The 72,089-nt window shown below is 37.9% G+C and overlaps 3 protein-coding genes across 4 annotated transcripts; 1 reads left to right on the forward strand and 2 right to left on the reverse strand.

The window, feature by feature from the left end:
- Positions 1 to 17,372: 17,372 nt before the first annotated feature.
- On the reverse strand, positions 17,373 to 19,744 carry LOC104226873 (late embryogenesis abundant protein 1-like). The gene is made up of 3 exons (XM_009778964.2): positions 19,639 to 19,744; positions 18,973 to 19,107; positions 17,373 to 17,702 (listed from the first exon to the last, which is right to left on the reverse strand). The coding sequence occupies exons 1-3, from the start codon at positions 19,684 to 19,686 to the stop codon at positions 17,607 to 17,609; spliced, it is 279 nt and encodes a 92-aa protein (XP_009777266.1). The 5' UTR covers positions 19,687 to 19,744; the 3' UTR covers positions 17,373 to 17,606.
- Positions 19,745 to 36,858: 17,114 nt separating this feature from the next.
- Positions 36,859 to 40,274, reverse strand: LOC104226874 (beta-amylase 1, chloroplastic-like). The gene is made up of 4 exons (XM_009778965.2): positions 39,616 to 40,274; positions 38,117 to 38,327; positions 37,907 to 38,017; positions 36,859 to 37,799 (listed from the first exon to the last, which is right to left on the reverse strand). Exons 1-4 carry the CDS (start codon positions 40,182 to 40,184, stop codon positions 36,993 to 36,995), a joined length of 1,698 nt encoding a protein of 565 aa, XP_009777267.1. The 5' UTR covers positions 40,185 to 40,274; the 3' UTR covers positions 36,859 to 36,992.
- A 1,504-nt stretch (positions 40,275 to 41,778) lies between these two features.
- LOC104226875 (uncharacterized) lies at positions 41,779 to 52,539 on the forward strand. 2 transcript variants are annotated; one of them, XM_009778967.2, is made up of 16 exons: positions 41,779 to 42,155; positions 43,638 to 43,790; positions 43,888 to 44,004; positions 44,314 to 44,398; positions 44,478 to 44,586; positions 44,794 to 44,861; positions 44,946 to 45,071; positions 45,144 to 45,195; positions 45,265 to 46,066; positions 46,330 to 46,533; positions 46,669 to 46,729; positions 47,731 to 47,844; positions 49,569 to 49,682; positions 49,777 to 49,863; positions 50,948 to 51,002; positions 51,982 to 52,539. In XM_009778967.2, exons 1-15 carry the CDS (start codon positions 42,052 to 42,054, stop codon positions 50,972 to 50,974), a joined length of 2,223 nt encoding a protein of 740 aa, XP_009777269.1. In that variant the 5' UTR covers positions 41,779 to 42,051; the 3' UTR covers positions 50,975 to 51,002; positions 51,982 to 52,539. The 2 variants fall into 2 exon arrangements, with proteins under 2 accessions (XP_009777269.1, XP_009777268.1); XM_009778966.2 differs by having other exon boundaries at positions 45,144 to 46,066.
- The last annotated feature ends 19,550 nt before the right edge of the window (positions 52,540 to 72,089 follow it).

Here is a 72,089-nt window from a genome sequence, read left to right on the forward strand (position 1 = left end):
TGTCTCGAAATCTATGTATTCGAAATAACTATCCGTTGAGGGGCCCGCAATTTGTGTATTCTTGTTTGTCGAGGCTCATCTCATTCATTATTTTTTAAAGGAATTTGCAACGTCATGGACATGCATCTCGAACCACGTCACAATCAATGTACCCGTGATTAGAGACACATTTCGACTCCGTTGATATTTGGATTTGGGTCACATAAATGTGCACCCGAGTTTAAGAAAAGTCAATTATTAAAGGCGCGCCTAAAGCGACTAGCATATCATTATTTTGGGCGAGGCCGTGACATTTTGCTAAAACGGCCTATCCGAAGTTCAATTAATTATTAACCATTTATTGAGGGCCCCGTAGCTTGCGTTTTATTTGGCGAGGCTCGTCTCATTTATTTTTAAAGGGCAATCTTAACGTGCTTACATTTCTATTAAGTTTGTTTCTAAAATAAAGGGAAGAATCCTAGTTAATAATACTTCTTAACTCATGTTGCAATTAACCTTAACTAATTATCCACAATCATTAAAATATCCAATTATCAACTAAAAATGCAAGTCCAGAATCAATTTCTAAACTTATTTCCTTTAACAGAATTAATCAACAAACTATTCTAGGCTAATTAGTGATAAGCATATCCAACAATTAAATTATACCTCCAGTTTTAAACTAACTCACAATTACCACTAATAAGCACAAAACAATATGACTCCAGGATTATACTGCCAATTATTAGGACGAGTGAGGACTGTGAATCACAAGATCGCTTTAGGTTTTGAATAACTTATGATTTTTAAAACTTAACTACACTAAATGAAATTAAATTACCACATGTCTTAACAACTATCGGATGTCCCGAGCAGTCCATGAGTTCAACAGTCCAAACCAATCTAAATCGTTGTAAAACAATTTTAATTACAGTCCAAACTACTACAATCAATTATGATAAAATACGGCAAGAACTAAAGCTTTCAATGAAGTTATATTTCCATTTTTTCATTTCATTCCAACTGGACAGCTACATGGTTTGAGATTCAGGACATGTACCTGGAAATGGCAGTACAAGAAGAAGAGAAGGAGGAGTCAGCAACAATAATAACATAGCAACATAACAGCAACCCAACAACAGCAATTCGAACCAGATTCAAGGCTCAGAAAAATTTGAAGAAAACCAAACAAGCTCGATAGAACAACCCCAAAAGTTTGTGAAAGACTAAACAACAACAACCAACATTACCACAAACAGACTAAACAAGCGTGTATTAAACCCAAAACTAAACTCGTAGACTACTCTGTTTTTGTTTTCTCTTTTTAAATTCTCCAACACTCTCTTAAGATTTTCAGAAAAATGTTCAACCCCTCTCCAGATTTCCAGAATGTTTTTATTTTTATTTTTGGAAAGTCTTAATATTTTCGGAATTTTTCTCTCTCTTTAATATCCAGCTCCCCCCTTTTCAATTCTGTCCAAGTCCCCTCTATTTATTACCAACTTTTAGCATTTTTAAAATTAAATCCCACTATCTTCCACCCATCCCCCTTTTAATCCCACTACCTAATGTTTTGTCCCTCACTACATTAAACAAATACATTATCCCCTCCATTATATCTTGTCCCCCATGCCTACATTAAACAATTATATTATTTCCCCACTACATTATGTCTTGTCTCCCACCATGTACTATTTTAATATTATTTAAATATTATCTAATCTTAATGGACAGAGAACTCAACATAATTAATTGTTCAGATTTTCAATTCCAAAAATACCCATACGACCTTACTGAAATTACCATTTTAACCCTAAAAATACTGCAATTTACCAATCTACCCGTCAGTTATAACCAATTCACCTAATCAATTCTAACCAAAATATAGCAACTATAACCAATTCCTAATCAAATTTTATGAACAAACTCAAACTATATGATGAACAACAAAGAGAACTGGAATTATTTTGACTGAACAATATTTTTTAACAACAAACCTAGTTTCAGATTCAACAACAATAACAAACAAATATATTCAAATCATTGAGCTCAAATTCAAATTAAACCTAAACAAAATAAATAAGCAGATTCAAATCACTAAACTCAAATAATCAATTGATCTTCAAATTAAATCCAACAAAATTACAACAAAAATGCATGATTCAAACTAAATCAGAAAATTAAAAACCAAAACATAAACTCACATTAAATCACTGGATTAAAACACTCATTCGAAACAAAAAATGAGTGCGAATTAAATCTATATTAAACAACAAACATGACGGATTCAAACGATTTAAACTAACACTCTTCTATATTAAAACTAAATCCTTTTAAATTATTAAAACAAACTGAAGAAATAATTAATTGAATCTTCAACTTAAAACTAACAACATTATAATTAAACTAACAATTTCCACATAAAAATAAACAAGAACAAATGAAACAATCCTGAAGAAATAATCAAGAAACGATAAACACGAACAAAAACAAGAATCAAACATCTACTGATTTAAGATCCGAGAATATCAAAACAAACTACGGACAGAAATGAAACTTAAACCCACTAATCGAATCGGAACGACGACGAACTCGAATGAAAACAAATCTGCCCGGAAACAATTATCCCACCAAAATAACTTGACGCCGAAGACGACCACGAATGGATGATCGAAGAAGATGGTCGTTTGGTGTCGCTTGAAGACAAAACAGTGGCGTCGAGGAGGCGGTGAAGCAGTCATGCTGGGCAGTCCATGGTCGTCCATGGCTGGACATAGTAGAAGGCAGCATTAGCGAGCTGCAGCTCGTCCATGGCTGGACGTAGCAGGAGCGGAGCAGCAGCGACGGGCAGCAGGAGCGGAGCAGCAGCAGCGACGGGAAGCAGTAGTAGCGGAGCAGCAGCGGGCAGCAGGCGACGTGAAGAAGACGCGACCAACAACGACAGTGAAGCAGCAGCAGGGACGAGTGACGAAGATCAACAAAGAAGAAGCAACAGGCAGTAGCAGGTGACGAAGAAGAAGTAGCAAAAGCAACAGCCATGTTGGACGCAGCAGCCATGGCAGCGAGGAGCGACGAAGATCTACGAAGAAGAAGCAACAAAGATCTCGTCCATGGTGGTTTGTTCGTGAAGAAGACGAGGGAGAAGACGAAGAAGAAGCAACAACCATGGATGTGCTGCTGCGTGTGTGTGTGTTTTGGAGAGAAGAGAGATGGAGAAGAAGAGAGGGGGGTGGGTAGTGTGTCTAGTTTTTTTTTTGTGAAAATGAAAGAAAAAATGAAAAAGGGGGTTTGGGTCTTTTGGGTTATGGACTGGGTCGACCCAGTTCGAAATGGACTGGGTCGTATGGGAAGATTGAGTCTCTTTGGGCTTGTGACTTAAAATTGAAGAAAAGGCCCAGTCCGATCACTTCTATTTTTATCCTTTTCTATTTATTCGATTTCCTAAATAACAATAAAGCTAGAATGCTAAGATTAAATTATAAAACCCAAAATTTATCCGGAAATACCAATCAACTCTTAATAACAAATTAACACACAACTAAATAGCGACTAACGAGAAAATCACACAATTTGGACATTAAGTGCTAAAAATGCAACGTACATTATTTTTTATAATTTTTTCATTTTGTAAACAAACTTAATTAAATATTAAACGCAAATGCGACATATTTTTTTATTTTTTTATTAATCTAACAAATAAGCATGCGCAGACAAAAATACAAATAGTTATCCGAAAAATGCTAAGAAATTCAAAAATTGCATACAAAAGAAAATCATTTTTATTTTGAATCTTTGGGAGTAATTCTCATATAGTGCAAAAATCACGTGCTCACAAGGGGTGAAGAAACACAAGGCAATGCAGAAACGTCAAACTCCTTCAACAAATCCAAGGTGAATTTTCTTTGACAAATTATTATGTCTTATGCTTCCCTCAGAATTTCCATACCTAGGAAATAATTTAAATTTCCTAAATCTTTGACCTTGAACTCTAAATTAAGAAAATATTTAAGTGCTGTGATTTCCTCTTGATTGTTGCTACTAATGATAATGTCGTCGACATAAACTGCCACAATACAAATTAGATCACCCTGCTTCTTAAAAAGTAAAGAATAATCGTTGAGCGAAGATGAATATCCTTTGAAACACAAAACCCCCCGCAAGTCAAGCATACCACTGTCAGGACGCTTGCTTTAAACCATATAAAGATTTTTTGAGCAAACACACATGATTAGGACTAGGAGGGGATAAACCTGAGGGAAACTTCATAAAAACTTCTTCTTGCAAATCCCCATGTAAAAATGCATTGTTTACGTCCTATTGGTAAATTGGCCAACCTTTCTTGACTGCTACTGATAGCAAACAACGTATAGTAGTCATTTTAACCACAGGAGATAAGGTCTCAGTATAGTCTATCTCTTATCTCTGGATGTCCCCCCAACAACCAATCGTGCTTTAAGCCTCTCAATACTGCCATCTGAGTTGTGCTTTACCTTGTACACCCACTTACAAGGTAGAGCCTTCTTTCCTTTTGGCAAGGGAACCACATCCCAAGTGTGGTTTGCTTCCAAAACTTTAAGTTCTGTAGACATAGCCTTTTGCCAACCTGGATGCTTAGATGCTTGAGAAAAACTGGTAGGTTCACAAACCTCTGAAATGGACTGTATCATTTGCTGATTATATTGAGAAAGTGCTCCAAAAGAATAGATATTAGGCTGACTTGGTTGAGCAAAACAGTTGGAAGTTACCTGTGTTAGTTATATGTTATTGCAAATGAAATCTTTCAGATGGCTTGGCCACTTACTAACTCTAGTTGATTTTCTGAGATTTGGTGTAGGGATATTGTTGTGCCTAGGAGTGTTTGGTGTAGGAGAATAAGGGATGTGAGGTGATGAAATCCTGGTTGGACTAGGAGAGTTAGGCATAACAGTATCTCTTAGTTCAGAAGGTACAAGAGAACATGGATTTTGAGGTGATGGAGACTCTGTTGGACTAGAATAATTGGGTATGATAAGATCAGTCAACTCAGGGCTTGAAGAAGGGTTGTTAGGGGTAGTATCTGAAAGTGTAGTAATGGGAAAAACACATTCTGGAGGTGAAATGTTTGAAGTAAAGGAAAATTTATCTTCATAGAAGTAAACATACCTAGACACAATACTCTTCCTTGTATCTATTTCCATCACTTTGTATCCTTTTTGTCCTAAAGGATATCCTAGAAATACACAAGCCTTTGCCCTTGGATCAAGTTTACTTCTCCCAGTTGATAATGTAGACACATAACAAAGGCAACCAAAACTCTTGAGAGACTGATAGAAGGGGGATTGATTGAACAGAATTGAATAAGGTGTTTTTCCTTTAAGAACCTTAGATGGCAACCAGTTAATCAAATATGTCGCAGTTAACAAACATTCTCTCCAAAAGTGAATAGGTACTTTTGATTGAAAAAGCAATGCCCTTGCTATTTCCAAAAGATGCCTGTGTTTCCTCTCAACTATCCCATTTTGTTGAGGTGTTGCAACACAATATGTTTGATGAATTATCCCTTGAGAACTAAGAAATGCAGCCTCTTGAGTTCCTTTTCCAAGCTTGAATGGATTATCAGTTCTTATTTTCTGCACTTTGACCCCTAATTGTCTTTCAACCATTGTTAGAAAATTCTTCAAAACCACAAACGCATTACTCTTGGTACTTAACAGAAAAGTCCATGTACCTCTGTTGTAGTCATCTACCACAATTAGAAAATATTTGAATCCATTATAAGTGGGAACCTTGTAAGGACCCCAGGTATCAACATGAATTAATTCAAAAAATCTTTTTGATTTGACTTGACTCAGAGAAAAAGACATTCTAATTTGCCTAGCCTTCGGACAGACATCACAGAAACATTCAGAATTAGGAGGAAATGAAATAAAATTGAGATGTTTCATTGATGAAAAAGGCAAATGCCTCAGCCTAATGTGCCAAAGATGTACATCAGAAACTGCACTTGCAGATAACAGAAAGATACTGGAAACTGATTAAAACTACTATGTTGTGAAACTGAAGCTACAATGTCTTCTGAACTAGTCCTAACAGCACTAGGTTCCAATAGGTATAAACCTTCTCTTGCTTCACCAAAAACTTGAGGCCTCTTCATTAAAGGGGCCTACAACAGAAATTGACTAGAAGTAAGTGAGATTATACAATGAAACTGCATGCAAAACCTATTAACAGATAGCAGATTATATCTGAAACTAGGTACATATAGGACATTCTCTAAGACAAAATCAGGAAGAACTGAGATTCTTCCTGTATGAGTGACTACTACCTTGAAAGAATTGGGAAGATTTATATGTAAGGGAACATGCAGTGGAGTTAATGATATAAAAGCATTTGAATCAAAACACATATGTTCTGAGGCTCCTAAGTCAATAATCCAAGTGCTGGAATTAAAAACAGAAAAACAAGAACCAGTGTATTTGATAATAGTACCAGCAACTGCATTTGCATTAACTTCTGAAGTTGAGATTCCTGAATCTGCAACCTATAACCTGCCTAATTAGCTGAACTAACTGTGAAAATTGTTCTTTTGAAAGATGCTGATTCATTGCCTCATTGTAACTGTTGTTAGTCTCATCTCCTTATTCTCCTGAAAGCACCCCATTGCTCCTGACTTGGAACTGATTTCCTTTAGCATTGGTAAATTCAAAATCATCCGGGAAACCTATGATTCTATAATAGTCCCCTACAGAGTGTCCTATTTTCTTACAGTAGGTGCAAGAAACATTAGGATTAAATTTGGTCTTCTTTCCTCTGGAAGCTGTGTTTCTTTGGGGTATGTTTCCTGTTTTCTGCAAGTTACTTGTTATTCTTTGAGATTGTGGAAAGTTCCTCTGTGTTTGTTTTCCAGATTTTTGTGAATAGTTCCCATATCCTGAAAAATTGTTCTGGTTGGCAACCATGAAGGATGAAGAATCAATAGAAATTAGAGGGTTTGCATAAACCTCTCTCTGATTCTCATCCTGGAGTAAAAGAGAATATGCATGGTTGATGTTTGGTAATAAATTCATCATTAGAATGTTTCCCCTTGCTTGACTGTAAACATCATTCAATCCCATAAGGAATTGAATTACCCTTTCATCTTCCAAGGACTTCTCCAATTTCTATTTACCATCACCAACACAAGTGCATATGCATTTTACATCACAGTTTAGTGAATCTAGTTCATCCCATAAACGTTTTAGTTTGGTGAAATATCCTGCTATGTCACCCGTGGCTTGCACTAATCCAGACAACTCCTTGCGCAGGTGATACAATTTGGCTCCATTAGACTGCCCAAACCTGTGCTCCAAACTTATCCAAAGATCTTTGGCAGACTTTGAATAAATGACATTATCTCCAATATCCTTTGATAATGAGTTTAATAACCAAGAGGTTACCATATCATTGGTTCTACCCAATTGCTGGTAGTCTTTTGAAGTGGGAACAGGAGCAGAACATGTTCCATTAATGAATCCCAGTTTATTCTTTGCTGAGAAAGCAATGAGGATAGATCTCTTCCAACCTTGGTATCCTCTTCCATCAAAAACTGAATTGACTAGAGTCATACAAGGTGCATCTGAAGAATGAAGAAAATAGGGGTGATTTGGATCAACATTGATACCATTTGTAGGAGCAGATTGAACAGCAGGTATATCTTCAGTATCAGGTATAGTGAGATGTGATCTTTAGAGACAGAAAATTGAAGAAAAAGAGGTTGATTTAGCTGGGATCGAGCTGCTGCTCTGATACCATGAAGGAATAAAAAACGAGAGATTAGAAGAATTTTCTGTGTGTATTAATTTCTGTACAAGGCAGTGTATTTATACAATACTTAGCTATGTAAAAAAATAGAATCCTATACAGCTGTCTAAAATCTATTTGGTATGAAATAACAAACTAACTAAATTTTATTCTTTCCTATCTTATCTACACGTTTCACAAATTTGGAATCCAATGTGCTATAGCTGTCCAACTTATAATCTGAAGGGTCCTTATTTAATCCATCAGAAATTCATTCAAGGGCTGAGATCGAGCCACGTGTCAAAGCCAAATGTGTAGATACATCTTTTGACTTAGATAACTCTGAAGAGTTCCTTTGTCTTGTCTGAAACCCTCTTCGAATTTCCTTCTTCACCTAAACTCTGTATTTCTTCTCTTGAAGCAATTAAATCATGGGGTTTCTTCTCAACAAAATTTGAGTAACCTTTTCCTTAAAAAATAGTATAAAAATTTATTGACTTTAGTAACGTTAGCAAAAACAAATTGCTGATGTAAGTGGTGATGTATGACGTAAAAATGAGTAAATCCTGAATCTAATTATTTCAAAACATTAAATTTTGATCATATCTCGATTTTAAAACCATTTAATTAGTCAGCCTTGTTTTACAATTGTTGAGCTATAAAAACTAGTTGAAGTATAGAAGTTGTTACAAAGAAATCTAAAATGAGTTCCATTATCATGATTATTAAAACCTTTTTTATTTTACTGATTGCGTTGTGTAACGCTAATGTTCGTCAAATTATAGCTAATGATAATGGTTTACAATACGAGTTTCATATCATTGATGCTCTTCCAGATAATAAAATACCGTTATGGTTTCATTGCGCATCTAAAGATGACGAACTTGGATATCATAAACCTAAAGTGGGCGATGATTTTCATTGGCGATTTCGTATAAATGCTATTGAAAGTACTCTCTTCTTCTGTCATTTCTGGTGGGGTAAAAAACAAAGAGCGTTTGAAGTTTTTAATAGGCATTTGGTTAAATATTGTTCAGGTGATTTTCCTACTCATTTTTGTTACTGGAAAGTACAAGCAGATGGTTTTTACCTTGGTGAAACACTAAGTCAACTACAGAAATGGTATGATTGGTCGTATTAATATTCGAATGTGTAAGAGTATAATATCAATATTGATGTCTTTTTTTTTTAAAAAAAATTAGGTGTTAGTTTATGTTTGGCGTAATGGCTTCCTGACCACTTAAACTTGTATCAGTTTGTAAAGCCGATACATGAACTTATATTTTTCCCATTTGAACACTTCAAATTGACGGAATGAATACTAATAAACACTTTCTGCTGAGCGTGTTCGTCAATCGCGCTGACATGAATGTCATGTCACATGTTTGGTCTTTATTATATGACATGTGGATTTGTAGGTCCTATATTATTAAAAAAAATGACGTTACAAATTAGTAATATTATCATCTCCAAACATAAAAAAAAAAGGATCAGAAATTTTTCCTCCAATAAGCCATTAGTAGCCAAAGCTTGCAAAGCCATCTGTGCTTCACTCAACTGAAGGCCAGCCTTGCTGGCAACATCCCCAACATCCATTAACATTTTTTCACACAGATCTGGATAAATTGCATTCTAGAGAGAGTGATTACCGAATGAAAGAGTCAGAGGAAGAAGAAGAATCAGTGAAGTTAGGAGTAGAGGTGTAAATTCCTTCGCTACTGCCGTGGACAACAAATGCATTGCCTTTGCTCACGAATTTCTCACCATTGTAGTCATTCACCGAAGCTTCTGTGAAATGGAGCAAATCTAACCACTAGGATTACTCCTGAAGCTCCAGCTGACTTCAACCACTGCATTTAACCCTATCAGAAAATAAAAAAATTTACAGGATGGGAATGAGAGTTTGCTTGGGAAGATGAGAGAGGTGGGAGGAGAGGGGAAAAGAGCAGGGAAGAGAGAAATATTTTTTTCTTTTCCTTTTTCTTTCTTATTTATATTATTTTCTATTTTAAATATTTTTTTTAATAGAAATAAAACTACTCACGCGCTTTGGCAGCGTGATTTGCACACAATTTAGTCATGTCAGCTGTGCCACTTCCATATAGGCTTGGTCAATGGTCAAATGTGTTTATTAATATTCACTCCGTCAAGTTGAAGTGTTCAAATGAGAAAAATAAAAGTTCATATATCGGCTTTATAAACCGATACAAGTTTAAGTGGCCAGGAAACCATTACGCCTTTATGTTTAGATCAAACGCTTATTATCATACCACACCTGATTGGGGGGGGGGGCAAGTGCACATATAGCCATTTTCAGGGATGTTATTTAGAGATTAGTCAGTATTTATTTTGTCCTGAAATTTTAACTAAAAATCTTAACTTCATAACATTTTTATCCTGAAAATTTGAACTGAAAAACTAAAATTCAGGACGCACTGACTAATTTCTAAATACAGCCCGATAAAGTGGCTAATTGATGTCATTTCTACCCTGATTGGGTCCTCCCAAGATAAAGTCCGTCCTTTCTGAAGATTTTCTAATAGTAAAGAAAAAGAAATATTTACAAATTGCATCAGTTCAATGGTAGCTTTAACAATAAATGAAGTAAAAGAAGATAATCAAAATGAGGGTTAAAGATTTATAGTCTGTTGAAATTTTTTGTGTTATATAGAAGTTTGATATATATATTTAACGTTTTAAAATTAAAATATCGATATCTAATTTAATCGAACAAAAAATGAAGAGAAAAGGAGATTGATGATGAATCACTTTTTGGTTACAAAAATAAATGATATGTAGTAACTCTAGTGCAATAAAGTAAAAAATGAATGATATAAAAGCTTTTTCTCAACTAATGATCTTATCTCAAATTTTAAAAAGGCAAAAACCATTTTAATATGATATTCGTATGCTCATTTTAATATTTATTTGAGGGTCTATTTTGTTTTTCTAATTGCATGGCGAAGTTTGACTTTTATTTTTTTTGTCGTAGAGCAATTAAGATAAATATCATGAAATGAAAATATGTTCAAAAAATTATTCCTTTAATAAAAATAAATAAGGGGGAGTGTTATAAATATATTATATTATGGATGTTCATTTAGTACTCCGTTGTAAATAATCTTCCTGAAGAAGCTTATCCATATGGGACTCTACCGTAAATATGTTTATCTATTTAGTACTCTATTGGAAATAAGCTTCCTGAAGAAGCTTATCACTTCGGTACCCGGTTATGGATAAACATTACCCTAGGTAAAAGATTATCCATACCGGGTATAATAAGCTTATCCATTCAGTACTCCGTTATGGATAAATATTGCTCTCAGTAGAAGATTATCCATATCTGGTACATTAGCAGCTTACACAACAGCTTACACATCAGCTTGTAGTAGCAGCTTACACAGCAGCTTGTAGTAGCAGCTTACACATCAGCTTCCTTTCTTCTATAAATAGAAGAGATTTCAGTTCATTATGTACATCAGTTTGAGTTCGAATAATATATCAGTTTCTCTCTATACTTGTCTTTACTTTACAGTCTTTATTTTACAACACGTTATCAGCACGAGACTCTGACATCTCGAGCAAATACTTTGAAAGTATTAGAGGTAAGAACTTTCTTTTCCTAAATAATGTCAAATCTTTCTAAACTTGAATTTGTAGCCCTGGATATATCGGGCAAAAGCTACATGTCTTGGGTGCTTGATGCTGAAATTCATCTTGATGCGATGGGTCTGGCAGACACCATCAAGGATAAAAATCAGGCATCAAACCAAGACCGTGCCAAAACAATGATATTCCTACGCCATTACCTTGATGAGGGCCTGAAAATGGAATATCTCACTATTAAAGATCCAGTCATACTGTGGAATAATTTGAAAGATAGATATGACCACCTGAAGATGGTCGTTCTTCCACAGGCACGTTATGATTGGACTCATCTAAGGCTACAAGATTTTAAATCTATCAGTGAGTATAATTCTGCTATGTTCAGAATTATTTCCCAATTAAAATTATGTGGTGATAATATTACTGATCATGATATGTTGGAGAAAACTTTCACCACTTTTCATGCCTCGAATATGCTCCTGCAGCAGCAATATCGAGAGATGGGATTTAAAAAGTATTCTGAACTTATCTCACATCTTCTTATAGCAGAGCAACATAATGGGCTATTAATGAAAAATCATGAAAGCCGACCTATTGGTTCTTGTCCATTCCCTGAAGTGAATGAGACGAACTTCCACCAAGCTAAACGTGGAAGAGGTCGTGGCCCCAGTCGTGGTCATGGCCGTGGTCGGGGAAGAAACCCCAATCATGGTAATAATAATGCACCAAAGAAGCCTCCTCACCACCAGCAGTGGAAAAGGAAGGAACAAAAGCATGAAGCGGTGCAAGCGCCAAATGCAGAAAATGCATGCTATAGATGTGGAGGAAAAGGGCACTGGTCACGTACTTGTCGTACGCCAAAGCACCTGGTTGAGCTTTATCAAGCCTCCCTGAAGAAGACAGAGAAAAATGCTGAAGCAAATTTTATTTCTGAAGATAATTTAGACTTCATGCATTTGGATGTAGCTGATTACTTTGCACTCCCAGAAGGAGAAACAAGTCATGTAATCGGTAGTGAATCTGTAGAAATGTAAATATTTTAATTTTTGTTGTTTGTAATAGATAGTATGGTTATGTAATTGTTGTACATAAATAAAAGTTATGCTTTGATAATGATGTTTACTATAATATATTTTATTTATGTTATTTTGAAGAATATGGATAACCCTCAAATTATGTTTGGATCAAAGACAAATCATGAAGATATTTGTGTTATTGATAGTGGAACAACTCATGCCATATTCAACGATCAGAAATACTTTTCTTATTTGCATAAGGAAAAAGCAAATGTTTCAACAATTTCTGGTAATATAAGTTTGATTGAAGGCTCCGGAAGAGCCATAATATTTCTGTCTAAGGGAACAAAACTTATTATAGACAATGCATTGTTCTCCTCCAAGTCCCGAAGAAACTTGTTGAGTTTTATAGATATCCGCCGAAATGGGTATCATGTAGAGACAATAGATGAAATGAACAGGGAATATCTTTGTATTACAAAGAATATTTCTGGCCAGAAATGCATTGTAGAAAAGTTACCAACTTTATCTTCTGGCTTATACTATTCAAAAATTAGTACAATTGAAGCACACTCTATCGTAAACCAGAAGTTTACGGATTCAAATACTTTTGTGCTTTGGCATGGCCGTTTGGGCCATCCCGGATCAATAATGATGAGACGAATTACTGAAAATTCGAGTGGGCATCCATTAAAGAACTTGAAGATTCTTACAAATGACGAATTTTCTTGTGATGCTTGTTATCAAGGAAAAATGATCACTAGACCATCACCAATGAAGGTTGGTATTGAATCCCCTGCCTTTTTAGAGCGTATACATGGGGATATATGTGGACCTATTCACCCACCAAGTGGGTTGTTTAGATATTTTATGGTCCTAATAGATGCATCTTCAAGATGGTCTCATGTGTGCCTACTATCATCTCGCAACCTGGCGTTTGCAAAGCTATTAGCCCAAATAATTCGATTAAGGGCACAATTCCCAGATTATCCTATAAAGGCTATTCGCCTTGATAATGCTGGAGAATTCTCATCTCAAGCTTTTGATGATTATTGTTTATCCGTTGGGATAAAAGTTGAACATCCTGTAGCTTATGTTCATACTCAAAATGGCCTTGCAGAGTCATTTATTAAACGCTTGCAATTGATAGCAAGACCACTACTTATGAAAACAAAATTGCCCACCACTGCTTGGGGCCATGCTATCTTGCATGCAATATCACTTATCCGTCTCAGACCGACACATTATAATAAATATTCTCCGTCACAATTAGTTTTTGGTCATGAACCAAATATTGCCCATCTACAAATTTTCGGATGTGCTGTATATGTGCCAGTAGCACCACCACAACGTAGTAAGATGAGACCACAAAGAAGGATGAGAATATATGCTGGTTTGAATAACCCTCTATTATTCGCTATCTTGAACCATTAACATGAGATTTATTTACTGCTCGATTTGCAGATTGTCGGTTTGATGAAACAAATTTTCCACAATTAGGGGGAGAGAAAAAGGAAATCAAAAGAGAAATTGTGTGAAAAATTTCATCATTATCTCACTTTGATCCCCGTACCCCTATATGTAATCAGGAGGTCCAGAAGATCATCCATTTACAGAATATAGCAAATCAAATGCCAGCCGCATTTACTGATTTGAAAAGGATAACTAAGTCACATATCCCAGCAGAGAATGTGTCTATCCGAATTGATGTCCTAGTAGGACCATCTACTAGCATGAGAGATAGTGAACCTAAAGCACGCCTGAAGCGTGGTAGGCCTTTGGGTTCTAAGGATCGAAATCTTCGAAAAAGAAAATCGACAAATGATCAAAACGATAATATGAAGGGTTCTCCTGAAGAGACCCAAAATTTGATTAGTTCTGAGATTCCTGAAGAAATTAATGAACCCGAAGCTCATGTGAGTGAGGAACTTTTAATAAGTTCGATCGGTGATGGGATTAATTTAAATCGATCTGAAATAGTGGTGGATAATATTTTTGCATATAATGTTGCACTTAATATTATGCAAGATAGTGAGGATCTTGAACCTCGATCTGTCGAAGAATGTCGACAAAGATCTGATTGGCCAAAATGGCAAGAGGCAATTCAATCGGAATTGAAGTCACTTGCTAAAAGAGAGGTCTTTGGACCAGTAGTCCAAACACCTGCTGGTATAAAACCAGTTGGTCATAAATGGGTTTTTGTGCGAAAAAGGAATGATAAAAATGAAGTTGAAAGATACAAAGCTCGCCTTGTTGCACAAGGATTCTCACAACGACCTGGAGTCGATTTTGATGAAACATATTCACCTGTTATGGATGCCATAACATTTCGATATCTCATCAGTTTAGCACTACATGAAAAGCTTGAAATACATCTAATGGATGTAGTTACAGCTTATCTGTACGGTTCACTTGATAATGAAATTTATATGAAAATCCCTGAAGGATTTAAAATGCCTGAAGCAAAATCTCAGGAAATGTATTCAATCAGATTACAAAGATCTTTGTACGGTTTAAAGCAATCTGGGCGCATGTGGTATAATCGCCTTAGTGAATATTTGCTGAAAGAAGGTTACATAAATGATGTTATTTGTCCATGTATTTTTATAAAGAAAATGGCATCAGAATTTGTTATACTTGCTGTTTATGTTGATGACATAAATCTTGTTGGAACTCCAGAAGAGCTCCAAAAGGCAATTGAATATCTTAAGAAAGAATTTGAGATGAAAGATCTTGGAAAGACAAAACTTTGTCTTGGTCTGCAAATTGAATATTTAGCAGATGGGATCTTTATCCATCAATCTGCCTATACAGAAAGGGTCTTAAAATGCTTTTACATGGACAAAGCGCACCCATTGAGTACACCAATGGTTGTTCGATCACTTGAAGTGAATAAGGATTTGTTCCGACCTCCAGAAGAGGACGAGGAACTCCTTGGTCCCGAAGTACCCTATCTCAGTGCAATTGGTGCACTAATGTATCTTGCTAATGCTACAAGGCCTGACATAGCATTTTCTGTTAATTTACTAGCAAGATATAGTTCTTCTCCTACACGGAGACATTGGAACGGGATTAAGCATATATTGCGATATTTAAAGGGAACTCTTGATATGGGTTTGTTTTATGCTAACAAAGATAGTGCAGACCTTGTTGGTTATGCAGATGCAGGTTATTTATCTGATCCCCATAAAGCTCGATCTCAAACCGGCTACGTATTTACATATGGAGGTACTATCATATCATGGCGCTCCACAAAGCAATCTATTGTTGCTACTTCTTCAAATCACGCTGAGATAATAGCTATTCATGAAGCAAGTAGGGAATGCGTATGGTTGAGATCAATAATTCATTTTATTCGAGAAAAATGTGGTTTGGAATGTGAGAAAAGACCCACAATTTTATACGAAGACAATGCTGCATGCATAGCCCAATTGAAGGGAGGATTTATAAAAGGAGATAGAACGAAGCACATTTCACCAAAATTATTCTACACACACGATCTTCAGAAAAGTGGTGACATTGATGTGCAACAAATCCGTTCAAGTAATAATCCAGCAGATTTATTCACTAAATCTTTGCCAACTTCAACTTTTGAGAAGATGGTATACAAGATTGGAATGCGGAGACTCAAATATTTGAAACAAGGTTTTCATCAGGGGGAGTAAAATACGCGATGCACTCTTTTTCCCTTACTAAGGTTTTTTCCCATGGGGTTTTCCTTATAAGGTTTTTAATGAGCCACCTAGAAATGCGTCTTACTAAATATGTGTACTCTTTTTCCTTCACTGGGATTTTTCCCACGTGGTTTTTCCTAGTAAGGTTTTAATGAGGCACATTATCTTTTAATGAACATCCAAGGGGGAGTGTTATAAATATATTATATTATGGATGTTCATTTAGTACTCCGTTGTAAATAATCTTCCTGAAGAAGCTTATCCATATGAGACTCCACCGTAAATATGTTTATCTATTTAGTACTCTATTGGAAATAAGCTTCCTGAAGAAGCTTATCACTTCGGTACCCAGTCATGGATAAACATTACCCTAGGTAGAAGATTATCCATACCGGATATAATAAGCTTATCCATTCAGTACTCCGTTATGGATAAATATTGCTCTCAGTAGAAGATTATCCATATCTGGTACAGTAGCAACTTACACAGCAGCTTGTAGCAGCTTACACAACAGCTTGTAGCAGCTTACACAGCAGCTTGTAGTAGCAGCTTACACAACAGCTTCCTTTCTTCTATAAATAGAAGAGATTTCAGTTTATTATGTACATCAGTTTGAGTTCGAATAATATATCAGTTTCTCTCTATACTTGTCTTTACTTTACGGTTTTTATTTTATAACATTAACTACATAGAACCTCAAAGTCAGTCTCCACTTATCCAAGTGTTAATCTATTTTCAGAGTACAAATTTGCCTGCTCTTAATCCCTAATCGTCCCTTAATCAAGCTTACTAATCCACTGTTATTGTCTAATGGAGGTTAGTGAAGTTCAGATTTTTTTGTTTTGTATTTTATATTTTATATTATTGTGGTGTCTTGGCCAGCTTGTTCACCGTGTGTGTATGTCCTGCTCCACATGTATCTGATAATTAGATGGGTTTAATCCTTGAGATTTAACCTAAACACACTGTATAGTCGAAATTATAAGTTCTTAATTTAATATTAGATAAAGTTTTAGTTGTTCTTTTCCACACAAAGATATATGCGAGGTGAATTCAGGAAATAAATTTTGTGGATTCGGGATGTCACTGAACCCACTAAGTTACTTGATTCAGAATTTAGTATTTGTATATAATGCCAAAATTATTGAATTCGACTAAACGCACACCTTATGCATCCGCTCATGTCGATTCTTACGCCAATTTGGTTCATTATTTGATTTGGTTCAATTTTTTTTATTTAATTTTTCTACATCTTATTTAAAATCAAATACACTTGTATTTAGATTTTGAATGGAGTAACATTTAACTTTTCCTTCCTCATATTAGTGCAATGAACAAGAGAAAGGAAATACAACTTATTAATTCCAAATACCAAATAAACTTTCTTATAGCATCTTTATTACATAATCATAACAATTCTGATTACAAAATCTCAATCAACTGTTACATTAATGAATTGTATAATCCAACATTAAATCCTAAGCATCTTAGTCAAATGCACTTAGTGAGAGATCTAAAAACAAGAAATCACAAAACTTATATAAATATGGAAATTAGTAGGTAAAACTGGTGTTTAATTTTCTCTTTGCTTCTTATCAGATCCCATTCCAAGAGTATTCTTCACACCATCAATTGCACCTTGAGCCATGTGTATCATTTGCTCTCCAGTCTGACGAAAATAAAAAAAAATAAAAATAAATAAACTAATGAGAAACCTACTATTACAAACTAAATATGTTAAAAATATTTATATACATTTATAATGTACGGAATTTTTTGCACTATCAGTATACCTTAATTTGTTATAGTAAGGTGACCTGCTTTATTTTACAAGTTACTAATCCCAATTTTATGAATGTTGATCGTCTATAAGGATTAATTAAAGTTATACACAGTGACAATATAGAAGCTTTCGCACCATCTTTGTAATTTAACATGTTAAAACAAGTTATTTGCCATTTATTCTAGGTTAACACTCAACAGCAACAACAATAACAACAACAACGACCCAGTATAATCCCACAAGTGGGGTCTGGGGAGGGTAATATGTACGCATGCCTTACCCCTACCCCGAAGGATAAAGAGGCTGTTTCCAGGAGACCCTCGGCTCAAAAAAGCAACAGGAGCCGATATATTAGTACCATAAAAATGCATAATAAAATAACAGCAATATAAGAGATATGAAATACAGAATACGAAATACGAAATAGATGGCTGGTATAGTAAAACTAGCAGGTAAAGCCCTGCATCAATAGACGACCAATGACATTCTTAGTCTAACTCCTAACTGGCTAGTCTCACTCTATTGTGCTGTAGAAATATTCACAAGTTTCCCCTAACCTACAACCTTAATGCTCGACCTCCATAATTCCCTGTCAAGGGCCATGTCCTCAGTAATCCTAAGTCGCGTCATGTCCTGTCTGATCACCTCTCCCCAATACTTCTTAGGTCGTCCTCTACCTCTCCGCGTGCCCACTACAGCCAGTCGCTCACACCTCCTCACCGGTGCATCAGTGCTCCTCCTCTGAATGTGCCCGAACCATCTGAGTCTTACTTCCCGCATCTTGTCCTCCATGGGGGCCACACCCACCTTCTCTCGAATATCTTCATTCCTAATCTTATCCATCCTTGTATGCCCGCACATCCACCTCAACATCCTCATCTCTGCTACTTTCATTTTTTGGATGTGTGAGTTCTTTACCGGCCAACACTCAGTGCTTGTTAAATAAAGTTACATGCATCCTATAGCATCCGTTCGTTCTTTTTTCCCCAGATAGATGATAAGAACTTCAGCTAAGTTTGAATCCTACTAAGATGTCCACTAGAAATCAGAAATTATTAAAGTGCAATTACCTTTAAAATGACCTAATTGGTATATAAAAATTAAAACTCTTTTAAAAAATAAGCAAACAATTGAATATAAAAACAAACAGAGTTACCTGCTGAAGAAATCCAGAATTTTGGTCCTTGTTTTGTTCAGCTGTCTCACTAGCTCTTTGTGTAGCATTTTCAGCTTTGTCTACAGCAGAATTTGCTATACTCTTGCCTGAATCTACCCACTGCTCTGTGTTGGCCTTTTAATAGGTGAAAATAAATAAATACATTTTTTATCTCTAAAAATAAAAATAAATAAATAACTGAATATCAACAATTAATTGTATTTTGAATAAAGGGAGTACAAAAAATTTGTCCCATGACTTTGATCTAGTGATAAGAGCAGGGCAGCCTGGTGCACAAAGTATTTTGCGTTCACGCAGGATTTGCGAAAGGGCCGCACTCTAAGAGGTGTAATGTAGACAATCTATCTTAATGCAAGCATTAATGCCAGCTTTACAGTTCGAACCCGTGACTTATAGGTCACATGAAGACAACTTTACCGTTGCTCTATGGCTCCCCTTCGATCTAGTGGTAAGAGCGCGACACGTAATGTGTGGGTTGGACGCACATTTTGGGTTCGGATCTAGTTGCAGACAAAAACCTGATGTTTAAATGGAGAAAGATCAAGGAACAAATTCATTATCCATCGAGTTTCGAACCCACCGACGCTAAGTGATTTTTCCTTCAAAACAAGAAGAAAAAAGAGAGAGAGTACAATTCTTTTTTACCTGAGCTTGGCCATGGGATTCACCAGCATTGTATTGAGCACTTGCCATTTTTATTTTTATTTTACCTTAAAAGTACTTATATGGTAATTTTGAAATTTATACTTAACTTGGTTTTTAATATTATGAAAACTTGTATGAGGATGAGATCTATAAATAGAAAGGTTACCGATTTAGTTGATTGATAAAGCATGTGTTGCTGCTTCTGATTCTCCTTCATATGGATATATTTGTTAAGCCTTCCACAGAATATGTTTATCCATGCAAAAAGTTTTTTTTTTTTTTTGTTAATAAATTATCAGATTTCTCTTTTTCTTTGATTTCTCTTATTTTAATGATAAAATAAACCCTATATACCAAAAGGCTGATTTTATATTGGGTTTGATTTGGTGTATATATTTGACAAACCAACATAGTTAATGTGATCTTATTTTAGGTAAATCTTATCGGGGACGGCTTGACATAATATGGGGCGTAAGGCGAAAATAAAAACGAGGCCTTAATTTTTTTTTAATTTTTTCATTCTTATAATTTATCGAAATCTAAAGAAGTTATAATCAGTTTTAATTATTGTCAATGTCTAACCAATTTATTTAATCTCTCTTGTGTTATTCTGTTGAACTTTATTGATTTAGTTTTGAATTTTTTTTTCAACCGAGGCAACTGATATAAAAATTATTAACGGTAATTGAATTAACACTTTTACCTGATTGAGTTTGCTAAATAGAGTATTCTTTTTCTTATACAGTTTCTCTTAGAACTTTTAATTTTAAACATAAGTTGAGACAAATAATATTGTAGTAACTATTTTGTTTCAAGAATCATTCAATGTTAAGGACGAACTTAATAGTTACTTATCAAAGTAGCTTGAAAAATATCTACAAAGGCGCTCAAAGAATTTAAAAAAAATATTTTAAACTAACATTGTAAGAAAATCGATTTAGGTTGGGACCAATTAAAGACAGGAAACAACCAGTAATTAACTACAATGTAAGATGTGTAAAACTTTTAGCTATAACTATTTTAACCAAATGATTTTAAAATTCTATTAATAGTGCATAATTATTAAATATTATATATATTATTTATAGATTTTGGGGCCTAAGTATTTTGAGGGCCTAAGGCCATTGCCTTAGTGGCCTAATATCGCAAATACCCCTAATCAACCAATATATATATACTGCAATTATAATTTTATCTACCATAAATTTTATTTTTAAAGAGTAAAAATATCGATCTAACATTCCAATTTTAGATCTTTATGTTTTCAGAATCCTTAGTGGTATTGACTCTTACCAACTATTTTTCTTTTTCTTTCTCACACATGTATATTCTTAAATATTTTCTTAGTTGTTTTAAGATAATTGGGTATATTTTTAATATTATCCAAAATTTGATAATAAAAAAATATTATTTCAGCAGGAAAGTAGTTCGAATATAATATAAAAATATATTATTGTGGAGATATTTTTTTTCTCAATTCCAATGATTTATGTAGTCCATTTAATATTACTTTTAAATTTTTGATATTGGACATTATGGAGTGGTTGTGTATTACCAATACGGAGGATTCTTATGAAATTAATTTTATTAAATCTTCATACATATTATTAATAAGAATTTAATAGACAAAATTTTATTAATTTTAAAATCTTAAGTATTAAAAAAGTCTAACATAAAAGATATTATAGTCCAAAAAATAAGTTATTACGGTTATGTCCTTTCCCAAATAGTTATCTTGTTTAATATTTTAGGGCTATTTTAGTCTATCATTTTTGTATTCATACTTTTATAATATAATATAGGCTCTCCTTTTTCTAAATGGAATTGGACAATATAATGCATTCTCAAATCAAATCAATAGTAGGACAATATAAAACGTTTTCAAATTAAATTAGTAATAGGAATATTTAAGAAGTATATCCTAAAAGTAATAGAATTACATGGCTAAAAATACGTCTATATTCTGAAAGTAATTATAGCAATAGGAAACCTAACGTATTCTTAGAGATATTAGGTTTACATGCTAACATGTAGTATTATATGTCTATATCTAAAAATAATTATACTAACATGCTTCCTAAAGTTAATCATGCAGGATTCCTAACGTGTAGTATTATGTCCTAAAACTAATAGAATTATAAGAATTATGTCTGGAATTCCGGTTATGTCCTTTTATTGTGAGTTATTATAATTAATATTATAAGATTATTTTTGTAAACCAGCATTGTATTTCACGTGCCATGCACGTGTAGCCCCAACTACTATTGTTAATTTTATATGTAAAAGATAATAAACTTTTAACGCAATACATAATTTAAACTATTAATATTTCTGTTGGTGTAAACTTTCATAAATAAAATTTTTGCCTTTAAAATATCACTTTTTTACCCTTTAAAAAAATTATGTTGGATAAAATTATCATTTAATTATTTTTATAATATTAGGATTTTGAAATCAATGAAATTTTTTTATATTAAATATTTCTTCATTTGAATTGTGTAGGAAATCCTAATATATAGGACTTGTCAATCAATTAAAAATTTATCTTATATACATTTTCCCCCTGTTTGAACTATATAACATAACTATCTTCATATTAGTTTTCCTAATATTTATAACTTTTGAAATCAATTAAAATTTTGTAAATTTACTCTTAGAACTTTCTTAGGACCATGCAGAATCAACAAAGATTTTGTCCGCCTGGATTTTCATAAAAGATTTAATCACTGCAATATGTACCACACAAAAAATATATAATGTCTAATTTGTAACAGATTCTAGCGGATAGATAAAAGGCTTTGCTAAAAGACATTATTTGCGACATAATGTCTAATGTCGTAAATATGAAAATAATTAGTAGTATACTTTAAGTTTAAGATACATACACTATGTACGTTTTTGTCCTATGTGCAAGACCTACCTCTAAATATGTGTGACGACCCGGCCAGTCGTCTCATGAGTCACCGCTACGTTTCCCCATTTCTGTTTCTTATTGCTTTGTTTCGGTTCTATGTGTGATCGGATTGGTTGGCTTAGGTTCGGAAATGCTTTGGTAAGGTTTGAGATACTTAGTCTCTTTTGAGGAAGCTTAAGCTGGAAAAGTCAACCGGATGTTGACTTATATGTTAAAGGGCTCGGATGTGAGTTCCGATGGTTTGGATAGCGTCGGAAGGTGATTTGGGACTTAGGAACGTGATCGGAATGTGTTTTGGAGGTCTGGAGTGGATTTAGGCTTGAATTGGCGAAATTGGAATTTTGACGTTTTTCGGTTGATATGTGAGATTTTGATATATGGGTCGGAATGAAATTTCGGGAGTTGTAGTAGGTCCGTTGTATCATTTGGAATGCGTGTGCAAAATTTTAGGTCATTCGGGCGTGGTTTGGTATACTTTTTTATCAAAAACGTAATTCGGAAGATTTTGGAACCTTAGGCTTGAATCCGATGTGTTTTGGTTGATTCGATGTTGTTTGAGGTATTTGAAGATTGGTATAAGTTTGGATGGTGGTATGTGACTTGTTTGTGCTTTTGGTTGAGGTCCCAGGGACCTCGGGGTGATTTCGGATGGTTGGGGAAAGTTTGGAAGTTGGATATAGCAGCTGAAGCTAAGTCTGCTGTCATAACTGCATATGCGGTTGGGAAGGCGCAGGTGCGACCCCTGCAGATGCGGAAGACCAGTTGCAGAAGCAGACGGAGCCAAGGAAGGCAGGAACCGTAGAAGCGTTTGGGGAACCGCACCTGCGATGGCACAAGTGCGGGTTATGCATCGCAGATGCAAAAAGTGAAGGGTTAAGTGATGACCGCAGAAGCGGCGCTTGGAACCGCAAAAGCGGTTGCGTAAGAGCGAGTACTGGACCGCAGGTGCGAAAAGCCTGGCCTAGAAGGTATAAGAATTCCTTCGCGATTTTTGAATTGTTCTTCACCATTTCAAGTCGGTTTTGGAGCTTTTTGGGAGATTTTAAAAAGGGATTCAAGGGGTAACGTCTGGAGGTACGATTTTTGAATCTAATAATCGATCCTATGGCATTTTCACTGATTTGACCTAAGATTAATGGAAATTAAGGGTTAAAAATTGGGGATTAGGGCTTGGTATTGGAAACCTTGACTTGAGGATTTGAGGGGCCATTTGTGGTTAGATTTTTGGACTTTTGATATGTATGAATTCTTGGGGAGATAAGGAATCTATTGATGTAAATTTTATCGAATTTCGAGACATGGGCCCGGGGGTTGGGTTTTGGTTAATTTCGGGATTTATGTTGTAAATTGATTATTTTCGTATGAGCTTCGTTCCCTTAGCATATTTTGACGATGTGATTCTGATTTTGGTTAGATTTGGAGCATCCGAAGGCCGATTCAAGAGGCATAGGCATCGCGGGCTAGAGTTTGGACCGAATAGAGGTGAGTAATGATTGTAAATGTTGTCCTAAGGGTATGAAACCCCAGATTTCATATCGTTGTGCTATATTTAGGCGACGCACACGCTAGATGACGAGCGTGGGGTCGTGCACCATTGGGGATTGCGATTTAGTCCACCCCGAATGATTGTTTTATCGCGTATTTTGATTGAAAATTGTTTGTTATCATCATGTTTTGGGTTGAATGCCATATCTGGGCCTCGTGCCAACTATTTGAACCCTTAATGGATTTTTACTGATATTTTCTCACTATTTTGATTTTTATATCTGTACTCAGTCATGCTATATTATACCGTTTTCATAACTCATCCATGTTTACTCTGTTTTAACACATTAAATGATATTTCAAATGATTTTTTGGGCTGAGCATCTTGTTTTACTGTTGCCCGAGTGGCTTATGAGATTCTGACTGAGTAAGGCCGAGGGCCTTTGTTGTGAGGATACTTTTGGATCGGGCTGCACGCCGCAACAGTGGTACACTGATTTATGATTATGAGGTCGAGGGCCTGAGATTGTACGCCACAAGGTGGCTTGATATGAGGCTGGGACCCTATTGATTATGCCATGAGATGGCTTGATATTACGCTTGGGCCATAAAGGGCCCCTCCCGGAGTCTGCACATCCCTAATGAGCGCGGGTACCCATTGTGATATGAGATATAGCTCGAGGGGCTGGTGTTGTTCCATGTTATTGCCAGAAGGGCTTATTCTGTTGACATTGTGCCCGCGGGGCGGATTTTATGTGTTTATCTTTCTAGCTGCCTTTCATTTACTTGTTTAACTGTTAAAAATGTATTTTAAAGAAGCCTATACTGAACTAAGGTGTTTTATGAGATTTCACTATTTTTTTTCACTTTACTGGTTTTACTCTGCCTCTTTATAGCATTTTGTTGTGTTTTTACGTGATTTCTTATCGCCCAGTCTTCATTTATTATTATTACTCACTGATTTGGAGTACTCACTTTACTCCCTGCACCCTGTGTGCAATTCAGGCACTTCAGGTCCTACTAGCGAGGGTCGATAGCTTCCAGCAGATTTTCAGAGTCCACTAGGTAGCTGCTCGGCGCTCGCAGCCTAGTGTTTCTCCCTTTTATCATTATTTATTTCCCTTGTACTGGATTTCTGTAATAGATTGTGTAGTCCCTTTTCCATATTTTTATACATATGTTAGATGCTCGTGACTGGTGACACCCCGATGTCGGGTTGTGTTTGGCTTTCCGCGGTTGTTATATTTCACTTTATTGTGGAATTTATCATGTTTTATGACTTAAATAGGAATTATTATCTGTCAATTTAATTGGGTGTTGTGTCGGCTTGCATTGTCTTCACGAGAGGCGCAATCACGACCGGGTCTAGGTTTAGGGTCGTGACAAGTTGGTATTAGAGCCTAGGTTACATAGGTCTCACGAGTCATGAGCAGGTTTAGTAGAGTCTCGTAGATCGGTACGGAGACGTCTGTATTTATCCTCGAGAGGCTGCAAAACCTTTAGGAAAAACTTTATATTCTTGAAATTCTTGTCGTGTGAATCTGTTGATCCGAGTACTAAACTTTTGTTATTCTATTCTCTCACAGATGGTGAGGACACGCGTTACCGGTCAGGATGGACGATCACCAGTACCACCAGCTGTGGACACTAAAGGCCGAGGACGCGATCGTGGTAGTGGTAAGGGCAAGAGTGTAACCCGCATAGCAGCTAGAGTAGCACCTGCAGATCCACCAACCGCCCCAGTTCAGAATCAGATCCCGGTTGTGGATGCTCCAACAACACCAGCACCGGCACCAGCTGTGCCCGTTGTGATTCCGGGTCTTCAGGAGGCCTTGGCTTAGATTCTATCAGTATGCACTGGCCTAGCTCAGGCGGTCTTAGTTACTATATCTGCAGCTACTTCTCAGGCCGGGGGAGGCACTCAGACTCCCGCCGCTCGCACACCCGAGCATGCAGGGACTTCAGACACTGGGGGCACATCCAGCCCAGCCGGTTGCAGCTGCTCAGGACTATGTAGCTCATGCCATGCCATAGGACGAGCAGCGGAGGTTAGAGAGGTTTGGTAGACTTCAGCCTCCGACTTTTAGTGGTGCAGAGGGCGAGGATGCCTAGGGTTTCTTGGACAAGTGCCAGCGAATTCTTCGCACAACGGGTATTCTAGAGACCAGCGGGGTCGCTTTCACTATTTTTCAGTTTTCTGGAGTTGCCTTCACTTGGTGGGAGGCTTATGAGAGGTGTAGGCCTGTTGGTGCAACACCCCTTACCTGGCAGCAGTTCTCCATTCTCTTTTTGGAGAAGTATATGCCGCAGTCTCGCAGAGAGGAGCTGCGCAGGCAGTTCGAGTGGTTTCGTCAGGGAGAGATGACTGTGACGCAGTATGAGATGAGGTTCTCAGAGTTAGCTCGTCATGCTATTTGGTTGGTTCCGACAGAAAGAGAGAGGATTAGGAGGTTTGTTGATGGCCTTATTTATCAACTTCGTATTCTCATGACCAAGGAGAGGGTGTCTGGTGCTACTTTTGAGGAGGTTGTAGACATTGATCGTGATATTGAGTCAGTTCGTTGCCAGGAGCGAGATGAGAGGAAGGCCAAGAGGCCTCGAGGATCTGGTAGTTATGGTGGTCCTCCTTTGAGAGGTCAGTTTCAGCACGACAGAGGCTGTCTATTCAAGCATGCTCAGCCAGCTCGCCAGGTTATCGTGGGGCGTTATCGGGTCATGGTTCTCACAGTTCTCATCAGGGCCAGTCATCATTTAGTGCCCTTCCAGCTCAAAGTTCGTCCCGTGCTACATCAGTTCAGGGCTCTTCTATGCCAGGTGCATCTGCTAGTCATTCCGGTGCTAGGGGTTCCCTTCAGTCCCCATCTCCAGCACTTGGGAGTTGCTATGAGTGTGGAGAGATAGGTCATATGTGGAGGCAATATCCTCATCGTCTTGCGGGTTCATCTCAGCAGAGGAGTCAGCCATCGGCTTCAGCACCAGTTACTTCACCACCACCCACCAGCCAGCTAGGGGTGGAGGTCAGTTAGCTAGGGGTCGCCTTAGAGGGGGAGGTCGATCAGGTGGCGGTCAGGCCCGTTTCTATGCATTTCCAGCTAGACCCAATGTTATTGCTTCCGATGCTGTTATTACAGGTATTGTCTCAGTCTGCCATAGATGCCTCTGTATTATTTGATCCCGGTTCCACTTATTCTTATGTATAATCATACTTTGCTCGTTATTTGGATACGCCCTGTGAGTCTCTTGTTTTACCCATTCATGTATCTACTCTGGTGGGCGATACTGTTGTTGTACACCATGTGTACCGGTCGTGTGTGGTGACTATTGGGGGTTTGGAGACTCGAGTGGATCTTTTGTTGTTATGTATGGTGGATTTTGATGTTATATTGGGCATGGATTGGCTATCTCCGTGTCGTGCTATATTGGACTGTCATGCTAGGATAGTGACATTGGCTATGCCGGGTGATTATGTTTCTAGTAGGGTAATTTCATTCTTAAAGGGGGTATGGTTGGGAAGGGTTGTCTTTCGTATTTAACCTTTGTGAGGGATGTCGAGGCAGAGACTCCCAGTATTGATTCTGTTCCATCTGTGAGGAATTTTCCCGATGTGTTTCCTGAAGACTTGCCGGGCATGTCGCCGGACATGGATATTAATTTTGGTATTGATCTGGTGCCGGGTACTCAGCCTATTTCTATTCCGCCGTATCGTATGGCACCAGTGGAGTTGAAGGAGTTAAAAGAGCAGTTTTAGGAACTCCTCGACAAGGGGTTCATTCGGCCTAGTATGTCGCTTTGGGGTGTGCCGATTCTATTTGTGAAGAAGAAGGATGGTACTGTGAGGATGTGCATTGATTATAAGCAGTTGAACAAAGTAACTGTTAAGAACAAGTATCCTTTGCCTCGAATTGATGATTTGTTTGACCAGTTTTAGGGAGCTAGAGTGTTCTCCCAGATTGATCTCCGTTCAGGTTATCACCAGTTGAAGATCAGGGACTCGGATATTCTTAAGACGGCTTTCAGGACCCGATATGATCATTATGAGTTCTTGGTGATGTCTTTTGGGCTGACCAATGCCCCAACATCATTCATGCATTTGATGAATAATATGTTTCGGCCTTATCTCGATTTGTTCGTCATATTTTTCATTGATAATATTTTGGTGTATTCGCGTAGTCAGGAGGAGCACGAGGAGTATTTGAGAGTTTTGTTGCAGAGATTGAAGGAGGAGAAGCTTTATGCAAAATTCTCCAAGTGTGAGTTTTGGCTCAGTTCAGTGGCTTTCTTGGGGCACGTAGTATCCAGAGAGGGTATTCAGGTTGATCCAAAGAAGATAGAGGCAGTTCAAGTTGGCCCAGACCGTCCTCAGCCATAGAGATTCGTAACTTTCTTAGTTTGGCAAGTTATTACCGCCGGTTTGTTCAGGGATTCTCATCTATCGCATCGCCATTGACCAAGCTGACTCAAAAGGGTGATCTATTTAGGTGGTCGGATGAGTGTGAGGAGAGCTTTTATAGCTCAAGACTGCCTTGACCACATCTCTAGTGTTAGTTTTGCCATCAACTTCAGGTTCATATACCGTGTATTGTGATGCTTCGAGAGTTGGTATTGGGTGTGTATTGAGCAGGAGGGTAGAGTTATTGCTTATGCTTCTCGTCAGTTGAATCCCCATGAAAAGAACTACCCTGTTCATGATTTGGAGTTAGATGCCATAGTCACGTGTTGAAGATTTGGAGGCATTATTTGTATGGTGTGTCTTGTGAGGTGTTTGCTGATCATCGTAGCCTCTAGCACTTGTTCAAGCAGAAGGATCTTAATTTGAGGCAGCGGAGATGGTTGGAGTTTCTAAAGGATTATGATATTACCATATTGTACCATACGGGAAAGGCCAATGTGGTGGCCGATGCTTTGAGTCGGAAGGGGGTGAGTATGGGGAGTTTGGCATATATTCCAGTTGGGGAGAGACCTCTTGCAGTTGATGTTCAGGCCTTGGCCAATCGGTTCGTGAAGTTAGATATTTCAGAGCCTAGTCGGCTATTGGCTTGTGTGATTTCTCGGTCTTTCTTATATGATCGCATCAGAGAGCGCCAATATGATGATCCCCATTTGCTTGTCCTTAAGGACAGAGTTCAGCACTATGATGCCAGAGATGTGACTATTGGTGATGATGGGGTGTTGAGGATGCAGGGCTAGATATGTATGCCCCATGTAGATGGGTTTCGGGAGTTGATTCTGGAGGAGGCCCATAACTAGCGGTATTCCATTCATCCGGGTGCCACAAAGATGTATCAGGATCTGAGACAACATTATTGGTGGAGGAGAATGAAGAAGGACATTGTGGGATTTGTGGCTCGGTGTCTCAATTGCCAGCAGGTAAAATATGAGCATCAGAGACCGGGTGGTTTACTTCAGCAGATGGATATTCCAGAGTGGAAGTGGGAGCGGATCACCATGGACTTTGTAGTTGGGCTCCCACGGACTTTGAAGAAGTTCGATGCTATTTGGGTGATTATGGATCGGCTGACTAAGTCCGCGCACTTCATTCCTGTGTGTACTACCTATTCTTCAGAGCGGTTGGCAGAGATCTATATCTGGAAGATTTTTCGTTTGCATGGTGTTCCAGTTTCCATCATTTCGGATAGGGCACTCAGTTTACTTCGCATGCAGCGAGAGTTGGGCACTCAGGTTGAGTTGAGCATAGATTTTCACCCTCAGACGGACGGACAGTCCGAGCGCACTATTCAGATATTAGAGGACATGTTATGTGCTTGTGTCATTGATTTCAGAGGGTCATGGGATCAGTTTCTACCGCTCGCAGAGTTTGCTTATAGCAACAGCTAGCAGTCGAGTATTCAGATGGCTCCATATGTGGCTTTGTATGGGAGGCAGTGTGGATCTCTAGTTGGTTGGTTTAAGCCGGGTGAGGCTAGGCTATTGGGGACAAACTTGGTGCAGGATTCTTTAAAAAAGGTGAAGGTAATTCAGGAGAGGCTTCGTACAACGCAGTCGAGACAAAAGAGTTATGCTGACAAGAAGGTTCGAGATGTGTCCTACATGGTTGGTGAAAAGGTTCTGTTGAAGGTTTCACCCATGAAGGGTGTTATGTGATTTGGGAAGAAGGATAAATTGAGTCCTCGGTTCATTGGGCCTTTTGAGGTGCTTCAGAGGATTGGGGAGGTGTCTTATGAGCTTGCCTTGCCACTCAGCTTGTCGAGTGTGCATCCGCTATTTCATGTCTCTATGCTCCAGAAACATATTGGGGATCCGTCTTATGTTTCGGATTTCAACTCGGTCCAGTTAGATGGCGATTTGACTTATGATGAGGAGCCAACAACTATTTTGGAGCATCAGGTTCGAAAGTTGAGAACAAAAGATATAGCTTCAGTGAAAGTGCAATGGAGAGGTCGGCCCGTGGAGAAGGCTACCTGGGAGACCGAGCGGGAGATGCAGAGCAGATATCCTCACCTGTTTGAGGCTTCAGGTATGTTTCTTGACTCGTTCGAGGACGGATGTTTGTTTAAGAGGGGGAGGATGTGACGACCCAGCCAGTCGTCTCATGAGTCACCGCTCTATTTCCCCATTTCTGCTTCTTATTTCTTTGTTTATCGGTTCTATGTGTGATCGGGTTGGTTGGCTTGGGTTCGGAAAGGTTTTGGTAAGGTTTGAGACACTTAATCTTTTTTGAGAAAGCTTAAGTTGGAAAAGTCAACCGGATGTTGACTTATATGTTAAAGGGCTCGGATGTGAGTTCTGATGGTTCAGATAGCTTCAGGAGGTGATTTGTGACTTAGGAACGTGATAAGAATGTGTTTTGGAGGTCCGAAGTGGATTTAGGCTTGAATTGGCGAAATTGGAATTTTGGCGTTTTCCGGTTGATAGGTGAGATTTTGATATAGGGGTCGGAATGGAATTCCGGTAGTTGTAGTAGGTCCGTTTTGTCATTTGGGATGTGTGTGCAAAATTTCAGGTCATTCGGTCGTGGTTTGGTAGACTTTTTGATCAAAAGCATAATTCGGAAGATTTTAGAACCTTAGGCTTGAATCCGATGTGTTTTGGTTGATTCGATGTTGTTTGAGGTGTTTTGAAGATTGGTATAAGTTTGGATGGTGGTATGTGACTTGTTTGTGATTTTGGTTGAGGTCCCAGGGGCCTCAGGGTGATTTTGGATGGTTGGCGGAAAGTTTGGAAGTTAGATGTAGCAGCTGAAGCTAAGTCTGCTGCCATAACTGCATCTGCGGTTGGGAGACCGCAGGTGCGACCCCCGCAGATGCGGAAGTCCAGTTGCAGAAGCGAAAGGAACCAAGGAAGGCAGGAACCGCATAAGCGGTTGGGGAACCGCACCTGCGATGGCGTAGATGCGGGTTGTGCATCGCAGATGCGAAAAGTGAAGGGTTAAGTGATGACCGCAGAAGCGACGCTTGAGACCGCAGAAGCGGTTGCGCAGGAGCGAGTACTGGACCATAGGTGCGAAAAGCCTGGGCCAGAATGTATAAAAGAATTCCTTTGCGATTTTTGAGTTGTTCTTCACCATTTCAAGTCGGTTTTGGAGCTTTTTGGGAGCTTTTTAAGAGGGATTCAAGGGTAACGTCTGGAGGTAAGATTTTTGAACCTAATAATTGATCCTATGGTATTATTTCACTGATTTGACCTAAGATTAATGAAAATTAAGGGTTAAAAATTGGGGATTAGGGCTTGGTAATGGAGACCTTGACTTGAGGATTTAAGGGGCCATTTGTAGTCGAATTTCGGGACTTTTGATATGTATGAACTCGTGGGGAGATAAGGAATCTATTAATGTAAATTTTATCGAATTTCGAGACGTGGGCCCGGGGTCGAGTTTTGGTTAATTTCGGGATTTATATTATAAATTGATTGTTTTAGCATGAGTTTCGTTCCCTTAGCATATTTTGATGCTGCGATTCTGATTTCGGTTAGATTTGGAGCATCCGGAGGCCGATTCGAGAGGCAAAGGCATCGCAGGCTAGAGTTTGGACCGGATAGAGGTGAGTAATGATTGTAAATGTTCTCCTAAGGGTATGAAACCCCGAATTTCACATCGTTGTGCTATATTGAGGTAATGCACACACTATAAGACGAGCGTGGGGTCGTGCACCGTTGGGGATTGCGACTTAATCCATACCGAATGACTGTTTTACAGCGTATTTAATTGAAAACTGTTTGTTATCATCATGTTTTTGGCTGAATGCCATATTTGGGCCTCGTGCCAACTATTTGGACCCTTAGGGGATTTTTACTGCTATTTTCTTACTGTTTTGATTTTTATATTTGTACTAAGTCATGCTATATTATACAATTTTCATAACTCAGCTATGTTTACTCTGTTTTAACACATAAATGATATTTCAAATGATATTTTGGGCTGAGCATCATGTTTTACTGTTGCCCGAATGACTTATGAGATTTTGACTTAGTAAGGCCGAGGGCCTGTGTTGTGAGGATACTTGTGGGTCGGGCTGCACGTCGCAACAGTAATGGAAGGTGATTAACTATAAGAGACAGTTTTGTTTGCTTAGGAAAAAATGGGTGTATGAGAGTTCTAGATGCTGGAATATTTTTGAAAAGAAAGAGGAGAAAGAAACGAAATAGGGAGAGGAAGAAGGATAGACTATGAAAAAGTATTTTTGTTTATGGGTCTTAGAATGTGGGTGATTTATTTTAATTTAGGTGAGTTTTAAGCTAAGCCAATTGGACGATGACACGTGAAAATTATTTAAGTTTTTTTTTTACCTAACATGGTTGTTAGTCGTAAGGGCAATTTTGAGCCAAAAAGATAACGGTGAGGGTAATTTTTGCAAAATAGGTGGATGAAGGGTATTATTGTACCAACCCCAATAGTCCAGGGACATTTTTGACCCTTTTTCGTTTACTTTATTGTGGAATTTATCATGTTTTATGACTTAATTAGGAATTATTATTTGTCAATTTAATTGGGTGTTGTGTCAGCTGGCCTTGTCTTCACGAGAGACGTCATTACGACCGGGTCTGGATTTAGAGTCGCGACAATATGAAAATAATCCATTAGCTTAATTAGTTTTGTTCAACTATATCTCCTAGGTTTTTCGTCTAACTCATTCATGATACATATTATTTCACAATTTACTTTGGAAACCTACGTATTAGTTTTAGAAAAAATGTTTACCTTACGATTTTCCCTATTCGAAGGAATACTACACATGGAAGTAAATACAGATTGTAATCAACCCAGTAGCACGGCTATTCAAACTAAGATTCTTTAAGTGGTCTCCTCTACAAACGTTATTTAGAAATCTTAATTGAACTCAAAGTCTAGATATTAGGCAAAAGTTTAGTTATTACAATTTTATCCAATATGAAATAGATATTTTAAGGCTATTTTGGTAAACCGACACTATATTCATGGTTTTATAATTATATATATTAGTTATACAATACGCGCGTTGCGCGTGTGTCCCGTCACAACAAGTATATATTTTTTAAAAATCACATAAATACTTTGTTAGCTGATTATATTTTAGTTGTAAAATAAGTTTAAGAAAAAAGTATGAGTTCCTGAAAATGATAATTATTGATTCTGTTTAGCAACTGAATAAATGAAGAATAATGGTAATAGAAGTCCTCAATCATCTTAGTCAATATTTTCAACTTAAGATTTATTCATTACAATAATTTCACAAGTTCTCGTGTTTCTTTATATTTTCATCAGGAGCACATAAACTCTCGACAATTTAAGAGTTTTTCTTTTTTGAATTTTTTTGACAAATATATATTCTTAAGTTCATTCTAAAAAACACACAAGATATTCATCTACCCGACAAATGGTCTTTTATTTTGTTCTCACAAGCAAAATGTGAATTATTCTATTTCTTTAGTTAATAAGAAATACTGCAAAAATTATAAAACAACTAAAAATATAAATAATTTTTGAGTTTTTGTCCAAACAGGCCCATGTTCAATCAAGGTTCACAATTAAGAATACCACAATAAAGATGTACTTATTGATACGTGAATATAAAATTTAATTATTAATATAAATACGTGAATGCAAAATTTAACTACTAATATAAACGTGTGAATGCAAAATTCAACTACCATAAAAAAATTGCTCAAAGAAGAACCTAAAAATTCTTAGTTTTATAGTTGCTGCTCGAACTACTCGAATAACGTAAAGTTTGATGATGAAAACATAGAATTGTCACTTCTTTTATAAAAGAAAATTGGGTATATAATTTGAAACAGGAAATGATTTATATAAAGTAAAATAATGTATAGTTTAATGATTTATCAGAAAATAAAGACTCCAAAACCAAAAAGAAAATTAGTTTTTACCTAATATTATTTGAAGAAGTAATTTGTTAAAAGTTTATAAACTAAAAAATTTCTTACGATACTTTCCTTGAAAGTGAATAAAATTTTCCTAATTTAGTAGAAAGACGAAACTTTTTTAGTTTTATTGAATAATGAAAACTTTCCTAGTTTTAGTTAAAAGTGTTTGAAATTTTAGATCTAAAAGAAATTCAAAAATAGAAGTTTTAAGTATTAGATTAATAATTAAATAATTGTTCCTAAATAACAGAAAATTAATTAAATGATTATTCCTAAATATAGTAAAATAAACAAAATGACTATTTTATCCCCTGCAAACTCTATTTGAAAAGGATAAAAAAGACGAACGATATTTCGTAAGGGCCTTCGTGCTTTTAATATATATATATATATATATAGGTTTTCCGCCTAGTGTTTGACATCGGTTTGAAAACCGACTAATTAGGATTCACTCATTTTCATTTCATTTCCTTTTCTTCCCCGATTTCTAGTCAAAGCATCAGACTTGTATTTTACTCCACTATTAACTTTAGAATTTTCATTTTATATAAATGGAGCTGTCACTAATTAAATATTGATGTGAAATTTGGTGCATGAATCTTAGATACAATAAGTCAATAACGTAGTTGGCTGGAAAATTTATCTACCGACCAAAAATTTATCTACTTCAAATAATTTTACGGAGTATCTGCTATTTTCCATCAGTACAGGTACCGAATAACTCTATCCACCAACAGCTCGTTTGAATGGTTGTTATATGTATCTCATAATGTATCGTATTGTATTGTACTATATTGCATTATGTTGTTTTGATGAATAAAATATTTGGATAGATTGTATCGTTTGCCAACATTTCATGATGTGATGCACCAGTAATATGAAGAATAAAATTGCAATATTATAAAGAAAAAAACGGATAGAAATAGAATTATTATGTAAAAATGTAGGATAAAGGATAAAGTAAGTTTATTTAATAAGAAAGAAAGACAAGATGAGAGAACAAAGCAAGGTAATGACGCGACCACACCAAATCGGACGTTACATAATGTAGCACTTTTTGTCGTTTTATGTAACGACGGATTTAACGATATGATTCAATAAAATTTAAGTAACAATGCTAAACAAATATTATATTTAAAATAACAATACGATATAATACAAGCTGTGGGAGAAGTGCACGGTTAGCCACTAATGACATATATATTTACTTTTAAGTCACTTTTTAAAATGTTTTTAGTCTTTAGTCACTGCTTTAATAAACTTTAACTGCCCGGACGAAAATACCCTTCTGCTCATGTCCTTAACTTTTGAACTTAACTTCAGGACTTCTTGTCCTTAACTTTTGAACTTGTAACTCTAAGTTCAGGACTTCACGACTTAATGTCCTTAACTTTTAAACTTAACTTTAGGACTTCACGACTACATGTCCTTAACTTTTGAACTTGTAACTGTAAGTTCATGACTTATTGTCCTTAATTTTTGAGTTTGTTAGTCTAAGTTCAAGACCAAGTATCCTTAACTTTTGAACTTATAATTCTAAGTTCAGGACTAAGTGTCCTTAATTTTTGAAATTGGATGCACCAAACCGATTCTACGGAACACCATCCTCACTGACTTTTACTGCTTTCATAGTATCATGTCTTTCGTATACAATTACTAAATCTCCATCTTTAATGCAGCTTTTAAAGGATAATTTATTTGCTGGATTTATCATGTCTTCTCTTTCTCTAACCTCTCTCCGCCTATACTAACTATGGTTTACTTCTCCCTTTCGATATTCTTCTCACTTCAACTGGAACTTCCAGAATATTATCGTGCATTTCTTCTAAATGCGCTATTTCAGGTTTGAAAAGAGTTGATTGTAACGATGCTAAAGCAAGGCGAGATGACGACTATTTCGAATTACAGGTACCTTATTTTCTTTCTTTTCTTCTGGTTTTGCATTTGTTCGGATTTTGATGATGCCAAAACTCTCTGCAGATAATTAAGATATGCAATGGGAAGACATTACAAGTGGTTGCAGCAGCAAAAGGTTTCTACACATTGGGGAAGCCACTTATGCGAAGCCATTGCTTGGTTGATCTTCTGCAACAGCTCAGCCAAGCTTTTGCTAATGCAAGAAAACGAAATTGAAACTAGGATATCTCCTGGAAAGAAAACGAAAAACGAGTGGGTATCGAACTTGAGAGAGAAGCGAGGGTTTGGGAAGAAAAACAATGGAAGAAAGGGTAAAAATGTCTTTTCATATTAATTTTAATAGAGTAATGACTATTTTTGCTCAACATTAGAATTGCTGGATAAAAAATAAATACAACCTTAAATAGTGGCTACCCCACGCCATTTCTACTACAAGCTGTAGGGCTTTGATAGATGGGGAAAAAACATAATTTTACTTGTTTTTTTTATTGTTCAAGAGAAAGTCGATATTTTTCTGGATATCAAAAACATACCATGTGAGTGAAGCATTGGCATGGCAAACCTAGGTACTTTCCTCTATGCTAGCATTGGAAAATAAAGGAGAGTACGTACAGTATTATTCAGGAATATCTTCAAAATATGATATCCCAATCTTTCAAGATTGCACTATAATACATTTCATACATATACAAGCGGCAGAAGTATACAGCTGAGAATATGCTCATTGCATGAGGGCAACTGCAGTTTCTTGCACTAGAGGCTGAGTAACATGCACAAAATGCTCAGCCTCCCGTTCCACTTGTTCCCGACAATGGTGCACATCTTTTCCGTCATTCATTTTCTTCACAAATGCGATAAACCTTTTCCAGTTGTCGGGATGGAAGAGGTCTGGATTCATCCTCAGATAAGTAAATGCACACATTTGTCTATTGTCGGATTGGCTGTCGATATTCAATGAGGAAGCTTGGAGGATCTGCTCATGTGCAAACTCATCGTATCGGGGCAAAGCATTCTCGCCGGCTAGTGGAACTTGAGCTTCCCGTGTTGCTAATGCTACTTGTCTAACCAACTTCTCAGGTGCACATCGTGCATCCTGTGGCTGCTCATGATCTCGCATCTCAATACATGTGAAGTTGAAAATAGCATCGTGTCGAGCAAGCATCTGAGCAATTGGAAGGTAACCATCTCGGAAACGGGTGTTGTAGTACCCTGCTGTGAGTTCAGGGGCATGGGACCGGGTTCCATAGTGCCAATGAATGCCTGCTACCTTAACTGATATCTTGACGCCCTTGTTCTCAAATATAGCTTTGGTGGACTGCAATATTCTCTCACCATGGTCCAAGAGCATTTGAGAATACCATGTGAGGAAGAACTGACCATATGGACAATCCCAACCACCACTTTCTTTCTTGAAAAAGGTTGTATCTTCTGGCCAGTTGTTATACTCGCCTGCATCCGTCGGACCAGTGTAACCCCACTCAGGCTTGCCAGCTTCTTCTGCTGCAACCTTTAAGCTGCTGAGCATATACTACAAAACATAAGATATGTGAGAACAGTTCATCAAAGATATGACATTCAAAAGTTTTTTTCAAGAAATACAGAACAAAATGGAAACAAAAGAAGATTGATGTATACCTTGTCATAACACTGAAAAGCTCCGATACCGGGAAATTTCCATATTCCATCTTTTTCAGGGTAGGATGGATAACGTAGCTCTCCAGCTGGACCCATGCCAACTTGAATTTCCTAGAGTACATAAACCGGTTAAAAAAGCTTGAGCTTCCACACACTTGGATAAGCAATTTCATTCAGCATAGCTTAAGGTTAAAAAATGTGAAAACTTACCACAATAGTGTCCCCTAGCAGATTCTCAAATCTATCTCTAAATGCTCTCATGAAGTCGGAGTAACATTCAACAGGAGTCCTCCCTTTAAGGACAGGAAGAGTATCACAACCAAGCGAGATATATTCATGATTCCTCCTTCCCCATTGATCCGTATATGCAAGGTCAGGATCCTTGTCAATCTCTTCAACGACCCACCCTGGAAGAGGGATCCTAGAATATAAAAACTGACTATTAAGAAGACAAGAAACGAATAATAGATGATCACTAAATAGGTGGAGATATTGCATTCTCCAGTTATCACCGGATCTTAGAAGTTAATCAACAATAAAGTGGTTAACAATGTGACCATGAATTCTTTGTGGATCTACATGTTCAGAAGAGCTCTTTATACACATACACTCGGCAAGACAGGATTACAACAAACAGTTTCAAACAACTACTAATATTAGCAGTCATCAAATCACTGATCAACATACTCTTCCAACTCAAACACTTCATCACATTCAATATTTCTATACACTGCAAATAACTCTGCTGTGTTGATAGCCAAAATATCAATGACTTTTGATGACTTCATGTTTTCCAAGAGGCCAAGTTAACCAAATTCAGCCTGCTGATACATGTTTATCAGAAAAGATTTGTTCAGACTCTTTTTTCAAAAAAGCACAGATCTTGACGAAGCAACATAGAAACCAATTCGTACTTGGCTTGCTTATTCCATCCTTGTAACATAATGTAACTACCCCTTTAATTCTAAAGCAAAATAGACATACAAATGAAACAGAAATATTGTTACATGTTTCCAGGAATGTTTAATTAAACACAAAAACAATGATGTCATGTTTACTGATACCCTAACAAGCCCCCATCAGGACCTAAAGGAGTTGCTAAATGTTGTTAGTACCTAATATCCGAAGGAGTGCACCAACTAAAATTGATCGGAAGTTCTTAGATTATGAGGATACTTGAACAATTCTAGGTTTTAAACCCCCATTTAAGTTTAAGGACAAGATTGACATGTTTAAGTTTAAATTGTATGATTATGCAACTTTTTGCTTGTCTTCACCTGTTCCCCTATTCCCTTTCCTCAGATCCTATAAATCAGCTATCGAAAAGTACTCCTACTTAAAAAGTAGGTAATATATTTACATTATACTATACACTACACTATTAAATGCTTACTAATAGTTATAGAAAGAGCAAAAAGAAAAAAAGTAAATTAGCTTCTTTAACTAATTCCAGCTTGAATCCTACATGAAGTAATGTAAGTTGAAAAACAGCTTCAAAATATACAGTATCTTCAAGAGAAGATTACTAGAGAAATAACAATTCGAATTATCTTCAAGAGATCACTAAAGAAATACTAACAATTTGAAAGAATTTAAGTTATATACACTAATCGTGTACAAATCTTTTTATACTATCATGAATTTTAACTTGTAATAGCAGGTATAAAACTTAAACTCATTCAAAATAGTATAGTTATTATGCTACTCACGAACAAGAGTCACCGACGTTTCCGCCACACTGATGAAACGACATCACAGCCTGAACTTTAAGCCCTTGCTTTTTCGCCATTTCCAAAAGCTCCGTATAACCACCCCAATTGTACTCTCCCGGCGCGTCCCGCTCCACCAATCCCCACCACACGTCCATCATTATCCCTTCAACTCCAGCACTCTTCAACGCCTGTAAACTCGCCTTCATCGCCTTCTTACGATTCACCGTATTATCCATTTTCACACTGTCCAACGGCATCATCACATATACCGGCACTCCTTTCCCAAGTTTGTCCTCCTTCTCCACCTCCGCCGTCTCCGCTAAAGCATCACGCGCCTCCGCTAGCGCGTGGCACGTCACCGGACTCAAAGGTGGTGATGTTAGCACTTTATCTGCTTCAGTTCCTGAATTTTGCATCGATACTCGGAGATTTGTAACCGAAGCTCTCCGTAATGCTGATGTAGTAAGTGTTGTTTTTGCCGGAGCTTCGCCGGAAACACTTTCGGTTTCCGATGATATGGCCGTTCCTGATAATGCTCCGATTTGATGCCGTAAACTCATTGCCATAAGTAAAATATATGATAAATTGAAAGAATATAAGAGCAAATTTTGAGTCTTTTTCAGTATTTTTTCTGTGTTTTACAGTTGAGTTTCGAGATACAAGAATAAGGAAGGTGGACTATTTATAGTGATAAAGAAGTACGGATAATAAGATTTAGTCAACATAATTATCTTAAACTGGGTTTTGCCACGTGTAATTTAGAAACGTGAGAATAAAATTTAAAATTTAGTTATTTAACATTTGAAGTCCTCTGAAAATTAATACTCACCTGGTCCAAAATAAGTGATTTTTTTGAATGTTTTCGCATAAATTAAGAAATCCACCTTTTAACATTAATGAGCAATGAAATTGATCATATTAACCTTTATTATCTCACATGAACACTCCTAACACATACTCCAACACTATTTACTCCAAGGACAATATAAAAAAAAATAATTAATTATTCTTGAAATCTGAATAAATCACTTATTTTGGACCAAAAAAAGAAGACTTAAAAATCACTTATTTTGGACCGGAGGGAGTAACGTAAAAGGAACAACATATATAATCTCTTAATTTCATTTTTATCTATTCCACTTTTTATATTTAAATAAATAATTGCTTTACTTTAACCAGTCTCGTAAGGTTTTTGTCTATGATAGTTAGTGGCAATGTTGTGTGTTACTATTTCACTTTTGAGCGCAGGAACTATTTACGAGCTATCGCTTTTGCTTTGCATCTTTCTTCCAATTTCATGTTGTTTCTGTTTTTTATATGATTTTTTGCTGATACTAATATTGTCTCTTTTTTGTCCTTTTATTTTCTTGAGCCGAGGGTTTTTCGGAAACAGCCTCTCTACCCCTTCGGAATAGGGGTAAGGTCTGCGTACACACTACCTTCCTCGGAATTTTGCTGGGTTGTTGTTATTGTTGTTGCTTTACTTTTACATTTGTACTTACGCTTAATATAAAATACAAATTTATATTAATCGGTCCAATAATTTTATACAACAAATGCCAAAACAAGTAAAAATAACCCAATTAATAAATCCACAAGAGCTCACGCTGAGATAAAATCAGTGAAAACTCACTCAAATTGATATATGAAACAATATTAAAATATACCTCTAACAAATTTGAAATATTATACTACAATATATCAAGTCTTTCTTAAAAGTCTAGGTTCAAGATTTTATCTGTTCTCCAACTTTAGTTTATTATCTCATTTTAATGACATTTTTATTTTTGGTAATATTGAGTAAATATTATAAGTTGATATAGCTTTAGCTTTACAGAAGTTAGATTTCAATTTCTAGAGCTAATTAATTCTTCACCTTAATAATTATTCTGTAATTTTTGACTTATGAGTAGTTGAACATTTCTAATGAGTCTTTTATCGTAAATTTAAATTAATCAGGACTTCAATTTAAATATATCAAATATGGAGGGTAAAACAAAATACTAACGAATATCCATTCACTAAATTCCTTTTTTCATATATTTTTTTCTTTTCCATATAAGTTTTTCCACAATTGGATTTTTTTTTTTTTTTTTAAAAAGTTAGATAGTGACTTCACGCGCCTTCGAGGATTTATCCGCAAATATATTACTGTCCGACGCCGGAAAAATCCAAATCCGAAGCGTCTAAATATTACAGCCAGCCCTGTTAACGTATCCTTCTTCCTCTTCTCATTTCTCCAATTTTTCTCTTCCCATTTTGCCCTTCTGCAAGATCTCAACACCCTCACCGTCCTTTTCCATTTTCCCGGGAAATTCATCAAAATTCGAGGATATTTTCAAAAATTGAAGTCGCACTTCAATTTTCTTCTATATATATCAATCTGAATTTTCCGATAAAATTTGTTTAAGTTCACTGAAATGCGGTGAAATCATGAGATCGTCTGTCTTGCCGGAGAATTCAAGCAGTGCGCCGTCAACTTCGCGGAATTCACCTCCTTCTGCGACGGCGCCTCGAAACTCCAATTGTAAACACAGGTCTATCTCTAAAACCCTAATTTTTATCTCAATTTTGCATCTTTAGTTACTTACTTATTCACAGATCTGAAAACTTTGGTTTTTCTTCATTAACTATCTCTAATGTCTGGAATTGAACTCCTTATAAAAAATGTCTGGAATTGAACTAAGATTTGATGATTGATCTGAAGCGGCAGATGACGGCATGTTGTTAAAGTGTGTGCTTTTCGATGATTGCCGATGTTTTCATCTTGTAGTTTCAACAACAATAATAACAACAGAAACAACTACTATACCTCAATCCAATACTAGTAGTTTCTATCTCCATTTCGACACGTCTTAATCCAACATTCAATAATTTAGGTCCTCTAATACTGGTAAACCAACAACCAACAACGACCCAGTAAAATCCCACAAGTGGGGTTTGGGAGGGTATTGTATATGCAAACCTTACCTTTAACCCGATGGGTAGAGAGGTTGTTTCCGATAGACCCTCGATTCAAGAAGACGAATAGAGACAATATATCAGTACCATCAACAAAACCATATAAATAATGACAACATCACAAGAACCAGTAAGTAGATGGAAAACAAAAATAATAACCAGTAAACAGAAGAGTAGTGAACACAACATTGACCACTAGCAGTCTAAGACAAAATCCTATCAACCTAGCCTCATTCTGGTACGAGTTAGAAATATGCTCAACTACCTCCTAACCTACAACCTTAATGCTCGACTTCCACAGCTTCCTATCGAGTGGGTCTAATACTGGTAATTCTCTATATTATTTGCTGACATACAAATCTGTAACTCCTAGTGAACAGTGGACCTAAAGAAGCTTACCAGCGTAACCAAGTCTTAATCTTCGCACCCAAAGGTGTGCTCAATGAAGTTGGAGGAGAAGTATGAGGTCTCAGTTTCAAATTCTTGCGGAGGATAAAAACACTAGGTGATAAGTTTTTATCCTCCTAAGCCTTGGTAACTCTCATATTCAAATTCTTGCGGAGGATAAAAACACAGGGTGATAAGTTTTCGTCTGCCTAAGCCTTGGTGGAAAGAGTTACCAAGAAAGTGCCGGATTGAATAGTCGAGGTGTGCACAAGCTGGCTCGGATACCAACAACAACATACCCAATAATATCCCACACTGTGGGGTCTGGGGAGGGTAGTGTGTACGCAGACCTTACCCCTACCTTGTAGGTTGTTTCCAATAGACCCTCGGGTCAGGAAAAGCTGGCTCGGACACCATCTTCATAAAAAAAGAAGTCTTAATCTTTATCTTGTACTTTTAGATATTGCTTCAAATGGTGCTATCGACTTGGATTTTGCAATTCTAACATTCTATAGGTAATTTATAGTTCATTTCCTTGTCCCAAATGAAAGTAATGATTATAGTTATAAGCTGCCTCATTGACCTATAGGTATTTTGTGAGCATACTCAATGAGGGTGCTATCTGATTTTATTTTGGTTGCTGATTTGGTTTATTTTTCTACCTGCTACAGTAATGTCTTTCAGCTCTTAACAAGAAGGGAGGTATCTCCTCGAACTAAACGCGCTTCCAGAAAATTTTGGGGTGAGAACACTAAATGTACTCTTGACTCCTGTGGATTAAAACGCGAAGTGGCAAGTGATGCTAGACGGGGACTAATATCATGGTAACTTCATAATCTCTGCTCTCCCTTTTTTTCCCTGTAATGTTTGATAGAATCTTGCCACTTTTTTTTCTCTGTCAGTCTCATTTAAATATTGCAGGGTAGAGGCAGAGTCACTGCAACATTTATCGGCCAAGTATTGTCCACTGTTGCCTCCTCCAAGGTCTACCATTGCAGCAGCATTCAGTCCTGATGGGAGGACACTTGCTTCTACTCAGTAAGTCTCTCTTAGATTACATAGACATGTACAATATGTGATATGGTATGCACTTATGCTAGTTTTTTATCCATCTGTTTAATATAATTGTAGTTATTATCTTAATTGTCTAGCTCTCTGCATCTTGCAAACTTACCTATTAACTAAGCATATTTGGATATATGCTAAATTGTAGTGTAGCTATTTGTGAATTCTCCCTCCTTATAGATAAGACAGACAACAATTTTACTTGTTTCCGGTTGGATTAAACTTAGAATTTTGCTACTTTGGTAAGTTTACAAACATATAATTTCTTTTCCATGGTGGCAGTGGAGATCACACAGTGAAAATAATTGACTACCAAACTGGGAAGTGCTTAAAGGTTTTGAGTGGACACCGCAGGACACCTTGGGTGGTAAGGCTGTCTTTCTTTGCTGAATGTTTTGGCATAACACCTTTGTTCCTGGATCTTACATTCTGGTTCACATCTGTAGGTTCGTTTCCATCCATTGTACCCTGAAATACTGGCAAGTGGAAGTTTGGACCACGAAGTTCGGTTGTGGGATGCAAAAACTGCCGAGTGTATAGGATCGCGAGATTTTTGTAATACCCTGTAATATCTCAGTAGTTAAAAAAAACTGTGCGCACAGAGGGGATCCAGGATTTGAAGTATATGGGTTCCTAGAAAGATCTCAAGTTAATATACTACAATAGTAACTGGGTTCACAGACAGATGGTTATAGATCAGCCTCTGTGTGCACTTTACTCTTTTCTTTTGATTATAACTGGTGAAATATTCATCTCCTACAGATCGTCCCATCGCATCCATAGCGTTCCATGCCCAAGGGGAAGTTCTAGCCGTTGCTTCAGGCCACAAGGTAAAGATTCTGGCCTGAGAACATTCTCTTGAGTGATATATTCCAAGCTCTGGTAATGGGTGCTGATTTTGCAATCGATGACAGCTTTATATATGGCATTACAACAGAAGAGGAGAGGCTTCTACACCAGCAATTGTACTGAAGACACGGCGTTCTCTTCGTGCTGTCCATTTCCACCCACATGCTGCCCCATTTCTTTTGACAGCTGAGGTATTACTGTGTTTGGTGACTTGAAGTGTGAATTTTGGTTGTTTTAGACGCCATTAACCCTTTATTTTGTAGGTCAATGATCTGGATTCATCAGATTCTTCAATGACACGTGCTACTTCTCCGGGTAACTTGCAGTACCCTCCCCCTACTGTGTATTTGACTGATGCTCATTCCACTTATCAATCTGCTTCAGCAAATGAACTGCCTATCATGTCTCTACCTTTCCTGATCTGGCCGTCAATTGCAAGAGGTGATCCCAGAATGCCTGTGCAGCAAACTGATATAGATATGGGAACCGACAATGTACAGCACAGAACAGATACTTCATCATCTGTCCGCCTTCTCACATATTCAACTCCGTCTGGCCAGTATGAACTTTTATTGTCCCCTGTTGAGCAAAGTGCATCTCCTGCGCAAGAAGCTCATACTGGTTCTTCTGTTGGGGAAAACGAGAATATAGGTACTCAACCTTTAGTTGATCCTATGGAGACTGATGTGCAACCAGAAGAAAGAAACAATCAGTTTTTCCCTTTTAGTGACCCAGCATACTGGGAATTGCCTTTTTTGCAAGGATGGTTGATTGGCCAAAGCCAGGCTGCCCAACAAGCAACTCATCCAAACCTTAGTGGTACTACCACTAATCCATCAACTTATGGTGAACTGGAAAATCCTTCTGCTGTTCCCTTGGTAATTTCAAGCAATAATCATCCAAGGTCCGGAAGATCTGGTTCTCGGCAACGTTCTTCACGCTCTCGAGCGATTCCCGTTGCTGGTGCTGGTGCTGCTTCGCTTAACGTTATGCATGATGAGAGTGATTCTCAAACTTCTATTGGTCGCATCCAGTCGGAGATAGCTACTTCGCTGGCTGCAGCAGCGGCTGCTGAATTGCCTTGCACTGTGAAACTCAGAATATGGCCTCATGATGTTAAGGTTCCATGTGCACCCCTTCATGCTGAAAGATGTCGCTTAACAATACCACATGCTGTACTTTGCAGGTGGGAATGATATCTACTGTTTCAAATCTTTGGCTTGGAAGCTTGATATGGATAAGCTTTTACAGACACTGAGCTATTAAGCTGTCATGATGAACTAGCTTGGACAATATTTCTATTAGAGTAGTTGATGATTAGCCTCTTAGCAGTTAGCCCTATACTTCAGAAAATTTCCTGCCTTTGAGAGTTCCTAATTTTTATGTCAGAACTCAGATATGGTTTTAGATGAACTTTTCTGAATGCTTACTGTGAGGTATTATTTTCAGTGAAATGGGAGCCCATTTTTCACCATGTGGGAGATTTTTAGCAGCTTGTGTTGCATGTATTCTGCCAAACGTGGATGCTGATCCTGGTTTTCATGGCCATCTTCATCATGATACTATGGCAGCTGGAACTTCTCCAACCAGACATCCAGTTGCTGCCCACCAGGTTATGTATGAGCTACGGATATATTCCCTGGAGGAGGCAACGTAAATACCCAATCACAGTAGCTTCTATTTTTCTTTTATTCCTTTTTCTTTCTTTTTTTGTGTATTTTATCCCCATTCTCTATTTCGTTTCCTGCTATGGTTGTTGGTTACTTGATACTCTCTCTCCTTGTGTAGGTTTGGTTCAGTGCTTGCATCTCGAGCAATTAGAGCTGCTCATTGTTTAACTTCAATTCAGGTAAATGCTTTGTTTGTGTTATTTACATACATGGCTTTGTAAGATCAAGCTTGTTTTCTGGTAGAGAAGGAACATTCTTTATGATATTAAACTCTGGATCTTTTTCTTTCTCTTTGCCTTTTTTTGACTGAGGAAATAAAACTCTAGATCTAATAGTTTTGATCATTTTGTTTTAGAACTTGTAGGAACTGGAAAAATATTACATCTATATGGAAGAGAAAAGTAGCGAATGAAAATCTAAAATGAGATTGAGCACGTGATTATGATAAGATCTGTTAGTCTAGAGATGGCACAGGATGTTGATCTCTCGTTGAGAACTGACATCTGCTCTTTATGTGAAAGTTGCCTTATCTAGTGGTAGATTGACTCTTTCTTGTCTTCCATAGTTTCGAATGTCACAGTATTTTACTGTGTAGCCGGTCCTCCTCTCCTGACAAAAAGTTACACGCAAATTACAAGCCTTTCTATGAAATGTATCTATTTTTTATGTGGTACCAGAAGTGACAAAGGAGAAAGAAGGGAGAAAAAGTGGACAAAGATAGAGAGAATTAGGAGATAGGAGACGTTAATTCATAAAGTGTTATTCATCTGGTCAAGTCTTTATTGAGTTTCATGACATTGTTATATTGTAGATTTCTTTACATCTACGGACAGTATTCTGACTCGTATAATCGAGCTTGCATAGCACTTTACATATACCCATCAATAGAATAGAAGTTCTGATCCATATTACTCCATACCAGTACCTGGCGAGATATTACCAATAGTAGTCAACAAACAATATGCAAAAATTGAATTTGGCATGACGTCAAGATGGATCTCACAAGTTGTTTAATTCTTCTTTTTTTGAAATTAGTCAAGCATTGACACATAACTTCTCCAAAAGAAAAAAAGGAGTCAATCATTAACACATTATAATTAACTTTGTATTTTTTGGACTATGCTCTGTTGCTTACTGATCTGAGACATTGATTGGGGCTCCACATCCATTGTAATTGCAGTTTTCTCCAGCTTCAGAGCATCTGTTACTTGCTTATGGGCGTCGCCATAGTTCACTACTTAAAAGTGTTGTTATTGATGGAGACACAACTATACCCATTTACACGATTCTTGAGGTGAGAGCCATCTTATGCCGGGCTTAAAAAATTATTAGAATACTACTTTCATGGCTTTTTATAGCTACATCATGTAAACACTTATTGATACTTTGTCTTAATTTATGTTGCACATTTTCTCTTTGGGCATCTAAATATGTTTGATGTACTTATCATAATATTTTTAATAACCTGTCGAAATTTCAAGAAATTAAAGTTCCTTGATATAGTGTTTTATCTATGAAACAAATTTTTACAAGTCTTTTCTTATATTTGAAACAGAAGGAACATGTACCGCACACGCAAAAAGTAAGAAAATCCCACATGAATGTTCTACCCTAACAGACAATAAAGAATCCATGCATGAGATTTGAATGATTTGAAAATTGTATTGATAATTAATCTTTATGGAACTTCTGACGCATTTATTTGTGTTAGGTCGCAGTCCCGGATATGTAAATGCTCAAGATATCATCTTTTGCCTCCTTATGTAGAACTCATTGAAAACACAGCATATCGCTAGTTTAATGAAACCAATTGATTTCTGTACTTAGATCTACTAGCCTTATATAATGAAAAAATGGGCTGGAGTCAGTACATAATCTTAATACAACTGTTAAACAATGCTACTTTGTTTATCCCGTTTTGTGGCAATATACTAGAACGTTGGTGCACTTGTATAATTACAATGTTGACAAGGGTTGAGCTTACCCATTGGCTTGGCATGCTTGTTGCAGGTTTTTAGATTCATGTTAAAATGGATGATAACATGAAGCAGGAAACACATGTAGCTTGTGTCTTGTGCTTTGTATGTCTTAATCCTTTGAGGCCTTGGTTGTGGGCCTGCTATATCAGCCAGGGAACTTGAGATTGTTCTACAGCATTAACTAGCTGTATAAGAGAATTGAGCCTTGTTGCTCAAACTAGTAAAAGTCTGAACTTTATATTAACCTTTTGTTGCATGACCTCTCTGTCTGGTCTAGTGGGATGTGATTGGAAGGATAGGAAGTAGACGGGCACTGATGTATGATGAGTGAATGTACTAAAGCAGGATGAGCTAGACCTAAAACTACTTGGAGGAAAGTCGTATCTGAAGACTTAGAATTTCTCTAAATTAATACGAATTTGATTAAGAACATAACATAATGGAAGCAAATGATCGATTAATGTGATATCAACTACTTGGAATTAGTGCCGAGTTGTTTTTTTTAAACTTAACCTAGCAGGGATCGTCTTAGATTAGTTAGAGACTTGTGTGTCTGTGTAGAGATAAGTGTAATCTAGAGAACGTCTAATTGCTTTAAAAGATAAAATATTTAGTTATGGTATACAATATGTCCACATAATAGATTAATGTATTGATCTAATGTACCCCAACAAGTTCAATTGACTAATCCCTATCAAAGTACCATGAACAACTTAATTAATGCAAATCAGCCCTTCTTCCTTGCTTATGAGTAAGCATTTTTTGTGATTTCATTAGGCATCTGCTTCAAAGAGCTAAGTCGAATACAACTACGCCATGCAAATAAAATAAGCCCTTAAAGGTGAAAGCTGAGAAGTGAAGAAAAACCCTAGAAGTTGAAGAAACCCAGTGGCACTTCAGTTAAATTGGGGAAACTTAGTATTAAATTGATCTCTTGAAATTGGACGCCTGTGTGCTGGCAGCTTTAGGAGAGGTTTTCCCCTTCCATTTTTGCATATTCTGTTTCTTCTAGTTTTCAACTTGTACGTTTTCAAATCAGGTCTATAGAGTTTCTGATATGGAACTTGTGAGAGTTCTGCCCAGTGCGGAGGATGAGGTTAATGTCGCTTGCTTCCATCCTTCGGTAGGTGGTGGCCTTGTCTATGGAACCAAGGTAAACAATGACTTTTTATGTTTCTTGGTCCTAAAGATAAATCTATTCTCGTCTCTAAATTCTCATCATGATTTATTTTCCTTAAATTTTGCAGGAAGGGAAGTTGAGGATTCTCCAATATGACAATTCAAATGGTTTGGGTCGCACGATATCCTGTTCTCCTGTCGAAAACATTGTCGAGGTATTATAAGACCCAAGTTGAATTTGTAATTACATTTTTCGAGTCTTATTGGTCATGACTTTAGTAGGAGTAGAGGGTTTTTAACCAGCAATTGGTTTTTTAGACAGTGATTGTCAGTTGATAGATCAAGTTTTGTTTTTGATTGCCTAGGATAAGTTAAATCGCTAATTTACTAATAAAAATGCATAGTATGGTTATTTCCTAGAAATTTTTGTAAGGGTCTAAAGTTCTTTTTGAGAATGCAAATAGCGTTGTTCAGTTTAGCTCCAAATTTCCAGTAACTGTTTTCTTCTGAAGAAGTTCGGGTATTTAGCTTGCCAATTTCTATTCCAGTGTCTTTGTATTGCCTCAAACCTTTATGGAAGATGTGTTTGTGATCAATCACTGGCCATATCAATTAGACTTATTCTTATGCTTTATTAAACTGAAAATCATAGTTAACTTCTAATGAAGACTGCTTGTTAAATATTCATCCATGGCCATCTTTCTGGTTGATTGGGACCACTGAGTGACTGATAGGAAAAAGGCATTTGTAGGTGAGAACACTGTTAGGAGAAAAGAAAAGACTTTAAGTAAAACATACATTTCTACAGCCAATAAAGGTAAGTCAAGTAGGGCTGTTCATTCGGATCGGATATCCGAAATCCGAACCGATCCATTCAATTTCGGATTGTGTTTATTAAAATTTCGGATTTCGGATTGGATTCGGATTGGTATATTTTAATCCGATCCGATCCAAAATCCGAAATTATTAGGGCATGTATAAATGCTACACTTTAATTTCGGATAGTCAGTACTTACTTTACATCTTCCTCCAAAAGAGAGGAAACTGAAGAGCACAGAACTAACTTTGCATTCCTTGGATGGGGGGAAAAACAAAAGCCATTTTTATGCATGCCCCCTCGTCGGTGGTCCTCGCGCAATAGAGGTTCTAGTGACTCCATATGATGACCACCTTTCCTCCGTATGCCTTGAGAAAATAAGCCAAAGTCATGATGCGGTACAATGAAATTGAAGTGAATATTGTTAGTATGGGATAACTTATATCTATTACTCACATCGCTATCTTGTAAATTTAATGCAGGTCCCAACATATGCTTTAGAAGGCTAGTAACTTTGATGATAGGAAAAGGTGATAGGTATATTTCATTTGTCAACAATTCTTGTCTCCTAAAATTTGTTTTGTGGTGTATGTTGAGATATGGACACTTTCTTCTTTCCTGCAAGTCCTATATCTTTTGCGATTGGAAATATTCAATAGGCTTTTAGAGTACTGTCAGATGGTGCTTTTGCCGTGTTCTTTTGTGCTGCCATTGGGTTTGGGGGGGGGGGGTGTTAACAAGTAAGTAGTGCATGAAGACGAGTCTCTATTGACGATGAAAGTCAGATAAAATGGCATTGGGGCTGTGAATTTGGAGAAAGCCAGTTCGAGTATAGTGCTGTCCCGGCGTACTGCAGTGTAATTTTAATTTGTAATTGTTTTCACTGTAAATAGTAATGCTGTCCCGGCATGACATAAAAGACAGCTCCTTGGTTAGCTTCATGAAGCTGTGGCAAACGGGTGAAAGGGAAATAGGCCTCGTGTCTTATTAGGGCTCTTTATCCGTCTGTCTTTGTTTTGATTTTTCTTTGGGATAATGACACTCCGTATTTCATATGCTTTGTGTTCTCTTTGGTAAAACATCTTCAGTTTTGTGAAGATTGTGAGCTGGATTTCCTGTGAATATCAAGCAAACAAGCAAGTATAGTTTTCCCAGAGTATCACTAGTAGGTCATACTAATGCTTTGAATCACTTCACGGTGTTGGATTTTAATGATCATCTCAGCCAAATTTTGAAGCACTCAATTGCTCTTACTTTGCGTGTGGTTAAAGTGCATAGATAGGAGTCATCACTTCACGTGGCTAAGTTAATTGAAATGCCACAAAGATGCATCTCGATTCTGCATTTATTGCACTTTATTCCAGGCTGTTATTTGTATTTGTTCAAGTTGTATCATCAAGATGGTGTCTTGCGCCTTAGTGTCTTTTTGTTTTCATCCAATTTTGAAGTTCTTTAGAGTTTCCCAGCTTATTTCTAGTACTTCAAAACGATTATGCTGACAAGTATTACTGCTCAGGGTCTCATAACAAGATACTAGTTCGGGCCATGGCTAGTGGCTGCAAAGTTGAGTGCTTTTTCTGGTGATGATGAAACCTTCACGTTTTAATGCAGTACACAGAATATGAAAGAGGTTTATACTTGAGCTTGTCTGACCTACCCATTACAGATTAAACTTGTGGCACCGTCAGGGACCGGAAGCCGGAAGGCTCATAGAACATCTCCGCTTGAACTACTATCCGTGTGGCTGCTGGACCCTGGGGTTCTCTGTCTATGTACTAACCTGACGGAAGGAAGTGCTGGTGGGGAATCGAGGGACCGTTTCTGCAAATTCTCTGAAGATGACTTCAGATGTACTATAGGAGTTGGATTTTAGATGAATTGAATTTCTTACAAATTAAGCAGAAAAAAGGAAAAGAAGAAAGGTCGTGACATACATCTTTGAATGTTTTTAAGGGTCATCTTTTTTACTCTTGAAGTACAGGGGTAATTTGTACAAGTTTTTACCGTTATACATTGTCTGGGTGTTTAAATGAACGCTTTCTAATATGGTTAATTTCAGTTGCCTTTATACTGATTTTTTGGGTGTTTGAACTGCAGTTTCCAAGTGTATGGTTTTTGCTGCCCGTTGCATGAGTTTTAAGCTCTGCATGCAATCAATGGTTCCCTATCTTTGTAGACTGGGCTTTTCTTGATACATATTTCATTGTTTTTTTTTTTTTGTAAATTGGATGAATGGCTGAAATATATTTGGATTTGAAGTGGATATATATATATATATATACTAGTCTTTGGGTATGTGCTTTGCGCGTGTACCTGTCTCATTAAATTAAATTTTTAAAAAATCACATTAGTATTTTATTAAAAGGTTCTTTGAGGTATATGACACAACTTAAATAGAAAAAGTGACTCCTAAAAATAATGATTGTTGAGCATATTTAGATAACTCGATAATAGCAAGAAGCTTAATCTCATAGAAGCCCTCAATCATGTCAGTCACTATATACTCAACTTAAATATTACCCAGTTTTATAATTACATTATTTTAATTTTTGAATACATATCCTTGAGATTTAAGAGTTTTTTTTTCTGAATTTTTATTGAAAAGCTATATATTCTTAAGTTCATTCTACAAGATACAATCCGGTTAACAACTAACAAAAGAGAATCATATTTATTTTTTCCCGTGATTCAAATAAAAATTGTAAATATTTTTTATCAATAAAAAATACTCTTGTAATTATTTTCAAATGATTATAAAATAATGAATCGCTATCGCAAAATTAGAATATATTAACTATATTTTGATTAATCTACCCTTACCTTTTTTGAAGATCGAACATTCTTTCTCAGCATATAACTATATATCCGGGTGCATTCTAATTCGGTCTTTTATGATTATAATAGAATTTTTTGTAGTTGATTTTGAAAGGACTACATTAATAATAAAAGTTATGCTTCAATCCTAAATTTGTTAGTTTTTCCACCAAAAAATATTAGTCAATGCTAAACCGAAACAAAGAAAAGAACCTAAACCTAAATAAAGGAAATCTGTATTCTTAAAAAAAGGGCAATTTTCTGGTTTTCCTCCGCAAAAAGAAAATAATAGTGAATCCTAAACTAAACAAAGAAAAGACATGGCAATTTTTGTTTTTTCCAAACAAGAAAAACTTAGTGAATCGTATACCTAAACAAAAGAAAAGAATACCTAAACAAAGTAAGACGTAGCATTAATTAGTAACCTTAATTGACAAAAAAATCCTAAATTTTATAATGAATTCTAAACCTAATTAAGAATAAGTTGTACAAGTCAACAAACGGCAGTTTTTGGTTTTCTAATGCAGAAAAATAATTAGTATTTACAATTACAATTACAATTTTATCCACCATAAAATATACTTATGAAGGGTAAAAAAGTCGGTCAACATTTCAATAGAGGCTTCGTGCTTTTAATATAGTATAGATATATGTATGTATGTATGTATGTATTTATTCATTTATTTATTTATTTATTTATAAGTTCTCCAGAAACACTAGGAGTTGGAAATAGAAACCTAGAAAGTAATGGATTAGGAAACTGCTATATATAATCCGTCTTTGCATTAAAACTTTTGTGCTGTCAAAAAAATTCTCCGTTAGAAGCGAGGCTAATTGACCCTATCAAGAGTAAAATTCATGGGGAAAAGGAAGCCGTATTCACACGGTAAATCACTACATATACATGATGATTTTCCTGAATTTGATCGACGGATTAGGATTGACCTAAAAATTGGTGGATTCATTGGATACGACCATGTGAGGAATATTAATCATGACATACATTGTTTTTTGAAATTTTGGGGTCGTAAGAATACTCCGCACGCAGTGGTAGAGTCAGGATTTTCGCTAAGGGGTTCAAAAAAGAAAAAATATTACTCCCTCCGTTTTTTATGTGAATCTGTTTGGACTGGGCACGGAGTTTAAGACAAAATGAAGACTTTTTGAATTTGTGGTCCTAAACAAGTCAAAAAGGGGTCTAGAGTATTTGTGCGGTTATAAAAGCTTCTCATTAAGGGTAAAATTGAAAGTTTAAGCTAAATTGCTTCCAAATTTAGAAAAGGGTCATTTTTTGGCCAAAAATAAATAAGTTCACATAAACTGAACGGATGGAGTATAAAATAAAAAGAAATTGTAGCTAGTGGGAATTTAACCAGTAACCTACTAAAGGTTTTGAACCCCCTTGACCACTAAGCTATGCTTTTGGGCAATATCAAGGGGATTCAAAATATAATAGTCTAAGTCATCTTCATGAATTCAGGCTACAATCCGAATCGCCTAAAATTTTTAGGCGCCATAAAGAATTACCTAATGAATAATAATCATGGCTTCGACATGATGGTTTCTCATATTTTTGACATTTTAGGACCAAAAAATTAGAATTCGGGTAGATCTCTAAATTTACGTATGCTATAGTCCAAGCCATTAGCATGAATCCGGACTATCGGACTGAATCGCAGAAAATTTAAGGGGCCATAAAAAATGACCTAATAAATAATAGTCATGGCTTCGACACGCCTATTCCTTGTTTTTTGCCATTTCGGGCCGATTTCCAAATTTCCGTGTGTAATGGTCCACGCCATCTACATGATTACGGCCTAGCGGATCCGAATCACGTAAAGTTTTGCGAGGCCATAAAAATGACCTAATGAACATTTGTCAAACTAGAATTCGGGCCGAATGTCAAATTTTCGTTTGCACTACGTGAATCCGGGCTACCGAATACTGTGAGCACGTGATTTTTGCCCTATATGAGAATTACTCCCAAAATATTCAAAATAAAACAATTTTCCTTTGTGTGCAATGTTGGAATTTTCGTGGCACTTTTGGATAATTATTTGTATTTTTGCCTGTGCATGTTAATGTGTTAAATTAATAATAAAAAAATATATATAAAAATATGTCGCATTTGCATTTGATATTTAATTAAGTTTGTTTTACAAAATGAAAAAAATCATAAACATAATGAACGATGCATTTTTAGCATTTAACGTCCAAATTGTGCAAATTTATTGTTAATTGCTATTTAAATATGCGATAATTGTCGCTAGGAATTAATTAGTATTTTTGATAAGTCAATTTAGTTTATAACTTAATTTAGAATTTTTAATTTTATTAATTAGGAAGTAAAAGAAAGGAGAGCAAAAAATGCAAAGGAAATCGGAATTGAGCCTCTTCTTCAATTTTGAACCACAGGCCCAACTATACCCAACCTTCCCCTACGACCCGGTCCATTTCAAACCGGGTCGACCCAGTCCATAAACCAAAAGATCCAACACCCCTATCTCCCTATCTTTCATTTCACAAAAAAAAAAAACCTAAACCTAATTAAGCTCCAAGCTACCCGCCCCCCTCCCTCATCTTCTTCTCCAAAAGCCTAGTAGCCATGGCTGCCCCCCTTCGTTGCTTCACCACCATCACCTCCGGCAACCATGACTGCCTACCGCTGTTTCGTCATCTTCTTCGACACGCAGCGAACCAGTCCAAAACGAGCTTCACCTCCGGCGACTATGGCTGCCTCCCCCGCGACTGCCTTCGAACCAACACCTCCCCCTCGTTGCCTCACCACTGTCACGTCCAGCAGCTCGACCAGTCCATCGTCGACGACCATCCTCGCACCATGGATGACCCAACTCTCCAGTCGCTTCTGCTGCTTCTGCCACGCTGCCATGGACAACTACCAAACGACACACCTGAACAGACGACCACCAGCTCCTCCATCGACGGACTGCCCAGCATGTTCAGCAGTAGCAACTGCTACTGCTTCACCACGTCCATGGCTGCTCTACTGCTTTGTCTTCTTCATCGCACATCACCCTCACGTATCGTCCTCACTAGACGAGATCTTCCAGTCATGAGTCGTCCGTTCATGGTCGTCTTAGTCGTCGAATTATTTTGGTGCGATAATGGTCTCCGGGCAGATTTGTTTTCGTTCGAGTTCATCATCGTTCCGATCCGGTACACGACTGTAATACTAGTTATTGCAAGCTGAAAATGTGAAAGCATGAATACATATGAAGAATGGAACTTTGAAATTTTAATTTAGCTTTTTCCTTGTTTCTTTTACTGATTGTATTTAGGCTATTTCAGGTATTATTATTTTATAAATTTCTATCGCTTTGCATAACTAGGCATCTTATAGTGATGTACTAAATAGTACTTTATTTTAGTTCGGTTATTAGATAGTATATGTTTAAGCATGCTCCTTACCGTCAAACTGTTTAATAATTGGAATAAGAGAAAAATAACATAAGTTGGTCTTTAGTGAATCGGCTTGGAAAACGGGTTAATTCACAAGCTATGAAGGTTTTAATATTGTCAACAGTAGGTTAATCATGAACGGGTAGCTAAATTTATTTAAGGCGTGATTTGAGTTCAAACAAGACTAGATAATGTCTAAGTTTAGTAAACTTTCTAATGAGCTTTAGTAATTATGGTTAAATCTAGTTTCAAATGGTTGTAAATAATTAATTCCAATAGTTTTTTTTATATAACAATGTGAGCTTCAATCTAGCTATATTTGGTTATTTTTGAATATTAGTTGTCGAATTTCTTATTTTATTTATAATTTCGAATTTTCCTTTTTTTTAGTAAAATTCTTTCCATTAATATTTGTCTTAATCTAGCAATTAGTATGTTACGTTTTCTTATTTGAAAGCTCCTAATTAAGTAGGATTTTCTTTCTTTATTTTAGAGACTAATTTTAATAGAAAAAATGTAGTCATTTTAGGATTGTCCATTTAAAAATAAATGAGATGAGCCTCGCCTAGTAAAACGTATAGATTGCGGGGCCCTCACAAATGTATGTATTAATTACTTAGAACTCGGAATCGGCCGCTTAGCGAAATTCACGGCTTTTTCCAAAAATAACCACACGCTAGTCGTTTTAGGCACACATTTTAATAATCTTACCTTCTTAAACTCGGGTGTGCATTTCATGCGACCCAAATCCAAATCCCAAAATATTGAATAAAATGTGTTCTGGATTGTGGGTGCATTTTATGTGACGCAATCCAAAGACAGGTTTTAAACGATGTTCACATTCTTAAAAAATAATAATATAATAATAATAAAAAAATTAATAATAATAAAAGCGGCTAAAAGTTAAAATCTGCACATAAGTTCATAATAGTATAAAACCAGATATTTAAGCCAAATATGACAGTGGAGCGACCGTGCTAGAACCACGGAACTTGGGAATGCCTAACACCTTCTCCCAGGTTAACAGAATTCCTTATCCGGATTTCTGGTTCACGGACTGTTAACAGAGTCATTCTTTTCCTCGATTCGGGATTAAATCGGTGACTTGGGACACCATAAATCTCCCAAGTGGCGACTCTGAATTAAATAAACAAATCCCGTTTCGATTGTCCTTTAATTGGAAAAACTCACTCTGCGCCCTTGCGGCGCGGGTAAAAAGGAGGTGTGACAGCTCTGGCGACTCTGCTGGGGACGAATCCCAGAACCACTGGTTCAGGGTTAGAAATCGAGCTTAGAATAAATTGTTGTGTTTAGCTTTATCTGATTTTGTTACATGATCTGTGTTTAATGTGCTAACTAACTGCTTTTACCGCTTTGATATTTTGTGAACTGTATATAAACTGTGTCGAAACCCATCTCCTCTCTGAGTCTTCTAAATCATGAAGAAGGGTGCACTTCGTGTGACTTCTTTTCTGTTTAGAGTCAATCCCATTTTTAGAACGAGGTTCGGATAAGTTACAATGCCGGGTTGAGCTTCTGTATCCCCGATACGCTGCCCCCCCTCGGCTCGAGTTGTCCGCTCAGGTAAGCCAGGTATAAAACAAACACCCAGGTTCTGAACCTAGAATAACTCAACTTCATGCCGGATCCCTAGTAGGAACGCTTATCTGCATCATGTGCATTTCTTACTTAGGGGACTCAACACAGTGGTTGGGTCCGTCTAGGAATAGCAACCTGAAACAGAAAAGACCATCCTGATGCATCCTACTTATGCTCTGTGCATTTATTTGTTTCGAACCCGCATGTTGACCGGCTTCTGAATCTAGGGGAATGTTAGAAAATTTGGAAAAAAAAATTGAGAAAAATAGCAAGTGGAGAGTTAGATGATTAATTTAGAAAAACCAGTGTCTAAGTACTGTCTGAACTCTGCCAAAATTTTGAAAAAAAATTAGTTTACTTTTAAAAATTGTTTGTTTACCCAAAAAGCAGAAAGTGTGTAGGAAAGAGTCCTTTATTTTAGTTTGCTTTGTTTTAAAAAAAACGGAAAGGAAAAATAGTTTCTTTTGCTATAAAAGAAAAAGGAAAAAATATGTTTGTTTTCAAAAATTAGTTAGTTTATTTGCCGGAACTAGGTCAGTTTGATTCTCATCGGATGTGAGATACATAGGTAACCCTCATCGGGTCCAACTTCCCCTTTTTGCAAAAGATAACCCGAAAATGTCGAAAAATGTTATTAAATGGAAAAGAAGTTTTGTTTTATATTTGAGTCAAATATAGGTTTTCTTTTTTGTCTAAATCACCTTAATAAATGTGCAGGATGAGCACGACCGAAAATAAACCCTTCACGGCCCTTAAAGAGATCCCTCTGCAGCTCCACATATGGTGGAATGATTTAGAAGCCGATAGCAGAAAGGCAGTGATAAAAATTTTGGGTGGCCTCGTTGGTTTATTGGATGTTGAGCCGAAAGTGGATGTTATTGAGGCGCTGGTACCTTTTTGGGATCCTGCACACAACATATTCCGGTTTTCTGATTTTGAACTTACACCCACTTTGCAGGAAATGGCGGGTTATGCGGGTCTCAGCCCAAATTTCAGAACTCTTTATCCTTTGGCACCAAGGCCGGTAACGCCACACAAATTCTTGGACTTGTTAAGTATCAGCCGGAATGCCCAGGAAGAGAAGTTAGCAGCCGGGTATTGCGCATTTCAGTTTTTGTATCGGTGCTATGGTAACCCTCGAGGCTTCGAAGAGCCCAAACTTGGTTTGACTCACGCGGGAAACAAAGACAAATGGGAGGCCAGACGGGTTCTAGCTTTCATGGGAGTTGTGGTTTGCCCTCGGGAAGATGGTCACATAGAGATCGGCCTTGCTGGGATGTTGGATGTTGCGACCAAACGAGTCAACAACACAGTAGTTCCTTTAATCGTAGCTGAAATCTATCGAGCTTTAACTATATGCCGAGAGGGATGGAAGTTGTTTCAAGGTTGCAACCTGTTGCTGCAATTGTGGATGCAGGAACACCTTTGCCATCGAGTTGGGTACATGAATTACGGACTGACGGGATTGAGCTGTATTGAAGAATTTGGGACTCGGATAACAGGCATTGAGTTCCCCGAAGGAACAGAGGCTTGGCTATCGCTTTTGAGATCATTAACTGCTGACAAAATCGAGTGGACCCTAGGGTGGCTTCCTGATACAAAAGTTATATATACTTCAGCTGAAGTTCCCTATATCCTCTTAATGGGAGTTCGAAGCATCCAACCTTATGCCCCTTGCAGGGTTTTGCGTCAACTGGGAAGGTTTCAAACTGTGCACAATGTCGAAAATCTAAGCAAGCAAATGATTGAACTAGGCCAAAAAGATGTCTTTCTTGAAGGAAAAATCCGTGAAATTTGGAATCGGTGTAGGTTCCTCGAGCCTAAAACCAGAGTGCGAGATCGGGCTAAGGGTAAGGTAGACCCTAAGTACAATGCTTGGTTTGGAAAAAGGTTCTTGATTCCGCAGAGGCCCTCCAAAAGGCCCCACGTCCAAGATTTCACTGAATCATCTCAAGCACAATGGGATTGGCTGGCAAGAGAAGAAGGTTATCGAGCGGAAATTGGTAAGTTGAAGCAACAGGTTGAAAGTCTGAAATTCGATAACGGCGTGCAAATTGATGCGGATCAGGGTGAAAAGAATAGATTGACCCGAGAAAACGAAACACTTAGGGCCCAAACCCGAAAATCTAAAATGGTCATTGATAAACGACCGAGGAGTCGATCAGATGATCAATTGATAAAAGGGCTAAAAAATGAAGTTAGGGAATATCGGGATAGGTTAGAAAGATTTGAAAATGTCAGGGCAGAACTCAAAGCACAGGGGGCTACGAGGGCAGATGAACGTCGCCAATACTTAGATCGATTGAAATGGGACCACAAGAAAATTATTGTCAAACTGAAGGAAAAGGTGGATACCCTCGAGGGTAAAGCAGTTGAGCAGGCGAGGGATTTTGAAATAGAAAGTAGACACTGTTACGATCTGTTAGCCCAAATGGAGATAGAAGTGCAGCAGCTGCGGAATCAGCATCTGCAGGATTCTCAGGCGTTAAAAGCATGCAGTAATCAGATAAACCGCCTGCTTGTAGAAAAGAAGCAAGTAATGGACAAGATTAGATCCATTGCTCGCGCCATTTTCAGAAGATGTCGGGCTTGTGAAGACATGACCCCTACTACTTTTGTCTCAGCAGTGCTAATCTATGTAAAGCGGACCATGAATGAATTAGAGCAACTCCAAAAGGATTTGGAACCGAGGCCCGCAGCGAGGCCGAGCGATGCCCCGCGGGCACCTATATTTGAAGCTTTAGAGTATGCGTAGTTCGTGTTTGTATTTCTCTATTTTTTAACTTGTGGTTTGTCTGTCCGTTGTCTTTTCGCGCCAAAGTATTTCTGTAGTATTGGAACTTGTATTTAACCTTAGTTTGCGTTTGTTATTTTCTTTCTGCAAAAAGGGTTTTAGTTTGTAATAGTTTGTTTTAAGTAATGAAAAATTGAAAATTTTTCTTGCACGAACTACGCCTGGTCTGATTCGTGAGGGGTCACGATACGTAGGCAATCTCTGCAGGATTCGACCGTAATTAAAAAAAAAGAAAAAAGAGAGAGAGAAGGAGAAAAGAGAGGTCTATGAAACACTCGAAAGAGGCACAAATAAAATAAGACGGGATGATGAATGCGGTCAGAGAAAAAGCATATTAGAAATGGTTAACTTACTAAGAACATTGCATCCCCCAATGTGCAATTACAATATCTGTTAAGACTCTAACACTGACAAGTTTGTTATTTTGCCAATCTATACCAGTTAGTTTGTTAAAGTGTACTGGCACCGTACGATTATCAAACAAGATCAAAAGGGCCTATACCAGAAAGCATGACTAGCTCAGATAACAGTGTTGAGTTGGAAAAGACGACAAATCAGATGTTGAAAAAGGCCATGGAAAAAATGGAAAAGATGAGGCTGGAAATGAATGAAATGCAGATAGCCTTAGCTAGAGCCCAAAAGGGGCATGAACTACCCGTTACACCTACACTCTTACCAGGACACACGCCGAAATACCCCTCTACCAGCCCTTCAATGAGTTTCCCAAGCCATCACTACTATCAGGGAAGAGAGGCCTATGATCCCCAAGCTCCACCACCCAATCAGAATCCTCCTCCACCAAATGTGCCCGTCTTTGCGGCGCCTGCCCCAGCCCCATTGCACAGATCATCTAGTGATCCATTGTTTCAGGCTCACGATACACAATATTACCCCCTAAACTCACACTCAAAGCGCCCGAGCCACATACCTATAATCCCCACTTTGAGGTCCCTACGGAGATTGAAAAGCCGGCTAAGAGCCCAGAGTAGGACGAGGTGATGCGAAAATTTAAAAGCCTGGAGAAGTCCTTCAGGAACATGCATGGGTTAGGCAACCAGGTCAGCGTGGCTTACAAGGATCTATGCCCTTTCCCTAACGTCCAATTACCAGTAGGGTTCAAGATGCCCAAATTCGATTTATACGAAGGGCATGGCGATCCTATGGCACATCTACAGGGTTTTGTAGCAACATGAGGGGAGCGGGGGTCAAAGATGAGCTACTGATAGCTTACTTTGGCCAGAGTTTGAGCGGGTCGGCACTGGAGTGGTATACAAGACAAGATCCGAGCAGGTGGTACACCTGGGATGATCTGGCACAGGCTTTCGCAGGACACTTCCAATACAACCTTGAGATAGTCCCAGACCGTATCACATTGCTAAATCTTGAGAAGAAATTCGGGGAGAGCTTCCGGGAATTTGGGTTCCGATGGAGAGAACAGGCAGCCAGAGTTGATCCTCCAATGAGAGAGGGAGAAATGGTAGATTACTTTCTACAAACTCTAGAGCCAACTTACTTCGGTCATTTGGTGACGTCAGTTGGGAAATCCTTCAATGAAGTGGTGAAAATGGGAGATATGATAGAAGAGAGACTCAAGTCCAATAATATCCTGAGTTACTCGACAATTAAGGCAACAACTCAGGTCATTCAGAGCGGCACGGGAGGTGCGCTCGGAAAGAAAAGGAGAGAAGAGGTCACGACAATAGAGGCAAGCAATTGGTCCAGATCTAGAGGTCCTTCCCCTCGTTACCAATCCAGACCCCATCATCCAAACTACCCACACATTCCAAATTACCCTCCACAACCCTACTACCCACTACAAGAACAACACTTCTCCATCCATCAAGCCCAGACATATACCCAACCTCTGGCTTGCCCATAATGGCGCGCGCCAGCTCTCCACAATACATAACCACCTCCACATAATACCTACCCACCACCACAAAACACCTATCCACCTCCAAGAGCCTACATGAACCCTCCAGCGACGGGCTTCAGGGGAAATCCGTCTTCTAGAAATGAAAGACTGCAGAGGCAAAGAACCTTTACTGAGTTGGAAGAAACCTATACTGCCTTGTTCCACAAATTAAGGCAGTTGGGTTTATTAAATCCTATTGAGCCTAGGTTGCCAAATCCCTTACCCAAAATATGGATCACTCGGTAAGATGTGAATATTGTTCGGGAGCTCCCGGACATGATACTGAGAAATGTTGGAGGCTGAAACATGCGATACAAGATCTTATTGATACCAACAAGATCAAGGTATAGGCACCAGAGGCACCCAACATTAACCAGAACCCATTGCCATCGCACCACGAAGCCCACATGATCGATCTTGTGCACGAAGGAGGGGAGCCAAAGAAACCCTCACAGACAGTGATGATGATCCGTGCCACTCCGAAAGAAAAATTTACCGGTGGGGAAGCAGAGGTACAGTTGAAGGGGGAAGATGTCAAGCCAGTGGTGATATTAGGGAAGACTCCATCCACCGCTACAAAGAAACCAGATCCAGCCAAGTTGGTAGTCTAGGGAGCATCATCTGCACCTATAGTTGTTGTGAAAGGGGTCTACAGGGAACCGGTCATCATAAATCCGGTAGTACAATTGCCAGTGATTGATAGCAAGGTTGTGCCTTGGAAGTATGAAAAGGCAGTGGTAATATACAAGGGAAAGCAAGTGGAGGAGGATAGTTGTGAGGCGCAGGGACTGACTCGATCGGGACGGTGTTTTACTCCCGTGGAGTTGAGAAGGTCCAACCCAACAGTAACAAAGAAACCCGTGTCAGAAGAAGAGGCAGAGGAATTTCTAAAAAAGATGAAAGTGCAGGATTATTCCGTTGTCGAACAATTGAAGAAAACACCGGCCAAGATCTCGTTGTTATCACTATAGATCCATTCGGACGAGCATCGCCGGGCCCTGATGAAGATACTAAATGAATCTCATGTTCCCAAAAAAATTTCAGTGAACCACCTTGAAACGATTGCCAACAAAATTTTTGAGGTAAATAGGGTAACGTTCTCTGATGACGACTTGCCATTGGAGGGCACGGAATATAATAAAGCTCTCTACTTGACTGTCAAATGTGAAGATTCGGCAGTTACTCGGGCGTTGGTGGATAACGGTTCAAGTGCCAATATTTGTCCATTATCCACACTGAACCAGTTAAAGATTGACCATGACAGAATCCACAAGAACAACGTTTGTGTGCGAGGGTTTGACGAAAGTGGAACAGACACCGTGGGGGATACTATACTCGAGTTGACCATCGACCCGGTCGAGTTTACTATGGAGTTCCAGGTATTGGATGTCGCGGTATCTTATAACCTTTTGTTGGGATGACCGTGGATCCACGCGGCCAAAGCAGTGCCATCCACATTGCATCAAATGGTCAAGTTTGAACGGGACAAACATGATGTCGTACTGCATGGGGAAGACACTGCGTGCACCATGGGAGGTGCCATTGTGCCATTCATAAAACCCAACGATGACAAACGTCCCTGGGTTTATCAGATTTTTGATGCAGTGTCAGCAAACAAGATTCCCTAGGGTAAAAGCATTCCACACCCAGGATAGCTTCCGCAACCGTCATGATAGTTTCGGAGATGCTAAGTAATGGGTTCGTGCCAGGAAAAGGTCTGGGAGCTGAGCTCCAGGGAATTGTTCAACCTGTCTCTTTGCCCAAGAATTTAGAGACTTTCGGATTGGGATTCAAACCAACTGCAGTAGATATAAAGCGAGCTCGGAAAATGAAGAAGAAAGTTTGGGTTCTTCCCAAGCCAGTTCCGCGTCTCTCTAGATCTTTTGTTAGAGCAGGTGTCACAAGGTCGTCAGTACCGAAAATTTGTGGACCGTTGATTGGGCCAGATGGAGATTTGGATGAGGGCTTAGAAAGAATGTTCGCAGATGTCAACACAATAGAAGCTGGAGAGGGTTCTAGTAAGGCAGACATACAGTTTATGGGGCCTAGGGCCAATGTCAACAATTGGACAGCTACTCCTCTTCCTACTCGGAGGGAGTCCTGGTAGTTGGCTCTGATTTTCCTTTTGTTTTCTGGATTATTCCAAGGTTGTAATCCAGATTCCTTTTTATTTCTATTACTGCTCAACAAAGTGTGAAACCTTGTTATCCTATAATTCAATAAAACGAAAAAGTTTCTTCTTTATTCCTTATTTTATATGTTATGTTTTAATTTTGTTTCCTTCGTTTCTTTTTCTGAACAGTTCTTTTCATACTGGTTCTAACGACATGGCATGCACAATGGATCTTCAACCTATTCTAAAAGATCAATCTGATTTCGAACTAACTATACAAGAGGTCGATTATGATAATGAATCGGAATACGATGAGGATGAAGCCTTCGAGGAGATAAACAGGGAGTTAAGCCAGTTTGAAGAAAAATCCAAGCCCAACTTAAATGACATAGAAGCCATCAATTTAGGGGATGCAGGAGATATCAGGGAAACTAAAATAAGCATCCACGTTGCACCAAATATCAGGGAGGAATTGATCAAAGCACTTATTGAATTCAAAGATGTTTTTGCATGGTCATATGATGACATGCCGGGGTTAAGCACGGATTTAGTAGTTCATAAATTACCTACCGACCCGGTATGCCCTCCCGTCAAGTAGAAATTGAGGAAGTTCAAAACGGATATGAGTGTGAAGATTAAAGAAGAAGTAACCAAGTAGCTGCAAGCAAAGGTTATTCGTGTCACTCGATATCCTGATTGGTTGGCTAATGTGGTGTCGGTGCTGAAGAAAGATGGGAAGATCAGGGTGTGTGTCGATTACCGTAATCTGAACAGGGCGAGTCCAAAGGACAACTTTCCTTTACCCAACATCCATATCTTGATCGACAATTGTACCGGACATGAGATTGGATCTTTTGTAGATTGCTATACTGGGTATCATCAGATTCTGATGGATGAGGAAGATGCGGAAAAGACGGCATTCATTATGCCATGAGGAACTTATTGCTACCGGGTAATGCCATTTGGTTTGAAAAATGCTGGGGCAACATACATGAGAGCGATGACCATTGTGTTTCATGACATGATCCACAAAGAAATTTAGGTGTACGTGGACGATGTGATCATAAAATCCAAGCATCAGGAAAATCACGTAGCAGACTTAAAGGAGTTTTTTCAAAGACTTCGAAGGTATGATATTAAGCTCAACCCGGCCAAATGTGCATTTGGTGTTCCATTTGGGAAGCTTTTGGGATTCATCGTCAGTCGGCGAGGTATTGAGTTGGACCCGTCAAAGATCAAATCTATCCAAGATTTGTCACCGCCGAAGAACAAGACAGAAGTAATGAGTCTGTTGGGAAGGTTGAACTACATCACTAGATTTATTGCTCAACTCACAGCAACTTGTGAACCCATCTTTCGACTACTGAAGAAAGATGCTACGATAGAATAGACGACAGAATGTCAGGAGGCATTTGACCAGATCAAAGGATATTTATCAAATCCACCTGTGTTGGTTCCACCTAAGCCGGGGAGACCATTAATCCTTTATCTAATGGTCCTGGAGAATTCGTTTGGCTGCGTGTTGGGGCAACACGACATCACAGGAAGGAAAGAGCAAGCCATCTATTATCTCAGCAAGAAGTTCACAGTCTATGAGGTTAAGTACACTCAACTTGAGAAGACATGTTGTGCTCTAACCTGGGTAGCACAGAAGTTTAAGCATTATCTGTCGTCATATACTACTTACCTTATTTCACGCCTGGATCCATTGAAGTATATTTTTCAGAAGCCTATGCCCACAGGAAGATTGGCAAAATGGCAGATATTACTCATAGAGTTCGACATTGTCTATGTGACAAGGACGACCATGAAAGCCCAAGCATTGGCCGATCACTTGGCTGAGAATCCTATTGATGAAGAATACGTGCCTTTGAGGACGTATTTTCCAGATGAAGAAGTGATGCATATAGAGGAGTTAGAACCGACTGAGGAACCAGGGTGGAAGCTTTTCTTCGATAGGGTTGCGAATGCGAAAGGAGTTGGAATATGAGCGGTACTTATTTCTGAAACAAGACATCACTATCATGTTACAACTCAGCTACGTTTCTATTATACCAACAACATGGCTGAGTATGAGGCATGCATTCTGGGCTTACGTTTAGCTGCGGACATGGATGTCCAGGACTTCTTGGTCTTGGGAGACTCGGATCTTCTGGTACATCAGATCCAGGGTGAATGGGAAATACAGGATTTAAAGCTTATACCATATCGGCAATGCTTGCACGACCTGAGCAAGCGATTTCGATCAGTGGAGTTCAGACACATCCCAAGAATTCACAATGAGGTTGTCGATGCTTTGGCAACTTTAGCATCAATGTTGCACCATCCAGACAAGATCTATGTTGACCCGTTGCATATTCAGGTTCGTGATCAATATGCTTATTGCAACATTATAGAGGAAGAAATGGATGGCGAACCATGATTTTATGATGTCAAGGAATACCTCAGGATGGGGATATATCCGGAGCAGGCAACCGGAGAACAAAAGAGAGCCATTAGACGATTGGCAAATGGATTTTTCCTCAGTGGAGGAGTATTGTACAAAAGAACCCCAGATATGGGATTATTGAGATGTATAGACGCGGGTCAAGCCACGGTAGTGATGACAGAGATACATGCGGGAGTCTGTGGGCCCCATATGAGCGGATATGTATTGGCAAAGAAGATTCTGCGAGCAGGATATTATTGGCTCACCATGGAGCATGATTGTATCAGTTTCGTGCGAAAATGCCATCAGTGTCAGATACACGGAGATATGATTCATTCTCCACCAACGGAATTTCACACAATGTCAACACCATGGCCATTTGTGGCATGGGGCATGGATGTCATTGGGCCTATTGAGCCGGCAACTTCAAACGGTCACAGGTTCATTATGGTAACCATCGATTATTTCACCAAATAGGTGGAGGCTAAGACTTTCAAGTCAGTGACCAAAAAGGCGGTGGTGGATTTTGTCCATTCGCATATCATCTGTAGATTTGGGATCCCGAAAGTGATCATCATGGACAACGGTGCTAATCTTAACAGCAGTTTGATGAAAGGAGTATGTCAACAGTTCAAGATTACACATCGTAATTCCAGCCCGTATCGTCCCAAGGCGAATGGTGCAGTTGAGGCAGCCAACAAGAACATAAAAAAGATTTTGAGGAAGATGATAGAAGGGTCCAGACAGTGGCATGAAAAGCTACCGTTTGCATTGTTGGGTTATCGCACTACTATTCGTACATCAGTAGGTGCCACTCCTTATTCGTTGGTATACGGAACTGAAGCAGTGATACCAGCAGAAGTTGAAATTTCATCCCTTTGGATTGTCGCTGAGGCCGGTATTGATGATGATGAATGGGTCAAAGCCCGATTGGAGCAGTTGAGCTTAATTGATGAAAAATGATTGGCAGCAGTATGCCATGGCCAGTTATATCAGAAGAGAATGGCAAGAGCATACAATAAGAAGGTGCGCCCTAGGAAATTTGAAGTAGGACAACAAGTATTGAAACGGATCCTCCCACATCAGATTGAGGCAAAAGGAAAGTTCGCCACGAATTGGCAAGGGTCGTATATTGTGACAAGAGTATTATCAAACGGCGCTTTACGTCTGACAGATGTCGAAGGAAGATGCATCGACATAGCTATCAATTCTGATGCAGTCAAGAGATATTATGTGTAATTTCTTTTGTTGTTTATTTGTTTGTTTGTACTTGGTACTTATCGGATAATGAAATGACGGAGGCAATTCTATCTTCTATCCAAATACTTTTAACCTTTGCTTTACCCCTTTGAGCCTTACTTATCCTTTTATACCCCTCTCTTGGAATTATTAATGAAAAAGAAAAATGTAAAAGAGAAAAGAAGGAAAATAATAACAAAAAAAGGAAGGTCGCAAGAAAAACAAAGGAATCAAGTGAACTACGTTCGACCTGATTCCTCAAAGAGGATACGTAGGCACCTCACGACTCGGTCATAATGTAACAAAAATCAAAAATTCCCCAAGCAAGAAAACTGGGGCAGAAGTTATGTTTTTAAATTTTGAAAAAAAAAGGGTTTGATTCCAAGAGTTGTAATGTTTTACCCATCAAAGTTATTTTGAATTTTTTATATCCTTTTCTTTTAAGCCCCATATAAAACCCATATTGATGTCCAAAAAAGACCTCCCGATCAGTATCCGAGAGGTGCCAAGACAGGCAAATGAAAGCCGAGAATAACACGCCGGTCCCCGACCGAATGAGGATCATGAGCTGAAAGAATTGATAGCCATAAGAATTCCCAGCAAAGATAATCTTACCAGCAACATTCCAATCCCCAGTTGAGAAAATAAGATGAGAGAGTCTTATCGGTGAAAACCTTCACAGGCACCATAAGACGACGTAGGCTGAGAGAAGCAAAATGAGAGAGTCTTATCGGTGAAAACCATCACAGGCACCATAAGGCGATGTAAGCTGAGAGAAGCAAAATGAGAGAGACTTATCGGTGAAAACCTTCACAGGCTCCATAAGACGACGTAAGCTGAGAGAAGCAAAATGAGAGAGTCTTATCGGTGAAAACCTTCACAGGCACCATAAGGCGACGGGAACTGAGAGAAATGAGAGATTCTTATTAGTGAAAACCCCGCGAAGGGCATTATGAGGCGACAAGATAGATTGGCGGAAAGGATCCGCATTTTGCGAAGTGGTGGGCACCTATTCATCCCCAGCAAGTGAAGACATCAGAAAGATTGATCGACACAAATAGACTGGGTTGATGAATCCGGAATGCACGACATGATAGTTGGAATCGGTTATACCACCCAGATAAGTTCATTTCTTTTCTTTTCCCCAGCATTTGTTCAGAAAGATTTTCTCTTTTTCCATCTTTTTATTTCTTTATTTAAAAGACTTTTTCCAGAAATTTATTTTTGAGAAAGGTCTTTCAGAGCTTACTACCAGTTGCCAAATGGTACAACACAAAATGTGAAGAGGACAGACCAGAGACAAGGCAATAAGACAAAAGACTTTGATTGCAAGGCCGAATAATATTGGTCTAAAATGGCAAGGAAAGTTCGGGGAAGAACCGGAAAAACAACATGTTGAGGAAATTGTGGGCCAAGTTCCAAGAGGATCCCCAGCAGACCCCGTCCGATTGTCGACCAAGTTCCGAGGTGGTCGGACAATACAGAATGGGAAAGGAAGAAAGGAAAATCCATCTTCAGCAAAATGAACCCCAACAAGTTTTGAGACACAAAACGGGGAAGAGATAAATGGAAAAACCATCCTCAGCAGAATGTTATCCCTAGCAATAAAGTCATCCCCAACAAGTTTTGGGAACGTCAAACAGGAATAAGGGGAAGGGAACAATCATCCCCCATCAGGAGTGACATGACCACTCGCCATATTTTAATAACTAACTAAATTTTCTTTGATTTGAATAGGAAAAATAAAGTGTTGATGATGACCGAAAGACACGCCATAAGAAAGATCGCCAGAACTGGGGCAAAAAATTTTCTACCACAGTTGGAAATTTTCTCGGAGATTCGAGGAAACAAATTCAAGTTATTATTTAGCAATTAGGCGCCCACCTGTATAACAAGGGAATACATTTCATGTCTTTAGCAATTAGGCGCCCACCTATATAACAAGAGAATACATTTTATGTCTTTACCAATTAGGCGTCCACCTGTATAACAAGGGAATACATTTCATGTCTTTACCAATTAGGTGCCCACCTGTATAACAATGGAATACATTTCATGTATTTACCATTAGGAGCTCACCTGTATAACAAGGGAATACATTTCATGTCTTCACCATTAGGCACCCACCTGTATAACAAGGGAATACTTTTCATGTCTTTAGTAATTAGGCGCCTACCTGTATAACAAGGGAATATTTTTCAATCTTTACCAATTAGGCGCCCACCTGTATAACAAGGGAATACTTTCATGTCTCTAGCAATTAGGCGCCCACCTGTATAACAAGGGAATACATTTTATGTCTTTAGCAATTAGGCGCCCACCTGTCATGTCTTTAGCAATTAGGCGCCCACCTGTATAACAAGGGAATATATTTCATGTCTTTACCATAGGCGCCCACCTGTATAACAAGGGAATATATTTCATGTCTTTACCATTAGGCGTCCACCTGTATAACAAGGGAATACTTTCATGTCTTAGCATTAGGCGCCCACCTGTATAACAAGGAAATACATTTCATGTCTTTACTATTAGGTGCCCACCTGTATAACAAGGGAATACATTTCATGTCTTTACCATTAGGCGCCCACCTGTATAACAAGGGAATACATTTCATGTCTTTACCATTAGGCGCCCACTTGTATAACAAGGGAATACATTTCATGTCTTTACCAATTAGGCGCCCACCTGTATAACAAGGGAATACATTTCATGTCTTTACCAATTAGGCGCCCACTTGTATAACAAGGGAATACATTTTATGTCTTTACCATTAGGCGCTCACCTGTATAACAAGGGAATACATTTCATGTCTTTACCAATTAGGCGCCCACCTGTATAACAAGGGAATACATTTCATATCTTTACCATTAGGCGCCCACATGTATAACAAGGAAATACATTTCATGTCTTTAGCAATTAGGCGCCCACCTGTATAACAAGGGAATACATTTCATGTCTTTACCATTAGGCGTATAACAAGGGAATACATTTCATGTCTTTAGCAATTAGGCGCCCACCTGTATAACAAGGGAATACATTTCATGTCTTTAACAATTAGGCGCCCACCTGTATAACGAGAGAATATTTTACAGTCTTTACATTTGAGGTCTTGAAATCCGTAACCCACTAGAAGGCAGAAGGTTACAACAAAAGATCCACAGCATAATGCAGGAAGCTGCATCCTCAAGCGGACAGAACAAAAAGATGCAAACTGGTGTTCAGGAAATCAAGAGGCCGGTGTCATCCCCGTCAGTTCTCGGAAGAAAGAAGCATCGGAATAGACCCAAGCTGACAAGAAAGCA

The sequence above is a fragment of the Nicotiana sylvestris genome, chromosome 5 (genome assembly GCF_000393655.2).
Source record: "Nicotiana sylvestris chromosome 5, ASM39365v2, whole genome shotgun sequence".
Classification (NCBI taxonomy): Eukaryota; Viridiplantae; Streptophyta; class Magnoliopsida; order Solanales; family Solanaceae; genus Nicotiana; species Nicotiana sylvestris.

What these genes read in the sequence shown, in the direction of transcription:
- LOC104226873 (XM_009778964.2), bottom strand. Translation starts at nt 19,686, where the DNA reads ATGGCAAGTGCTCAATACAATGCTGGTGAATCCCATGGCCAAGCTCAG. An exon ending in AATCCCATGGCCAAGCTCAG is followed by an intron (nt 19,108 to 19,638) that starts GTAAAAAAGAAT and finishes ACCTATTAAAAG; the next exon opens with GCCAACACAGAGCAGTGGGT. An exon ending in ATTCTGGATTTCTTCAGCAG is followed by an intron (nt 17,703 to 18,972) that starts GTAACTCTGTTT and finishes TATTTTCGTCAG; the next exon opens with ACTGGAGAGCAAATGATACA.
- LOC104226874 (XM_009778965.2), bottom strand. Translation starts at nt 40,184, where the DNA reads ATGGCAATGAGTTTACGGCATCAAATCGGAGCATTATCAGGAACGGCC. An exon ending in AACGTCGGTGACTCTTGTTC is followed by an intron (nt 38,328 to 39,615) that starts GTGAGTAGCATA and finishes TTTATATTCTAG; the next exon opens with GATCCCTCTTCCAGGGTGGG. An exon ending in CTTTTCAGTGTTATGACAAG is followed by an intron (nt 37,800 to 37,906) that starts GTATACATCAAT and finishes TATGTTTTGTAG; the next exon opens with TATATGCTCAGCAGCTTAAA.
- LOC104226875 (XM_009778966.2), top strand. Translation starts at nt 42,052, where the DNA reads ATGAGATCGTCTGTCTTGCCGGAGAATTCAAGCAGTGCGCCGTCAACT. An exon ending in AGACGGGGACTAATATCATG is followed by an intron (nt 43,791 to 43,887) that starts GTAACTTCATAA and finishes TAAATATTGCAG; the next exon opens with GGTAGAGGCAGAGTCACTGC. An exon ending in ATTGTTTAACTTCAATTCAG is followed by an intron (nt 46,730 to 47,730) that starts GTAAATGCTTTG and finishes TTGTAATTGCAG; the next exon opens with TTTTCTCCAGCTTCAGAGCA.